This window comes from Poecile atricapillus, chromosome 1 (genome assembly GCF_030490865.1).
Source record: "Poecile atricapillus isolate bPoeAtr1 chromosome 1, bPoeAtr1.hap1, whole genome shotgun sequence".
NCBI lineage: Eukaryota > Metazoa > Chordata > Aves > Passeriformes > Paridae > Poecile > Poecile atricapillus.
Genome location: NC_081249.1, coordinates 29,631,808 through 29,687,363, shown reverse-complemented (window position 1 = coordinate 29,687,363; position 55,556 = coordinate 29,631,808). Strand labels below are relative to the sequence as shown.

At 39.6% G+C, this 55,556-nt stretch overlaps 2 protein-coding genes across 3 annotated transcripts; both read left to right on the top strand.

Annotated features, from left to right (window-relative positions):
* Positions 1-3,616: 3,616 nt before the first annotated feature.
* Positions 3,617-17,337, top strand: IL18RAP (interleukin 18 receptor accessory protein). Its single transcript, XM_058827930.1, has 10 exons — positions 3,617-3,740; positions 4,768-5,035; positions 5,171-5,345; positions 6,589-6,763; positions 8,313-8,381; positions 8,540-8,660; positions 10,414-10,568; positions 12,547-12,684; positions 16,157-16,327; positions 16,967-17,337. The coding sequence occupies exons 1-10, from the start codon at positions 3,617-3,619 to the stop codon at positions 17,335-17,337; spliced, it is 1,767 nt and encodes a 588-aa protein (XP_058683913.1).
* A 2,560-nt stretch (positions 17,338-19,897) lies between these two features.
* On the top strand, positions 19,898-51,133 carry SLC9A4 (solute carrier family 9 member A4). 2 transcript variants are annotated; one of them, XM_058849890.1, is made up of 12 exons: positions 19,898-20,174; positions 22,311-22,774; positions 27,934-28,193; positions 31,314-31,531; positions 33,492-33,694; positions 34,827-34,913; positions 36,143-36,213; positions 38,486-38,647; positions 44,377-44,473; positions 46,311-46,442; positions 47,182-47,269; positions 48,962-51,133. In XM_058849890.1, the coding sequence occupies exons 1-12, from the start codon at positions 19,913-19,915 to the stop codon at positions 49,258-49,260; spliced, it is 2,343 nt and encodes a 780-aa protein (XP_058705873.1). In that variant the 5' UTR covers positions 19,898-19,912; the 3' UTR covers positions 49,261-51,133. The 2 variants fall into 2 exon arrangements, with proteins under 2 accessions (XP_058705873.1, XP_058705882.1); XM_058849899.1 differs by having other exon boundaries at positions 19,924-20,174; positions 48,967-49,063.
* The last annotated feature ends 4,423 nt before the right edge of the window (positions 51,134-55,556 follow it).

Here is a 55,556-nt window from a genome sequence, read left to right as displayed (position 1 = left end):
CTAGACCTCAGAGGTATCATGAAGCATGGCACAATTCTCAAGAAACTGATTTTGACTTTTTGGCTTATATTTTATATAAAAAGCTGAAGAAGAAGAGGCTGAAAGGAGACCTCATCGCAGTGTAAAACTGATGTCTTCACTGTGGTGACCAGTGACAAGACCCAGGGGAATGGCCTGAAGTTGTGTCGGGGGTGGTTTGGGCAGGATCTCAATAAAAGGTTCTTCACCCAGAGGGTGGCTGGGCACTAAAATGGGCTCCCCAGCGAAGTGTTCACAGCACCAAGCATGACAGAGTTCAAAAAGGGCTGGGTGTTGGACTCGAGGTCCCTTCCAACTCAGCTTACTCTGTGATACTGTGAAAACTCTGGGAAATAGAAATGTACTCTTTTCTTCTAACATTCCTTTAGGAGTGGAAACCTAGACAATATAATACAATTCCTATTTTTCACTTGCATTTTTTTAGCACAGAAAATTATGTGAAGACTACCGTAATTTCCTTTGTATATACGATACTTTCCAATTAAGTGGCACCCTAAATCCCTAGACTAAGAATATGATAATATGGCTGTGTACATGGCAGGAGAAGGTAGAGAGACTTTTGATAATAAGTTGCCTGGAGTAGAGTCCTTTCTTTCTCTGGTAGATACTGATAAAGAGAAATGAGTCCTTGAGTAAACCAAGTCACCAAATCACCTGAGTCCACCTGCAGTGCAAATACACCTGAATGGTGATTGTTGTCTGCTTCTGCTGTGAATGTCCCTGTTCCTGTCAAGCACAATTGCAAGATGACAACTATTAATTTCACATCCTACCATACTTTTTAAATACAACAAAAATGCAAAGATTACAATATTCTCTAATAAAAATTATTAGTTAGCAAAAAAACCCAAACCAAACCAAGAACTGGCAGTGGTGTATTTTCCCATGCCTAGCTAAAGACAGTAGAAAAATTAGAAAGATTGCTAATCAAAGCTGTAACATTCACTAGTCAACCTTCTATTTGGCACTTCTTTTCCATTTGGGGTGACCTTTGGGAGCTTAAAGAAGGCATCATTAGTATGGCAGCAAATTGCAGAACAAAGAGATTATACATCACTGATATAATTAAATGTGAACAATCACTTGGTGTAGTTTCACTACATGTAGCCTGTATGTCCCCAGTTACACACAAATGGAAGCTGGGAAGTAAATGCTTCCACTGCTTATCTTGTGCCAGGTCAGGCACTCTTCAAATAGCTTCTGGAGGCTTAACAGCTTAATGAGACACCAGGATAGACCAGAGCTCTCACAGGAGTGAGACTGGACCATTTACTGGGGGTCAAGGGAGAGTGGAGTGCAGAGGACAAAGAAATAGATCATAAAATCATAGAGTAAGCTGAGTTGGAAGGGACCCATCAGGATCACCAAGTCCAACTCCTGGTCCACACAGGACACCCCAAGAATCACACCATGTGCCTGAGAGTGCTGTCTGAACACTTCTTGCTCTGGGGAGCCTGTTCCAGTGCCCAGCCACTCTCTGGGTAAAGAACAGTTTCCTGATATCCAGCCTGAACTTCCCCTGACACAGCTCCATGCTGTGTTCTCAAGTGATGTTTTCATTCATGAGGATGAAAAGATCAGTGCTTTCTCCTCTGCTTTTGACAGCAGCAACACCTGCTCAAGGGACTGACTTCAGGACTGAACCACACAAGAGGCCCTTGGGTTTGGATTGCTACTGGCACCAGCATGCCTTTGCCATGTGGGCTATTGGGTGACATGACTCAAAACACCATTCTTGGTTTTATACAGAATTAACATGGCTAGAGATGTAGCCTCAATGAAAGCCTTGAGCAAGGTCTTCACAGGTGTCATAAACCCAGATTCAAGAGTCAGGATCCATTGATCTTTTTGCAGTGGATAAGAAAGTTAGATAAACTTATGGAGTGCTTTTGCCAGTGCTGGTAGCAAACTCACTTTATTTAGACATACATAGAGGCTTGGAGTTTCAGAATGATTTTAAAAGATATGTGGGGTGATGACAGTTGGCAGCCAACCTGTAACAAAGCACCAGGATGGGGTCAAATAAATTAGTTATCTTACTTCCTGTGACCTCTGAGCATAAAAATAGATCATTCCATTCACTTGCAAGGAATAGAGACATTCTGAAGAGAAGTCAGAAGTGCTCTCCTCTGCACAAAACAGATGCCTGGAAAAGTGCAGCGTGGGAGTTCTCATCGCCTCTCTCTCTAGCTCAGTGTGCACTGGTTTCTCTGTGGATGCTAACCTGTATGACTGGTGTCTGATTTGCATGAGGTGCCAACAGACAAGGGACTAGCCTTTGCCCAAACGTTCTGCTTTTCTCTTGGGCTGACTCAGTGCCTCTCTGACAGCATTGCAAATACAGAGTCACTCTGCGGCCAAAGGGAAGAAAAAAACCAAAATCCTTGAGGGCTCTGTTGCACAATGAACTGCTGCACAAATTGAACAGCAGCAAAGTATATGCCCTTTACACCTGAACCAGGCACTCCAGACATGCGTTGGATATGTCCTTACTAAATACCAAATGAAGCCATGCACACTGGGCAGCCTGTGGCTGAGAAAGCTGTGGGATGCAAATCAGACTTCTTAGTAGAAGAGGGGAAACATAACAATATGGTTTGGGGTTTCACCTTATACAGAGTCCTGTCATATAGGGGTCTGAATGCATCTCAGTGCTTTGTGGACCTGCTCCAAATCCCCAGAGTGTCTCCAGTCTCAGTTTACAAGGGAAGCACACAGAGCTGGTCCCTCATGGTGATGTGGGTGTTACCCTGCCCAGCAGGTCTCTGCCATGGTTCTTCAAGCAGTGCAGCACAGCATTGTAGTGCAGAAGTGACACCTGATGCTGCACACCCAAGTACACCATGGAGGAGGAAAAGGGGTTTTAGGTTGCTCTGCTGGCCCTACTAGATGTCCTAAAGATGCCCATTTTGGCTGGTAACAAAGCCTGCTAGGAGCATGTCTCTTGGGTGAGAGGGAACCAAAGATGTGCCCACACAGGACACGCTTTAAGAGCTTCACTTCTGCATGGTTTCCAGTCTCATGGGCTCAGTGTTGCTTGCAGCTGCAGCACATCTTCAGATTTGGTTTAATCCCAAAGGAATCAAATCAGCTCACCCTGGGCCTGTTGATCTTCAAGCTACAACAGTGCTCCATGGATTTTTGGTGTAATTTATGCCTGTCTCAGACTGTTGTGATGCCTGCTAATGATAGGCATCATTAGCTGAAGGCTGATGATAGTTGGTTTCTTACCTCTCATCTTAGAGAGCATGCTCCTATCAAAGGAGGTAGGATCTGCATTTCCACTCCAGAGGTGGAGTTCTGCATTGCTGTAGGTATGACTTGGAAATCCATCTGTAAGCAATTCCATTCAAGATGTATTTAGAGAGACTGTTGCATATTCTTGAGTATTATCCATCCTGTATTACTCTGAAATAGTGTGAGCAGGAAAAGTGCTGCAAACCCCATTTAAAAAAAAACCCCACAATATGCAGGAAATAGTGTTTGCAAAGTTTTTTAGAGGTGCACAATAGAATATGCAATGATCTATTTTACTGATTTACAAAAAAACCCTGTTTTTCTCTTTTACAGGAAGCAAATGATTCTTAAAGAAAATGTCTCAGAATATCAACCAAAACTGATAAAGAAAATAATGCTCATTTTGTGCTGGATACTAACATTTTTTGTCAGTGGGGTAGAAGTTGGAGAGATTAACTTGCCAGGTAAGAATCTGCTCCAGTGATATTTGGTGTTTGTGGTGCTTTCTGAAAACTTAGAAAAGGAAATCTTCATTTTTCCTTGCTTTTGTGAGTTTTTCCTGCACATGTTCAAGCTTCTGAAGTATTGGTAATACAACATACCCTAAATTTGACTCAAAAGTCAAATGAAAAGGATAAATGTAAAGAAGAATCTCTGAGGTCCAAATAGAACAAATTTATTTCTTCTGTGACTTAGGTCTCCAGCATCCGGTCTAGTGAGGCAGGGACTGGGGAGAAGGGACACAAAAGCAGAAAGAGACTGATTTATCAAGTTCTTTCCACACACATGATCTATCTGGAGGAGCTTGATCCAATTTAGTGTGCAGAGAGAAAATGAAACAGTAAAAAGTTTCCCAGATGGGCAGGTGAGGAACAGATTTCATGACCTCCCTTCTGCTGGAGCGAAATCCTGCCATACTTTCAAAGATCACAACAGCCTGACTGGCAGGTAGGGTGTTAGGATGGCTGACCATAGCTTTCAGAATAAAAAAAAAATTATGTAATTTTAGACACAATTACTGAAACATAGGAGGATAAATATTTAAAATCAGTGAGATAATAATTGTCAATTTTACCTTAAATAGGGCATGTTGTGGCCAGATTCTGCTTCCTCAGGCTTATGTCAGCTCCTTCTCCATTAATACAAGGAGATTGAGAAGAGCTGCATCTGCTTTTCTACAGAGTTGAGGTTTAACAGGCTAGCACTCATGCAAAAGTCTACACATCACAAAAACTCTTCACATTAAGCTTTTGAAAAAGGCCTAATAAACATTTGGACACTGTTGAATAAATTTTCAAGAACGTTGGCAAATTACATATTTAAGAAAACACATTTTTTTATTAGTCCATCTTCTGATCACATAAATAAATATTCAACACAAGAAAGGTAAGGTTCTATTTTTGTAGTGTCCCTGATTTTTATTTTTAATTTTTTCATCATGACTCTGCATTATTTCAGATGGTACTGATATCTTACTGTCCTGCTTTTCAGGATGCTCCCATGTTGAACCTCAAATATGGTACCGTGCAATTAATGGTGAGGAGTTTGTTCTACAATGTGCTTTGCCAGATAGAGATGCTACAAACACTTATAACAACTCACTTCTAAATCAGCATAAGGTGAAGTGGTTCTGGAATCAGAAAGATAAAGAGACACTGAAGGCTATCAAGGAAAGCTCAGATCTGGCTTTCCAAGGGGATGCACTTTGGTTTAAACCAGTTAGAGACAGTGCTTCTGGAGTGTACATCTGTAGGATATGGTAAGTAATGGAGCAAAAGAGTAAGTAATGGAGTAAAGGAGCAAAGGTTTCAATTTCTATAGGAGAATTGCTGTTTTGGATTGGTTTGTGTACTAAATGTTAAACTTTTTTCAAATTTTATTTTATATCACTCAGGGGAAAAATCCCATGTCTCAAAATTGTTTTGGATGTTCAAACAAAGAAGGCAGCAAAGTGTTCAGGTTATGACACAAATATGGTATATCTTCTTGCTGGCAGTGGAAATTCAATAACCTGTCCTGGGACAAAATGTTACAGCCACATAAAAAAGCCAGATGTGAAATGGTACAAGGTAAGAGTCGGTCTACTGAGATTTGAAAACAGCTGAGTGTAGGTGGAGTTTCAGGTCTAGTTAATGTCCATGTGCCATAGTTCTTGAACTTTTCTTTGGCAGGCAATGCAGCCTGAGAAATTAAACCCAAAACTAGAATCTTGAACTGGTACATATCATGTATTTAAGGAAAAGTATTGAAGAAATTTGCCACACCCAAAATATTCTTAGGTGAAACAGAAGCCAAGAAATGCTTTCTCTTCAGCTAAGAAATTGAAGTAATTGAGAATTAAAATATGTTTTTAACAAAACTGACGTGATTTAAATGTAACATTTTTTGTTTCGACATTTCAAATTTTGAGAATATCGAATATACCAAAGAAAAACTGGCTTTGTTTGACCCAAAATTAGCTTAAGAATAATTGTTCTTTCCAGACTCCTGTTTTTAATGAAACACTGTACCACTGAACCACTACTGAATCAGTGCTTGTAAGGATGGTAATATAGCATCCAAATGAGTAAAGGAAAATTACTAAAATTTGCTATTGTTCATTTTCCTGCCTGGTATTATTTACATTATTTTATTTTCTCAAGTAGAATTATGATCTAGTCAAAGTTAATCTGCATTTGCTTAAAAAAATTAAATGAGGTTTATCTTTACCTACGTCTTGATCTGAAGCCCACTGAAGTTAATGAGCTGCTTCACATTTGTGTTACTGGATTTTTCTGGAACTCGATTTAAGGAAAGTTCTTGCTGGTCTCAGTGGAATATTAAGCTGAAAAATAGGGGTGCTTTTCAAAAAAGAGAACATTCTCATGCTTCTAAAAGTAGGCACAGTGTTCTCAACCTCAGACAATCCAAACTAATGGTTTACTTCTCATAAAATAATTGAAAATGTTTTCAAAATTATTTCTTTACAAAATAAAAATACCTAGTCCATCAAAAAAGTGATCCTTTTTGTTGCTCTTTAGTAATAGGAGTTTAATTTAGATTAGCTTAATGATTTAATATTTTTGCATCAACCCTAAATTTTAAATAATTTTTAAAAGTTCAAGGTTATTCACATATTTTTATATGTATAACTGAAAAATGTCCTCAGACTCCTAATGCATCCCTTTTTGGGCTTCAGTGTAAAAATCTTGGTTTAGCCCTTTTGCCATGTAAATTCTGTCCAAATATATTAAAATATAATTTAATAACAGCAAGAACAGAAAGAAAAAAAAACCCAACTTTAATTCTTTGATATTTTTTTCTTTTCATTAGGATGGTCATCAGATAAAATACAGGAAAAGCAGACCAAGCCTAAAGCTTAAGCAGAATGAAATCTACTTGAATCCAACCTATGACAAAGATGCTGGAATATATGTGTGTGATTACACTCTGTCTGAAAACATTACCAAGTGGACAGTGAGAACAGCAGTAACAGTAGAAGTCATTGGTGAGTAATACAGTAACTCAGAATAAAATACCTGAAGTATGTTTTCTTTATTATGTTTGTCTTCTGTTCAGGCTCTTATTCTGAAAAACCCATAAACTGAATTAGCTACAGGATCATTGAAATCCTCTTCCAAGTACTCTAAGGACATCTTGGGACACCAACTAGAACATCCAATAGAAATAGCAGTGGGTCCTGTAGGAAAGTGTAAATCTATTCTATATCCTGCACTGTATGGATGCAGTACAGCTGCTTCTGTATGAAAACAGCACAGGACTATTCCTCAGCATCCTGGTAGATGGTAGGTCACTATGGGGAAGGGAGAACAAGATTTAGGGAGCAAAAGAAATGTGTCAAGTGAGGAAACCTGGTTCACAAATCTAGTGAGGAAACACTCCTTTGAAATTCCATGGTCTAATGAGGGTAGCACTTCTCTGAAATAGGTGATCCTTTTTCCCCCAGGTATTTTAAGCATTTGGTTCTAGGAATTCAAGGGAAAAATGTATCCATCCCATCAGGACAGGAAACCATGTCTTACCAACCTGTGAGAGCTCTGGGTGGTGGCCTAAAATACCTCTTGCGCTTTTGCTCTTCTTTCTGGCTTTATTCCCATAATATTCTCAGGGCAGCCTTGGACTGGTTCTGCTTTTATTCTGATCTGTCTGTATTTGAGGACACATTGTCCTTCTCAGTTCTTTTCCCTCACTTCCTGGTGCAGTCAGAAAAACACTTGAAAGGTGTCATATGCATCTATACTGCCCCAGAACCTTTCAGATGGAGGGGAGACCTCCTTGAAGTTGCAGCTTCCATGTGAGGGGAAGAGAAGAGTCTGGCACTCATCTCTTCACTGGGATGACCAGGAACCTGAGGAAATGGCCTGAAATCGTGTCAGGAGAGGTTTAGGTTGGATATTAAAAAATAGTTTTACACCCAGAGGGTGGTCAGACACTGGCATAGGCTCCCCATGGAGCTTAGGGTCCCTTCCAACTCAGCTTACTCTGTGATACATTTCTCTGCTGTGGCTTGGTAAAAAGAAAAAAAAAAAAAGGTGTTTTATGGTACCATTTCCTGCAGTAGGGGACTTTCCTAGAATATCAGAGCTGTGGGTTTTATTGTACATCCCGTGGGTGTCATTATTTGCACCCCTTGGCAGCCTGAGCTTCAAAAACAACTTGGCTATTTTGGTACAAGTGTCTGTGCTTGTGAATGGGGTGTGCATGTGCTCTGTTTGTGCTTACTGGGCGTGAAAAGAGGTTTGACAGTGAACTGGTATGAGGATTGCACCCTTCAGGGGGTTTTTCAAGGGAGGTTCTTAGTGTTTTAACCCTTAAAGTGCAGGCTAGTTGCTGAACTTCTCAGCTCATTAAGAGGACAGTGCCTCAGAGTAAATGAGATAGCAGGTTTTTGAGTAGCTACGCAAGTTTTGTTGTCATCCTCTTGGACTTAGGTGTCTAAATTCCACCTAAAACTTGAAAAATTAAATGTTAAGCTATTTTCTTTGGTCTTCTGCACTGAAAATAACTTTGTTATTGTAATAACTTGTTAATTGCAGCAAAAAACACTATTCATCCACCAAACCTTTTGTATCCCAATGGTGTTGTGATCCTCGAAGTAGAAGTTGGTAAGTTTCAATTCCTTCCCTAAAAGCAAATGAAAATATTTAAATGAGGTATTGATAAATAATGATAAATCTTGATAAAGCAAACCAATTCTGCTTTCTAGGCTATTTAAGAGAGTAATATTCTGCAAGCATCGTTTCTCTGTGTTCATTTGTTCCAGGCAAGCCACTTGAATTGGAATGCCGTGTACAGTTTGGGTTTGAAACAATTTCTCCAATGAGGGTAACATGGAAACGAAACAATGAAGAGAATGTAAGTGAGAAATTGAATCAGAAAACAAGGTGAGGATCTCCTCCCCATCCCCCCCAGTAGTCCTGTTACTACCACCACAAGCAACTGTAAAAGGCCTTCTATAACAACTTTACTGAATATGTTTTATTGAAAAAACTTTAGGAGTCTCTTTTCTTTCACCTAATAATGTATTTGTCCACGAGCAAGTGACAGGCATGTGACCTCCACATACAGAAGCACATATTGATGGCCATAAAATCAAGAACTCAAACTCTGCATAATCTTAGCTCTTAAAACTTTAGCTCATAGACAGCTTCAACATGAAGGGTTCTTGGATGCCTGTCCCTGCATCAGTTGTTTTCAAGTGTTCTTTTTCCCAAGTGTTCTTGAAAGCACGGTCTCTTTTGTGCCTTGCTAGCAATTCACACAATCTGTCTTGGGAAGCTGTCTCTGAGTGGGGAATGAATCAGAGCAGCAAAACAGCACTGTGGACATTGAAAAGAGTTTGTGTGTCTCAGACATCAGACTGGGTCTGAGGATTAGCAGCACTGAATTTCAGGACACTGAGTTGTGGGACTCCTCCCTGGTAAGAATTAACCAGACCCTGCTGAGAAGAAACATGTAGGGGAAAGGTTTCCTGTGACCTGGGGACAACCCCTGTAGTCATTACTCTTCCCTTTCCTTCCTGTTTTCATTCACTTACGCAGGGTTCTACTTGGGCAAGCAACAGAGTAGAGGCAACACAGTGTGTCTTTCACCACACAGCCCTGAGTCAACTTTATGGGTAAACTTTCTGTACACTGGGGGAAGCAAAAGCCCTGCTGTCACTGCGAAAATCAAGCTCATTGTAGGAGTCGTATGGGGGAAAAAAAAAAAATTATGGTATCACACACATACTCATGAGGTAGACTGGAAATTGCATTTTCCTAACTTTAGAATGTTTAGATTTGAAATATTCTTGTTAATAAGATTTTAGCTTTTTTAATGGGTAGAGTTTTTTAATGGGTAGAGTTTCTGTTTAATTTTTAAAATACAGAATGAAACATCCCCAACAGACTTTGGTTGAATCCTTGCCTATGCTCACTCCTACACTATCTTGAGGTAGCAGAGGTGGAGCCATGGGATACTTCCATTTTACAGTGGCATGATGTGAGATGCCTTTTGCAATGACTCAGAGATGCTTATATTTGTGGATTTCAATGGGGAATGCAAAAACTCAGAAGACCTGGGTATTCTGGAGTGGTTGCAGACACAGATCTGTTCCCCATATCCTTCACTCAACCCTGAAGGGATTCCTCAGTTGCCTCTTCATTTCCTATACTTCTGTCCCTTATATCTATCTTGTTTGCCTATTATGTCCTTGAGCTTTTTACCCCTATGCAAGAGGCTGAGCTGTTCTGTCTTTTGCCCAGCTAGTTCTCTATTGGGGTTCCTTTTTGAAATTTCATTTATCTGCATTTCTTTCAGGCAAATATTTTACATCTTAGAAAACCATATGTAATCTTACAGAAGTAAAGGGGACTATATACTGAAAACTAGGCAAGTGGTAAATATTTTGCTGAGTAGATGAACTAAGGATAAACCTTCCAGTCTTCGGGCCTATCAAAGTATTTTCTTACAATGTTAGTATTTTCTTACCATGTCTAAACCAAGTGGAGGTTCCAAACCAGAATATTGCATTTAAAGTTCAAGATGAATGTTAAGAAGTTGCATGCTTTTCTATTTTTTGGTGTAACACATTGGTAAATTGTGTGAATGAACAGCAAAGATATCATGCATTTATACACATTTTCTTCGCTCTAGTGTCTATCCAAAAGGTTTGAAGGGACACACACTTCTTCATGTTGCAACATTGAAGGAAGTTACTGAAAAGGACCTCAAAAGCAACTTCACATGCTTTGCTGAGAATTCAGTGGGGAATGCCACTGCTGTGATCCAACTGAAAAGAAAGCAGAGAGGTAAAGCAATCAACTGGTGACTATTTGCCCCTGAAGACACATTTAGGTTTACTCTACTGCTACTAATTAATTCCCCATTGACACTGGCTTTTAGCCAATAGCACAAGTTTCTGGAACCTGGGTGGGAAAAGTCTGACTTGTCAGATGTCTTGTAAGCCACAGTGTTTTGAGGATTACTCAGAAGGACGGGGCTATCTGGGGACTTAACGCAGACAGGTGAGCCAAGAGGAAGTTAGAGAGTAGCTGGAAGGAAGGAGGGTGTCATCTCTGAGCCTTAATAGGCAATCTACTAAACTGAAGCACAGAGGCTGCTGAAAGCAGCATATTGAAAACGAGATTCACTTAATAAATTATAAAAAGAATTTAATATGAACAAAAAGACAATTAGGAGACAAAAGAAATAAAGCAAAGGGTTAAAATGGCCGGGTGCCCTGGCAGGTTGCCAGGAACACACCTGGTATCTTGGGAACACTCTTTTTATCCCCTCCTGCTATGATGGTTTAATGCATATTCAAAACATGTCCCCCCCCCTGGTTCCGCCTTCTTAGGCGTGTGCTTTTGCACAGTTTTATTTTCTGCTGGTCAGCATATATTTTTTTTTTTGCTGGTCATCATTATTCTAGCTGGTCAGCATTATTTGAAGTTTGATTTCCTTTCTTCTGCAAATGGTCACTGTTGATCCTTTCTTAGAGGGCAGCTGGGCTTCATATCTTTCCCCCTTGCCAACGTCCTGGTACCGGCTTTTTGATAACAGTTTGCTCTCCATTTCCTGCTGCTGGTAATAGCCTGTTTTCTACTGTCCTTCTGTTGGAAAAACATCTTGATCCTCCCATTGTCTTGCCTGTTGGAGTTATCTTGCCTTGTCCAGATGAAACATATCCTTACCATTCAGAATTCCTATCTAAGCCTATAACTTGCTAAGAGAGAAAAGAATATAGCGAAAGCATATAGTATATATTTATCAGAATAATTGTGAAAAGCCAATATCACAATACAAATTTATAACAAGCAGTATTCCCTGATTTTCATAGGTTAATTCTGTTTATTTTCCCAGTCATTAGCATGCATGTTTCTGAGAAGTTACCATACCTGATATGAATGTGGCACCCCTCTGTCAGGAAAATTAATCCACAAACACCAGAGGTTTATGTCCAAAAAGGAGACAGAGGAGTCCTTTTACTTTATTCGAATAAAGGGAGAGGCCATGGGGCATTCCCCTGGCATCTCTCAAATTTTTGGAGGGCACAGCCTCCTTTTTATCCTAATTCCTGGCCGCTTGTCCCTTCTCTCTTTCCCCATAGGCTGAGGTACTTGAGAGGTACAGGCTTCCCGGAACGCCTGATACCTGGGATGCCTTCCCCCCCCACCCCCAATGCATAATCCCTTCTTAACTTTTATGGAATTCATAGTGTTCTTTCAGTGCCTCTTTGATCTTCTACTGGAATCCATTCCATTGTTTCTGTTGTCTCTCACTGATAGCTACATCTTATCAACTGACCCACAGCTTGTTTGTAAAGACAAGCTCATCATTCCTCTCACCTCCAAGCCTTTCATGGCCCAAACCAGAATCAGTGTGGAAATTAAAGTGTTAAAACACAGTTCACAGTGGAGGTTTATCACTGGAATGCAACAGGAAGCTGCCAGAAGGGCACTGTTTCTGATGGAGCTTTTCCATCTCAGGTGATGACTGTTTTCAGCATTGCTGAGAGTACCAGAGACTCTTTTCTCGTGCTTTCTGTCATAGGTTGGCTTTTCATGCCTCCAAAGAGGTGCCATGCAAAAAAGGTCACTGATGATAAACTGAAATTCTATGTTAAGGTTTGTGGCTACCGGAAATCTTGACTTCCCTAAATTTTGCCAGTGGGATAAGAAAAAAGATTGTAAGCTGGTTTGTCCCCATTTGTTGACTGATTTTCTTATCTAAGTGTCAATATTATTTTGGAAACTTGAGTTACGATAGACTCTTTTCTTTCTGCAGTGTTGTTCTTATATGTACTATGCAGTGCCATTTCTACTCTATTTGCATTTGTTTTGTGCACTGCCTTTATTTACCAGCACTGGATTGAAATAGTGTTGATGTATCGAAGTTACCTGGTCCACAACAAAAGTACAGAAGGTAAGAAACCTTGTATAATATTAATTTGCTCCAGTTTTTCTACTGCCTTTTGCCATGTGGGACAATCTGGTATGAATTACTCAAATTATTTAATGACCGTGTTCTCTTCGAGCCAATACAAAGACTCTTAAACCTTGCAAGATGCTCAGTGAATGCAGATGGAAAAAAAAGTCAGATAGTGAGAAAGAAATATCTAACACCAACAGAAATGTCAGTTAGACTTTTATCCTAACTTACCCCCAGAAGATTAGAGTAGGAAGTTGAATTTTGGCCACCCATTTGTAGGGAATAATTTAGCATCTCCAAAATTTCAAAATCATTCTCTGAAAAAGTTCAACAAAACCTTTGGACAAGAATAAAATGACCTTGCATAACAAAGTGAAGGACTCCAGGATCGATTGTATTTTTCAATTAAGTCAAAAAGTTTCTCAGAAGAATAAACAAAAGAGAGAAATAAGATTATAAATGGCACCAATTGGCAAATAAATGTTTGGGAAATATTCATATTTTCTTTTTAAAGTCTTTGGAAACAGCTTGACATTTGCACCCAAGTGATTAGCTTTTGATTTTTCAAGTCTCTGTAGAAGCGTTGCTCCATCATTTCAGCTAAAACAGGCCCCTGAAATAGACAGTGTAAAAATGTATGGGGAATCACTATGACTACTTCCAAGAACTTAATGTATTATTTTCTTACATGTGTTGAAAGAATTCTGATAGTTTGTGCCTGAGAAAATTTCCAAAAAAAATTCTTGTGTCTTGACGCAGTGCGAGATAGAGGTGTCTGAGTCTGTTTTTGTGTTTGTAAATGTATCTTATATGTGAGTGTGAAACAACTGGATCTAAATACCTGTAAGTACATGCACAATTAGAAAATTAACTGCCCTTTTGGAAAATATTTTTGTAAGCACTGAAACATTTGACAAAAGCAATTTGGGAAACCACTCAAAATTTCCCCTCTATCTGGTAACAAGGTGATTTAAGGACCTGTGGAAAGTCCCTTGAGAGCTCACCCTGCGTGTCAGTGGGACAGAGACAGACTTGCCAAGGCCTGTGCACTAAAGTTGAAGATATGGTTGGGTTCCACCTTGGCAGTCCCTGTCCCCTGCCTGTCCCCTGCCTGTCCCCTGCCTGTCCCCTGCTTCTCATGTACCTCGTGCACACAGCAGAGTGGGAGTAGGGGGGATGTGCAGACCAGCTGTGCGTATCCTGAGAGTTTTCTGCCCAAGGAAAATGTGCTCTCACCTGCAGGATTATGTCCTTCTCACTTCGTGTGCATGCATATCAAGTCTCCTGAGGTCTGAAAGGACTTGCTCTTAGAGCAGCAAAGCAGCAGTTATGACTTGATTTTGCTGTTTCTTCCTTTCTATAATTTATTCTCTTGTGTCCCTCTCAGTACAGAATCAGACAATTGAAGAATCCTGCAAGATTGGAAAGTACCCGGGCACCTGCTCAGAGCAGAGCCAACCTAGGTTGTGTGGGACTTTGTGGGCAGAGGAACCACAACCCCTCTGGGATTAATATGCCTCACTATCCAACTCAGATATATCTCTTAAAATTCCTGCTTTCTTCCAGAAAGAAATAATGCAAGAGATTTGATAGTAACATTTATAGAACATGGATGCCATCACTTTGCTTAAGTCAGGTATTCTTCATTTCCTACAATTTCAGCATCTTAAATACAGTATCAAAAGTTCATTATCTTGTAATTTTCCTGTACTATTATGTAAAAAAATGGCTTAATGGTGCTTATTTTGTATTTATTTTGAACTTCCTATTGTAATAGTAGTATTATAAAGGGGTTTGTTTGTTAGTGTCTGTTGTCTAATAAGATTGCAGTGACCTCTGTGGGTGAAATGAGGAATACCTGGCTTGTAATGCAATTTATTGTCATTTAAAATCTGTGTTCAATGGAGCTTCAATTTAGGCTATAGAAGAATTGAAGTTCAGCTAAACCAAACTAGTGATCCCCTGGCCCACCTTTAATTCCCACATTAGTCCTGTGTGTCTGCTGCTGGTGATTCACTCTTGTGGGCCTCAACTGGCTCAACTTGGCAGAAAAATAACTCAGTAAAAGACCGTGTGTAGCCAGCAAAATGAATCATCTTCCTCTAATATCACAAGAGCTTCAGCACCAGTAGAAGGATGTGACTGAAAGTGTGTGTCCAGGAGCAGAGAGGAGGACAAAGAAGCAACGTGTGCTGTCTGATCACATTCTTGGCCTCCAAACCTAATGTGCACACCTTTGTTCTGATGACGTATTTTCTGCTATGTGCTGGTTCTGAATTTAAGTGTTCAGCCCCAGCTCATCCATGTTAGTTTTCTGAATTTGCCTTACATATAGGCTCTTCTAGATCCTGTGAGAACTTGGTGACTCCAGCTTGTGTCTGTGATCGTAATTTTACATCTAGGGATAGAAATCAGGAGGTTAACACCAAGGCATGTGGGTCATGACACTCAGCACTTAGGTGTCTGTGCTGGATGCAGAGGAATTTCTTTCTGGTTTCTATTCGTTATATTGTCATGTGATACAATTCAGCTAATTGAACAAAGTTGTCTGATGTAATTTGGGCTGCCTGAGGATGTCCTGCCATGCCAAAATGTTTGAATCTCCAATACTTCCCCTGTCAAATCTGATAGTCTTAGGATACCTTAAATGGCCTCAAGTAACTGGGAAACTGATGTGGGTGTACTGTGCCTTTTGATTTCACCAGAAATTGTTTTATGTTCCTTCTCCCTCAGGTGTAGTTTAAAGTTTATTCAGCAAATAGATACAATTTGCTTTTGCCTCGTAGTTAAGAATGGGTGTTACTGAGGACATTGGTACAAGGGTGATCAAAGCTAAGAAAAATTCCTTATCTATGTTTTATCTGCACTGTACAAACGTTCTTTTAAGGAGATTTAAAGTTCAATAACTGGTCAGTACTTGGTGTCTAATTGATATTTTGATCAAACTTAGCCTTTGTTCCTTACACAAGTCTCTCTGTTTACAAGCATAACAGTGTATGAAAACAGCACATCTTTTGCAAGCATCTAATAGTCAAGGACTTTGTTCTTTTAAGCTTCATTATATTTTAAAAGAAGATTGGCCATTGACAAGATTTTTTTTTTTTTTTTTTTGAATCAGCATTTGGCAAATGAGAGAAAAGACTGGAAATCACTCCCTACCACATGGCTTTTGCCTGGAAGGGACCAAACCTTTAAATTACCTTGCAGTAAACATCTCTAACTTCCTTGTTTGCTTTGGTAGCCTATGTCTACAAAATTTGCAAGACAGTGAGGAGAAAGGTTTTCTTTGGTGACAGAATAGCTGTAATCCATGAACAGGTCATAATTTTAGGTTTGTGTTGTGCCTGCTTAAACAGATATAAATGGAAACAGAGCATCAAGAAAGAAGCTGAATGCTTCAGCTTGATTTGTTAGTGTATATAAAGCCATTATCTTATTAATTCATTAATTTATTAATTTATTTTAGATGGCAAAGAATTTGATGCATTTGTGTCCTATGCAAAACTAAACTCTTCTGAAAGTGACTCTGCTTTAATTAGTGAGGAAAAATTTGCCCTGGAGCTTCTTCCAGATATGCTAGAAAATAAATATGGATACAAGTTATGTATTCTTGAAAGAGATGTTCTTCCAGGAGGAGGTAAGGTCCTTGGGCATGGTAGAAAAATCTTCAGTCTTTACAAAGTTGTGTTTCGCTTTAAAAAAAAAAAAAAATAAAAATGCACCAGAACAACAAATTGTATAATTATGTAATGGTATTTATGTTCAAATCTAATAATGTTTTGATCTTTGTGTCTGGTCCCTGCACCTGATGCATACATACTTTGGAGTGAAGTCACTGTGAGCTACTAGGGTGAGACAAAGCTTCTTGTGCAAAAATTTCTTTGCAAACAGACTCCATTCCCTGGGAAGAACACTTTAAATATTTCAGTAGCTACTTTCTGAGCAACTTTAGCCAGTGCTACCTCAGTAATTAGAAAACCTGTGTATCTGTTCCTGGGAGAGATAAAGACAAGTCCAAGTATCCCCTGAGACCCTGTTGAAGTGTGTTGAGGTCTCAGCTGTGCCCTTCATGTCTTGAGCAGAAGGTCGTGTTCTTCAGTTGTATAAGAACAGCCATGGTACCCTCCGATAGCAAACACATTTCTAGTTGTTATGTGATTACTCAGCATTCCTGCTCTTCACTTTCATTATTTCTGGGTGTTAGCTGTTGATAAAGGAACTGATAAGATGAACACTCCTTTGCAGAAGGCAATAACTCTCACTGTTTCCTCTCCAGCATACACAGATGAAGTTGTAACAGCTATTAAACAAAGCAGACGGGTAATAATTATTTTGAGCCCAGCCTATGTCAGTGGACCAAGCATCTTTGAATTGCAGGCAGCAGTGAACTGTGCATTGGAAGATAAAGGGATCAAACTGGTATTAATAAAGTTCCAGGATTTCCAAGAGCCAGACACTTTGCCTCCAGAAGTGAAGAAAGCACTTCGGATTTTACCAGTCGTTACTTGGAAGTCTTCCATTTCTGCTGCTCCACACAAGAAGTTCTGGAAATACATGTGTTACCACATGCCAGTGAAAACTACTAAGAGGCTGGAAAATTGCAGCCTCAAGGGCTTATCCCAAAGGTTATTCAGACTGGTATACTGAAAGGAGAAATTTCCCAGGGGGATGACATCAGGCTCAGGAATGGTAACATGATTGTCAAAGACCTTTTCTGTGTCATCTGACCTCTGTCAACTGTCACTACAGCCAGCAATAGCTCACTCCAAAACAGTCAGAAGGACTGAAGTATGACAGTGACCAGCAAAACACTGCTGCTGCACACAACTGTAAATGTGAGCTGTCTTTCATAAATTAATATTTTGTTAACATTTTTATTATATTTATTACATAATTTTGCTCTAGTTTTGAGACATACAATATTCTTTGCACTGTATTTCTTCCTGGAATATATTTTCACTTGTGTTCTAGAAAAAGATTAAAAAAAGGGAACCTCAGAGGAAGCTTGCAGTTTAATTTTCTGATGCAGTCCAGTGGGACATATCCAAATTCTTCAAATGAGTTACCTCCTCCAGTGGGAACACCCAGAAAATATCATGAGAGACTGCTGGGCATGCTAAAGGGATTCAGAAAATAAGGACCTCTGTGTGGGCTTATCCCAGGCACCTCCATCCTTCAGTGAGGGGAAGAATTCTACCAGTTGTGAAACATTTCACACTCAGGGACATCTGCACCTGATCACTGCTGATCCTGTCTTGTGCTGCTCACTCAGTGCCCACTGAACCTGTTGGCATTATGGGTGTGTTGCAGGTGTAAATCAAAGCCCTGATTTTGTAGCCTGATCTACAGCTAGTAGACTTCCAGAGACTCTAAATTCTTTCCCTTGCAGGCCTCTGGACTGGCAGCTCTCCAGAGCTCATACCACCTGTTCTCAAACCATCTTGCAGTCTGTGTGTGTATGTCTATAGCTGAATGAAATGCAATGGTCAGTATTAAGCAATCTGAATAGTATAGCCTCAGCTCTATTGTTCTCCTCACTTCATTTGGCCTTCAAGTTAACAAATCATTGGTTTATAATGTTAATTGAATATGTCATCTGCCAGTTTCCTTGCTGGAAAGGGATTCCAAGAAATGCTGCTGTTAACAGGATCAGTATACTGGAAAAAAGAACTCTTTTGCAAGCAGGCTGAGCTGCCTAGCTCATAGATATAGTCATAGATATAGCATTATCTACCTAATACTATATTGGGGTCAAAGCTTTTGTGGGAGGACTGATGGTGCAGTGAGGCTGATAGAAGATAATGCTTCATGTAGAAGCAGAACATCAAAGGGCATCACTGGCTGTACCACAGAAAATTTTGACATTTCAGTTGCACCTGTATTGGAGATTTGGTTCAGATCATTATAATTTTGATGCAAATTTACCAGCTGTCAACATTTTTTTCCTTTTGCTTTTCATTATATACTATTGTATTTGCACACACTGGATCCCTTCCACAGAAAGTCAAGTGGAAGATATTCTCCATCCATGAAGGGACATTCACTCTGTAAGGCCAGTTGGTTTGGAGGAATCCCCTCCCAGGCACACACAGTGTGGTTTCAGGATCCTCAGGACTAGTTGTTTTGGGATATCACATCTGTTCTCACCATCTGCACTATCTTCTAACACAATCAAATCACTAATGAATTTGAATTATTTGAATAATTTGTCAGTAAATTAAATGCACTCAGTTCTAAGATAAGTAACACAGGTTTTAGAAGCTTCTAATCAACAGTGCTCTGTTTGCACACCCTGCTATCCTTACACTAAACATGGTAATTTTTGTGAAGGAGAAAATATGCCAGCACTTTAAAAAAAATTATCCATAACAGCAGTTGGAGGAGGATCATGTGTTTGACCAGTAAATGCCTTTCTGGTGTGAGTAAAACAAATGCCAAATACAAGACAACTCAAGATCCAGCCTCAGGCAGGTGATGTGACTGAGACCTTCCTCTTTATGTTGCTATTACCTGCTAAATTCCATACACGTGTTTAAGAGAGGGAGGCCCTTTCCAAAGGAGGCTGTAATTTGCGCGGTCCCCCACCAGATGTCCCTGCCGCGAGCCCTGCACAATCCCTTTATTTGCACCCCGAGTGGTTTTGTTACCAGGTGTGACAGCACCAGTGGGGAGTGCCAAGTGTGGTGCCCGAGGTGCCACTTGCGCTGGGGAGGCAGGCGGGGAGCGAGGGCAAGAGAGGAAGGCACGAAGGAGGCTCCTGCCTCCCCAGGCTGCCACCACCTCTCCCAGCTGATGATATTCCCTCGTGCTGCGCTTGCTGCCTGAATGGTGAGCACGGAAAGATTTTTGTTTGGTTTGGGCTTTTTTTTATTTATTTATTTTTATTTATTTTTTTTGACAGTGGAAAAATCAGGGAGGCTGCATAAATAATGTAGTTGGAAAGGTCTTTCTTTTTATTCCTCAGCAGGGTGATGCTGTGGCCAAGGTTTTTCTGGGTCAGAGGAACCTGCACAACCGGTATCTTCATACAAGCTTCATGTCCGTCTGCAGCACAAGGAACAGGACGGGCACATAAGGACTATAAAATGACCTCTATCAGGCAAATGAAAGAGCCCTGAGGAAGAAGTGGCTGTGGGCAGTGTGAATCAGCAGGAGTGACTGTGCACACCTTCATGCACCCACTATATGCTAAATCTGTAATAAAATCGTCACGGCCCCAGACATGGGCTTTGCCAGGCTTGCATATACGAAGCTTTCCAACCTGCTGCTAGTGCTGTTGAGTGTGGTATCCTGCTCTGCTGCTGCTGATGGGGATGAGCCCAGCCTGGGCAAGAGGTCCTTGCCTCACTATGAACATGATTCCAGTGGTGGTGTTGACTCTTCTCAAGACACAAGGCTACATGTTTTCACACTGGACTATGACTATGTGCAAATTCCCTGTGAAGTTACCCTTTGGATACTCCTTGCCTCCTTTGCAAAAATAGGTAAGTAGAAAATGGGATATCAGGTCCCCCTAACTTGGAAAGAAGGTAAAAAAGTACAATGTAACCGAGTAACTTTCGTTCATTTTGAAGCTGGAATAGATTTTACAGCATCTGTCCTCAAAAGAACAGGTGTTCATTACCACAGCAATGCCAATATTCCACTTTAGGATGATTCCATCTTACTTAAGTTAACATATGACCTCTAACCTTCACATCTCTTGGGCTGTGCGTAGCAAGTAGCAACAGAGCTCCCTGACACAGTGCTGTCCATTCATTTTTCTAGTCCTTGTAGATCACAAGATACTGGAATTTGCAACCTGACACAGCTGTAGAAATCAGTTACACCAGACTGAGACTTCAAGAGTATTGAATTTTAGGGAGAAAGTGTAAAGCTTTCTTCTTTTGTATGAATCAGAGGAAACATTTCCCTCTGAGTCCTTGTTTTACATATTTGCTCCTTAAGGCTGGTGTGAAAAGTAATACCAGGGGAGATAGAATGAGAGTCTCTGAGGGTGTGGATTGTCAGAGATGCAGGCTAAGTAACTTTTGAATACACAGCAATGCATCTAGCTTCTATTAGAGCTCCATGTGGGTATCTGAAAGGGGAAAGGCAACTCAGGGAACAGTAATTGCAGTAGGAACTGTAATTAACATATCAGAAAAGGCTCATCATGCCTTACACATTTTCATGGCTGGGCTGAAATTCTTTTGACCATTTAGAATTAACGGAGCAATATCAAATAAATGAAGAAGATGGTAAGAATGTGAAGAGTTGCACACAAAAAATCTCCCTTTTCTTTCTGTAGGATTTTCAAACATTTTCTTATAACAAGCTGGTAGGTGAGACTGATGTTTTTCTGGAGGTGGCCTGAAGATAAACATTTTTCCTATCATAGTTACCCAGCTGACAAAAATCATTAACTCTATCCATAATTTGCCAGTTTCATTATGGCTGATGCCCTCAATCTGATTCCTACAAATATCTTCACTGGTACCATAATCAAAATTTTCACAAATAAAATTTGTTATGGCATCAGTGGAGTGTGTTAATAGTAAATATATTGACCAAATTCTTTTTTTATCATCCATAAAAGCACAGGACTTGACACATGGCACATCTACACAATATTCTTTTTTTGAATATGAAATATATACTTTAGAAGAAGTGTGTGATGCCACCCAGGTGGACCTGTTACTTTTACTGTGAGTTTTCAAACAATATTATTTTTGATGAAAAGTGTGGAGCTGTTAATTTTAAATATATTTGGAAGAAAGAGTTAGTCTGAATAATCTGGTTACACAGGGAAGAAGATTTCCAAGATGTTAAAGTTTTCAGTGTTTTGTTCAGGTATTATCTTCTTTCTGGATTTCAAGATTCAAGAATGGGAAACTGTAAGACTGACAGAAGACTTGAAAATTATTTTTTAAATTAAAAAGCAGATGAGTAGATTTATGATATTAAGATACCTCTTAGTAAAAAAACAAAATAGTGTCCAAAAAATTATTGAAACTTTCATAAAAATATTTTTATGTTCCTTTGCTTTTGAAGACTGATAATTCAAGGGTCACAGAAATACTGTCATGGCAGAAGCTTCTAGAGTTGCAAGATGAAGGCTGACCTAGCTTCAAGCATGGAGTAACAGACACTTCATTTAAAGGTTTCTTAGTCTGACTCATTCTCATTCTTGTAAATGTAAAAAAAATCCTGACAGTTTTAGTACAGGCACATCTCATTCACAGTGTGATCACACAGCTCCTTGCATTGCTACTAGATGAGCCAGTAGCAGGTGGGCAGTAAGGATTCTTGAAGAAAATATTCTTTCCAAATTGTGGAGGATCATTTCAAAGAGGTTTCTGCCTTCCCAGAAGTGGAGCTTAAACTTAGACATGCTTGTTCAGAAATCAGGAGCTGGGCATCAGGAAGAGAAAACCTTGATGGTCAAACTCTTGCCCTGCTTTTGTGATACAAGCGTGGGAATGTTTAGTTTTGAAGGGAACAGTATTGCCTGCTTTTACCTTCATAATCCTTGGAGCAGAAGCTGGCTATCTGAAGACAAAGTGTCCAAACACAGACAAGACAATTGTCTGACATCAGGTTAATTTAAACTTAAATAATTCCCTAATGTTTTATTCAAGGTTTCCATATCTTTCACCGATTACCAAGACTTATGCCGGAAAGCTGCATCCTGATTGCCATTGGAGCACTAGTAGGAGCAATCATCTTTGCTTCCCATCACAAATCTCCACCAGTGATGAACAGTAGTATTTACTTCTTGTATCTCCTTCCACCCATTATTCTGGAGGAGGGTTATTTCATGCCAACTCGACCATTTTTTGAAAACTTTGGATCCATTCTGTGGTGGTCTGTTCTGGGAGCTCTGCTGAACTCATTTGGGATTGGCCTCTCCCTCTATGGAGTCTGCCAGATTGAAGCCTTCGGCCTGACTGACCTGAACCTCCTGCAGAACTTGCTCTTTGGCAGCATGATTTCAGCAGTGGACCCCGTGGCAGCTCTGGTAGTTTTTGAAGAAGCCTCTGTTAATGAGCAGCTTTACATGATGATCTTTGGAGAGTCATTGCTGAATGATGGCATAACCGTGGTGAGTTTCTTTCTGCTCCTCATCTTCCCCTCTTTGGACTCTTGTGGGTCGTAGGGTTACTGGGCACAGGACAAGAACAGCTCAAAGGAGATCCTAATACATTATTTATTTTATGAATACTCCACTCAATTACACTCAAGGGATTTTAATGTATTCAAAAATTACATCTTGTATTCCCTCTTTCCAAAGCATGTATTTTAGAGCTGCTGGGAGAGAACATACACATATACGTGAGATGTCTTCTGGCATTGACTGAAGTGAACAGATAAGCTACAGCTGATTTTCCTGGTCAGATCAGTGCAGGACCTTGGAATGTTCTTGACATTGTGCAAGCAGAAAATTGTTCTGCTTAAAAACTGAAAGCAAGCAAGGGTAGGAATACAGGAGACCCTGCTTTGTCATATACCCGAGAGGGTCCCCGGGGAAAAAAAAATAGGCAAACCATATGTGGATAACCTCTGGAGGCCACGCTCTGTCTTCCAGCCCCTTCCAGAAATTTCTTCAAGGATCTTAGACAGAAATTCCTAATGCCACTAAGAAATTTGCATAGCTCGGTTTCCACCAGTAGAAGTATTGATACTGACAAATATTTGCCCTTTTTGGCTGTCTTATCATAAATATCCAGAAACAATGTTTCCTGAATAAGAGAGATTTGTTTGGTTGGTTGTGTTTTTGTTGTTGCTGTTGTTTGTTATTGGTTTTTTATAGGAGGAGAGTTTTTTTACAAAGCTCCTTTCGCTAATATTTTTCCCCTTATCTCATTAGTTCTGCTAAAATTGGAGCAACCTAAAATTCTAGCTGTAAGCAGAAGTGACAAGAACATTTAAAACACATGAAAACACATGTTTTTTCGAGGAAGAAATTTCAAGCAGGAAGTTTATTGCTCAGAAACCAACAGGACTGCTCATGTGGTGCAAATTAAGGGCAGGTTAAGGAGTTTCACTAGATAAGATCTTTACAGAATTTAAATCACAGGAATCTAAGCCACATAACAACTATTCAGATACTGCTATACATAAGGTACAGCCCAACTCTGACTTTTAAAATCTGTACAGAGTTCACTGTGGAAAGGCTTCATGGGAGAAGTGCAGTTTATGAGTACCGAGAAAAGAAACAGGAACAAAGTGACTTCTTACAGCCTCTGGATCATAAATCCTTCCACTTGGTGATCAGAGATAAAGGGCTGATTTAGAGCTAAGGGACAAGTGTTATTTAATTTACATTCAAATTACTTGGGTGCTGCAGTTGTAACAGAAAAATCCCCCGTGTGTCTAGCTCTTACGTTTGTCTTTTTGGTTCCTTCAAATACTGACCTCAAAAATGTAATACCTCTTTTTCACACTGGAAGAGCTGGTTTCATGCTTTTTTTGATTTGAGCTATTTATCACGTGGATCCAAGCCCTGATGGTATTTACCTGAGCTTTCTGTCAGGTAAATATATTACAGTATAAATGTGCAGGGACAGAAAAGACAGTGGACTTAAGCACTGCTCAGCAGCACAGGGTGTGTTAGTAAACTAAATGTAAGAGCTGTATGTGGGGTATGTTGGGTGCCCCACTGAGAGGTCCCACTGCCCCACACACTCTCATCTCTGGGGCTCATCTCAGAGCAGCTGTGTTCCCATCAGTTTGTCAGCTCCTGCTATTGCATCTCTGCATCAACCACCATTTCCCATCTTTCTGGGATTAGAATGCCATCTTTCTGGGCATTAGAGCTTTCAAAATCTCTACCTGGCATCATGCTTAAGAAGACTGAAGTATTTGTCACCTGAATGGAGCCCAGTAGGTGACTTTCTCCTCTCTGATATCCCATTTACTTTTTCCCAAGTCTTTAAAACTATTTATCCCAGGTATATTCTCTTACCACTTCCTTCTCTTTCTTTCTTAACAGTTTCATTTGAGTTAACTCTAAGTGTTTAAAAAAGATAGTATCACCAAGTTATATTAAGCATACATATATTTTTTTTTTATTGTTTAAATACAAATATCCCCTAGTTCTCTCCAGCCTGCTTATCAGCTTGGACATTTTTTTCCTCAGCAGGAAAAACTGGTATGAGTTTTGTTGAACTTATGTATTACATTTGGGGCAACAATAGCTCTGTCTCCTATATTTAGTTCAATATCTTGGTATATAAAAAAATTACAAAATGTCAGACAGTAGAATTACTATTGTAATTGTAATTCTATACAAATATATATATGTATATATATACATATAATATATATATAATTCTAAATACAAATATAATAGAATTATGACTTTGCCATAAGAGGGTGGGAGAAAAATGGATTATTTACTCCTTTTACCCATTGGTACTTTTTCTTATTTTCCTCAGTAAGGCCATGTCTATGGGTGGAAAAAGAAGGCTCCAAGTCCTGTTAATTGCTTCTTTCCCCAGTTATTTCTGAGTGGGCTGTTAGCATCAGAATAGTTCAGTCAGCAACAGGGCTGGACCTAGGATGCGTCATGCATTAGTGGAATTTCAAAGCCCTGTTTGAAAAAAGTGTTATAAAACTAGTGCAGATCTTATTCAAGCCTGAACTCAGGTGGAATACCCTGATGTTGCTGTGACGTGTTTCAGGCATCTGAAGTTCTGTTTCCAGGTACACAGGTTTCTAAATTTTGTTTCTAAACAGGAGCTCAACACCTGTATGCATCAGGAAATGGAATATTCTTTAACTGCTTCATCTCTGAGGCTTGATTTTAGAAATACTGAGAACACCTATATATCATGCTGTACTCAAAATGAGTGGCACCGCTGGCTGTATTCTCTAATGGAACTCTCTCTTCTTTGTACGTGGCAGAACAGTTAAATCTAATACGTGTTGAAGGCCCAAGTAAATTTTTTTTTTTTTTTTTTTATATTTGAAATTGCCTCTTTGGTGTTACTGAGAAAGACTTTGACCACTGGTTTGGGTACTAGAAAGGAGGATATTCTCTGCTCCTGCTGTAAATGTTGTTCCACTGTGCTTAGAGTAAAACCAGCTACAGTGGTCAAAAAGAATTACCAGAGTGGTAAGAAAGAATTATCAAGGCAGTCTGTGTTGGTGGTTAAGGCAGTCACTTGAAAATCTCTCCTTCCAATGCTTCTGATGTGGATTGTACATGCAGTAATTGTACATAGACACCTGGAGCATGGAGCAGTCCCTGGGGAGTTCCCTGTGGCAACAGCATCATGCTCTCTCTTCCTCTCCCTGGTTCTAAAAGCTGCCCAGTGGTACAAAATCCTCTCTAAACAACCCAAAGCATGATATTCTCAGAGCTGCTACATGAGACCACTACCAATCCATCCCTTTTTTTGTGTGAACAAAAACCTCCTAATCTGATTCAGCTTTCCTAATTGATAAAGAATTCCAGTTATCCATTTACTGGCATAAACACTGCAATGTAACTTAGCTGAGCCTTACTTACATGACACAGTGCAGGTTGTGCTACAGAACAGTTTACTCCCACAAAAGCATGTTACAAAAAAAAAAAAAAAATAGAAATTATGTCATATTTCCATAACTTTAATTTTTATGCCAAATCAGTTAAATCATACAGGTACTTTAGGAACTAGAAGAGTGAAAAAAGTTCTTAAATCATTTGCTGAGAATCTTTCTTCATAAGTCAGCATAGAATCATGCTGTGATATCATTTATAAAGAATTACAAGATTTGCTTACTGTGAAGACATGAACCCTCTTTTCCTCATCTGCCACTGAAGAGACGAATTTCATACACTAGCATTAGGAAAAAGAAGTTCTGGGTATTTTCTTAGATTAAATATTTTGTTTGGCTTTGTCTGTCTCCCAGAATCATTAGCAGTGAGCCTTCTGGAGAACAGACTGTGTGACAACTCAAGGTTATATGTCCCCAGCAGCAATTTAAGATTAGATAATTATCCTAATGAGCTTGACTCTTCTACCTGCAAATACCTGCTTTAGTCTTCTTAATAACATTCTGGAATTAGCTAGATGAAGAAGAAATACCAAAGAAAACCATAAAATGCAAATTACTTTGGTCTATTTATTGTTTTTGAACTAATGTTTTAGTGCAACAGCTTCAGAGAGCTGGTGTCTAGTTGTTTCCCAAATTCTCTTCAAAACTGAAAGGTGACTTTCATGTGTTACACACTCACTAAACAAATCTGACAGGACTTAATATTAACTGATTGTCAGCAAACTCTAAGGCCTTTTTATTACTGCAACACTCTGGAAATTTTCTGCTTGTTTCTGAAAGATGACTGAAAGTGGAATATTCTGAAAATTTTTCATTAACAGTTTCTGCAGAATAGATATTATTGATTATAGAAGTTTGGTAAAGTTTTCTGCTCTAAGATACTGTCTTTACAGACCAATTTATATAATACATCATATAAAATTATAATTTTCACTAAATTGAATCTTTCTTCTAATATATTTTCTTTTAATTTTTTAAATTTTGAGCATTCTAGTCAAAACGTGCATACGTGCAGGGTCTTTAGAATGTTTACAGTCTCACAATATTTGGTTCATACTTTGAGATTGTTGTCTGGGAAGGTGGTTAAATGGCATAAAACTCCATTGTCTAGCTAGAGACAATATGAAAGTGAGGCTACTTATTCCCCTTCCCTTCCCCCTGATTTTTACATGTCAGGTACTATCGAAAAACACGTCCCATGTCCATCTAATGAAGTTTGTCGAGTCTACTGACTGACCCTATAGACAAACTAAATGGGATTTGAATCAAATATGTGATTCTCAGTCCCTGCCCTGCCCCAGCCCGAGTCAGAAGAACATGGAAGGTAGAGCCTGGGGTTTTTAAGGTGCCCGGCTGGGCTTTTAACCTCTGCTACAAAGACCAAAAATTAAATTAACTGTCAAACAAACAAAAATAAGAGTATTTTTGTTTATTATTCAGTGGCATGTGGTCCCCCAGTAATTTACTTCCATTTCACAGCTATTTACCCTTTTTCTTTTTTTTTTTTTTTTCTCTTTTTCAGGACACTTAACAGACTCTTATTTCTGGGACTTGTTAAGAACCAGTTGAGATTTCAATTGTTACTTTTCTGGTCTCTCTAAAGTAATATCTGGCATACACAGATATTTAAACACACACACATAGTTTCACCTATGAAATGAGTAAACCTGCCAGGTTCAGAAAGATGCCTAACAGCTGTCTTCTTATTTTCACATGCAGGTTTTATATAACATCTTCATCGCCTTCACCCAGATGCACAGGTATGAAGAAATTGAATCCATCGATATCTTTGCTGGCTTTGCTCGCTTCTTCGTGGTGGGGCTGGGAGGAGTCTTGTTTGGTGTTGTATTTGGATTTGTCTCAGCGTTCATGACTCGTTTCACCCACAACGTCTCTTCAATCGAACCCCTGCTGGTCTTCATGTTCAGCTACCTCTCATACTTGTCTGCTGAAACCCTTTACATCTCTGGCATTTTGGCGTGAGTATTACTTGCTGCTTTTTGGATGACCACTTTGAGGAACTGGGTTTTTTTTTTTTCTTTGGTGGTTTGCTCAAGATTGGTACAACACCAGCATTCATTCTCTGGCTTAGAGAGGCAGTGCACATCTTCTCAGAGATCTGTAAAATGCAGTGGTAACTAGGAAAAGCAAACCCACAGTCAGTGTAGGCACAGATATGCTACTGAGGAGTCTTGTCAAAAGTACTGCAAGTACTGGTAAAGTGGCCAGTGCTGCCACCATCTGTCTGCTGTCTCTGATAAGATCAGCAACAGGAGAGAATGATTTGAAAATGTACCAGTTTATCTGTATTTATTTCTAAGCAGCTTCACTATCAGATTGTAAGAGAGATATAAAGCGATGGGTATGGAAAACATGAGAATGCACATCTGAGTTCTTTGTGAACATCAGCCCTAACACAATTTACTGGAATTATATTACATTTGAACAGCATCACTGGGATTGAAACTAGGAAAAAACAGGCAGAAGAGGACATCACCTACACATGCATACTTATGTTCATGTATGTGAATATTGACAGTTATATTTTTTTGTGGTAAGGATAGCTTGATACAGCTGTAATGCTGGGGACGTCTTCCTCAAAGTATGATGGCATGGGTGACTGCTGTGGAGAGAATAGCTGATAGGTTCTTGACTGGGGTAAATGCAGAAAGAATGAGCATTGTGGGAAGGAAGGAGAATGGCAGCAGGAAAGGAGCTGGAAGAGAAAGGAAGGAATAGGGATGAAAGTGAGAGACTCAAAGAGAAAGTTGCTGGCAAATTACTTTCAAGGATACCACACCAAACAACCCATCTGAGGGGTAAAGCATAAAGAGATGGAGACCTCACGTTTCTAAACACTCCAGCTGGTGCTGCTGGCTGCTGTAGGCTCAGTGCACAGCTGGTGGGTAGCAGCAGTTTTGCACAGCCCCTACTGGCTCTGAGCTTTCCTGATGGGTCTTGGAAGTCCTTGTGTTCCAGAAAAAGCTTCCCTCTAGAGAGGACAAACCAGTGTAAACTTAGCAAATACAAGCATATGGCTGCTGATGTCCAGACAGGTGCATTTACACACCTCAGCTTGTAAAGCTCTGAGTTCATAGAATCACAGAATGTTTTGTGTTGGAAAGGACATTTAAAGGGCATCTAGTCCAATTCCCTCGTAATGAGAAGGGAGATCTTCAGCTAGATCATGTTGCTCAGAGCACCATCCAAACTGGCCTTGACAGTTTTCACAGGGTGGACATCTATCACCATCCTGGGCATCTTGTTCCAGTGCTGCACCATTCCCATTGTAAAAAAAGCTTTTCTTTAAATCTAGTCTAAATCTACCTGAATATTTTAGTTTAAAACTATTATCCCCTGTTGTATTGCAATAGGTGCTACTAAAAGGTTTGTTCTTATCTTTCTTATAGGCTTCTTTTAAATGTGTTACACACTCAAACACAATCAAAAGATTGAAATGAGGTTTTCCTGAAACCTATTCTTCCCCAGGCTGAAGAACCCTGGGTTCTTCAGCTTCAGAGCAGAATTACCTTGGTAAAAACAACTTTTGTAGGATGGCCCTGGGAAGCAGTATTTGAATATTTAAACATATTGAACAAGTAGTTAGACAGGATATAGATTATTTTTAGCAATTAGACAAAGCAGATGAGTCTTATACTATGTTTTGTATACCTGACACATATGCTCAGATCGAGGTAACTGGCAACATTCGTTGAGCAGGATTAGATCTACTGTGCAGTGAACAGTAACACCATGTGGACCCTTGCCTACCTGCACTGCCCAAAATACTGCTTCCTCACCTATTCCTTGCACTAGACTACATAGCTCTTTATCTCTTTCATTTCTTATTTTCATTAGAGTTCTGAAATTATTAGTGATAAAAGAATGTTAATATAATTTGGATTTATTATTCTTACTGCTTCATTAAGAAAATTATTGCTTGTTTTAGAGATGGGAACTTATTGTCACCTTTCTGAATTATTGAGGATTCATTCATTTTTCACTTGGCTCATGAAAGTCTATTATGAATGTGTATCTGAAAGTCAACAGTATTAATCATTAATGCCTAATGGCCTTGTCTTGGAGTGTCCTTGGACATGCTAAATGACTCAGCTCTACCAGGATACCCTTGAGATTTCTTCAGTGGAAATTAAATGAACTGAAACTAGAGGAAGGTTATTTAATGAACAGTCATCATTCTCCAAATTCACAAGTTTGGGAAAATATCATTACAAGAAGCACCCAGAGACTAAAATCAGTAGAAGCTAGATAGGTGCTGGGATATGTTACGAGCATAGCATTCAATCTGTGTATTACCTATGGAAAATGCTGAGGGGAAGAAGGAATCCCTTTCAGTAGGGCTGATGAAAGACTGCTGCTCCATGTGATTGTCACCAGCATCTGTGCTGGGTGGCTGCTGATGCCTCTGACACAGGCTCTAGTCTTCATTAACCATGAAGAAGTGGAAAACTTCCCTTTGCTTCATCAGGCACATTCCCTACACGCTAGGTAACTAAAGGGAGAAGGACACCTCTGTAATTGCATTTTCTCCTGGTCTGCCACAATGGGCTGCTGTGGTGGGAGAGTCCTGAAGCTTGCCCTGGCACTGCTGATCTGCCAGCCAGCTATGGAGCCATGGGAGCTATGGCCCTGGTGTGGGACTACTGTGACCTGCCACTGTCACCTCAAGGGACAATACCACTAAGAGGCAGGTTATGTCTCTCTACCTGATCCACCTGTAGGCTGGTACAAAACCAACCTGCCTGCTGTTTGGGACAAATATTTGGTGGTTGGTGGATTCATGTTAGGCATTCAGGATAAAATGGACTTTGAACTGGAATGTGATACCCTCACTTCCTTGTAAGAAAAGCTGACTAGTTTGCTTCCTTTATCCTGTATGTAAAACAGATTTGTAAACCTGAATGAAAACGCTTTTTTATCTAATGAAATAGCTGACATTACTGCAGAAATAAAATGCTTCTTGTTATGATGAAGGTTGGAATCTGGTGATGGAGAGCAGAGGTAATGATAGCTGATGTTGTGCTTAACTGAAAAGAACAACAGGTTGTGGCTGATCTCTGATGTTTTGCTTGATACAGGATGACAGCTTGTGCAGTGACAATGAAAAAATACGTGGAGGAGAATGTTTCCCAGAATTCTTATACCACAATAAAATATTTCATGAAGATGTTAAGCAGCATCAGTGAGACCCTGATTTTTGTGTTCATGGGAGTGTCTACAGTGGGGAAAAACCATGAATGGAACTGGGCCTTCATTTGCTTCACTCTGCTCTTCTGCCTCATTTGGCGAACACTGAGTAAGTCAGCTTTTGCAGATAACCTTCTCTGCACCTCTGAGAAAAACTCTTTGGTAGAAAGTTGTGTTAGAAAAGTCTGTGGGGACTGGCACAACTGGTTTAACAACAAATTTACTAGGCTTATGTTAGTGACAAGCAAATTTCAGAAATCTACGCGCAGAGAAAAAGGGGAAGAAAGCCCGCACAAATCTGAATGCCCGTTTCCAAGCACAGAGGTTATGTTTAGGTGCAAATGGAATTTTTTAAAGCAAAATTAAAATATAATCATGATTACAATTATAGAGATGTTTATATCTTAGTTTGCTATGTGCCCCTTGGGTAAGTGGACCTCAATGATTTCACCACACACTGTCATTAACTTACAAATTAAATAATATATATTGTCACACTTGCAGTTCTATAGCACTGCAGGTCCTGGGCTGGGAGTGCTGGAGGCAAAGGAAAAGAGGGAAGGTGAAAATTAGCACTGCTGGATAACCAAACAGGGACTTATACCACATGTGGGCTGGCAGCACTATGCTACTACTAAAATTTTAAACAGCTAAAAAGTAGTGACCATATGAAATTACTCCACTTTTGCACATGATATGTCCCATTCCTGCAAAGGTCTCCTGCTGCCTTACCTGTGAGACTGGGATTCCTCTAGCATGGGCAGGGCACTTTGTAGATAATGTCAGATGGGTTGTGGGACACAGTTCCTCATCCTCTCCTAATCTCCAGGATGGGGTGAAAATAATGCTGAAAAGAGAGAAGGATTAAGAAGGCAGGTGGTTGGTGCTCTGGAGGTGGTAGCAAAATAATTACATATTTTCTTGTTATATCTGGACCAGGCATGGCCTCTAAATTTTTAAAGGTTTGCTATCCATTTTGAAATATCCTTCCAATTAAGACAGAAATCGGGAGTGCTCTCCTGATATAAAAGCTGTTTTCCAGCCACATGTCCATTCTTCTCTCAGACACCAAGGGGAGTGCTAGAGCTTTCCAGAGGAAGGCCAAAATATTTTCTGCTAAATTTGTGTGTTAAAATGATTTCATAATTTTCTCTGAAGCTTGAATAAAGTAAAGAGAAGTGGCCTGAGGGTGATACCTCACATAGGCTGTTTTAGTCTGAGTACTTGATGTCTAGCATAGTTATAAGTAGCCAAAAAAGCTCTTGCCTAAAGTGGTATCTGACAACATAGATAAAAGGATACTGGCTTTGCCTCTAATAATCTGAGTGTATCAGTGACAGCTGTGTAAAATAACACAGTAATTATCAGCATTTGTCCACTTTTATGCCAGTAATTTAAGTTTCCACATAAAACGTAGGATATGTATTTCTTATGGAAGATGAAGAAGATTGAGTGAATCGAACAAATTGCTAAAAGTACACTGTAAAGACAAGTTGCAGTCCTTACACAGCCACAATTTGTCTTATTAATTTTAAATTTTATTAAAAGTAAAATGAAATTTGAGAAATAAACAAAGAATAGAGACACAATAAGCCCAAGGATTAAAAATTAAAATGTTATTACTCTTTGTCTTTGAGTGAGCCTGTCCACAGGACTTGTTGGTAAAGCACTGTTCAAACACTTTAGGCAGATATTGTGCAGAAAGCAGGAAACATTACAAGGAACACAGGGAAAGCTCTCATCCAGTTGTTTTTCTTTTCTCCAGAACACTTTGGAGAAAACTATGCAGTGTAAATGTAGGAAGTAAATATTTTCACCTAATCTCCCTTCTAAACTGTGTTAATGAATTTAAATCCTGAAACTGTTAGGAACCATAATATTTTACAGGAGATATTTCACACAAGCCAAGTTTAGCAATTGGTCAAAGAGAAGCTACAAGAAACCAAACTTGAAAAAAACACCATGGGCTGTCAACAGTTCCCCAAGACATTGTTTTGCTTTTAATATTTAATATTTTCTTTTTTCTCCTTGATTAATAATAGCTGTGATTTTTTTTTTTCCCTTCCTAGGTGTATTTGCTCTCTTCTACATCAGTAACAAGTTCCGAACATATCCTTTCACCTTCAAAGACCAGCTCATTATTTCTTATAGTGGCCTCCGAGGTGCCAGCAGCTTTTCTCTTGCATTCTTGCTTCCAGTGAATCTTTTCCCCAGAAAAAATCTATTCATCACTGCGACTCTTGTGGTTATATATTTCACTGTCTTCATCCAAGTACGTGTGTTTCTTAATGGATAACTTTCGTATAAGAGAAGCCTTTTGTATGAAAGCTTCATAGTGACAATTGCATTGAATTCACTCTTAGGCTAGGACATGTTATTGCATTTCAGAGACAGATTTAGCACTACACTATGTAATTAGCCTTTTTAGGGCTTTTAGGTAATACAAAAACTCTGTATTGAAAACATGTATCTTCTAAAATATTCAGGACAGAGGGCACTTGGTGTCCAAAATTGCTTATGTTCATTCCACATGCATTTCCTGGTGCTTCCAATTCAAGTATTTTAACTTTAGATTCCAGCACTGATTCATTCTTTTTTAGTGATGTAACTCAAAATGACCAGAAAAAAATATGTCTGTTCTGTGACAGATTTTTAATTTTATACTTTTATCCTTGTCTGTCTTGGAGACTAAATACAAATATTTTGAAATCCATTGTAAAAGAGTATTAAAAAAAAAATAAATAAAGTGAATAAGTCACATTTGTAAGTACATGTGTCTACTTTAGTTATTTCACCTGGCTTACCGCTGTACCTGGAAGAACTGAAACCTGTAGAGAAATTGCAGCCCATATTTTGTATTTTCCAATACCAAGGTCTCAGATCCTCTTGGGTGCCAGTGGGGCACTATGCACTTGTGATAAGTAAGGTCCTTTGGTTCCACCAGAACATTTCAGAAAAAAACCCAATTTATTGCTGTTTCCCTTTTTAAAATGGTTTTCTGTAGCAGTGCTGTAAAAAAATGGGAAAAACTGAAAACTGTTTCTAAGTGAAAAACCCCTGGAATGTTTAAGTCTGAAAATGTTGAAATAAACGATTTCAAGATTTCAAGACCATGCAAAGATAATGTTTTCTTTCAAATGAGTCCTCTTTTGAAGACGATTGCCAATGAGTCAGTTGATTTATATAATTAGAATATGCCAATAAATAGAATCTCACTTAAAAAGCCCTCTTTAAAAAAGTTTTCGATTTTTAATTCTCTTCTGTAGCTCTCAATACACATAATGGTTAATTTCTGTGCTAAGACACAGCTTTCCTAACTGATTAAAATTATCCCTGCTATTTTTCTTTGCTTCTATTTTTGCCTAAAAGATAATTAACAATTCAACTCATTATTCCAAATGCAGGGAATCACAATTGGACCATTGGTCAGATATCTGGATGTTAAAAAGACGAACAAAAAGGAATCTATCAATGAAGAAATTCACGTGCGAGTAAGTTTTTATATCGGTAATGGGAATCCCAAAAAAGAAAAGAACAGGTATCCTAAAAGAGCCAGAAAAAGGGAGGCACTTGCAAACCTGGCATTCAGTGGATTTGGACACTCAGTGCTTTTAAGAATATATGGAGGTAACTCTAAGCATAATTTTCTAAAATATTGCATCTCATTTATATTCATATTTATTATCATATTTTATTATCATTCCACAAGTGTCACGGCATAATAGGTCCATTATTTATTGGTACTGTGACCATGGGAAGACAGAAGCAGAAATGAAATTTTTACAAAATGCGTTAGCCATCCTTCTTAGCTGGATTAGCCAGATACCTTTGTTGCCATTTTTTGAATGATTCTAGACATGCTGAAACCTTAAAAGTCTTTAATCCAGATTTATTGAACTGAGTTGGACCATTGGACTACAAACTTAGTTTCAAGTTATTCTGAGTTATGTTCTTTTCTCCTCTCAAACATTTACTTCAGCTCTCAAATTGCTATTAAATAAAATAACAGAAAGTTGCTCAATCTGACTTAACAATTGTCTAGTAAAGGTATGTAAATTCTTTCATTTCACAATAGGGAATAGGTTTGAAATTAACAGCAACACTGTGCTTTGAAATGAAGCACACGCAGAGACATTAGCAAAATTAGAGCATCACAACTGCTTTTGAATTTAAAGTGAATTTAATTCTTAATTTGAACATTTACACTTAACCTTGGAGAGAATTTGCATTTAAAACCACCCCTTATGACAATATGTCTGTAAGAATTGGCCTTTTTTAGTCTCTATAATGTTAGAAAGGCACAAAAAATGACTGTAAGCAACAGTAGTTAGCAGTGACCACTCTCATGTCATTCTGCAAAACCTCAGAGATCTTACCAGCCAAGGTGAAGGTGTTGACATGTGGCCCTGTGCCTCTCCTAGGAAGGTCTCACATGAGGAGGGGAAACTTGCTTGAGAGAACCAAGAATTTATATTTTGGATTCGGTAGACAAAAAGGACCAGACAATTTTTTGCCTTTATCGAAACACTGCCACTGCAGCCAAGCTCCCACAGTGGCATCTTTGCCTTGATTTTTAGAGAAATGTAAGTGCTTTCAGAATTAACTTACATGCTCCGATAAAAAAAAATGAGTCACAAAATCCTGTTAGTAAGTGCATATTTGTGATAAGATTCTTTTTCCATAATGACCACTTAAAATGTTTCCATGTTTTTTTCTATAGTTGATGGATCACTTGAAGGCTGGTATTGAAGACATATGTGGACATTGGAGTCATTATCAGCTGAGAGATAAGTAAGTATCTCTTATTGCAGTCTAATAAAATAAAATAATCCATCCATTGTGTAAAATATAGTAAGTTAATAAAATAGGAAATAAAAATGCTGGGGTCATGTGCTGTATCTCTTTTTACAAACTGAACTCCTGAGTAACCACTGACTCTTGAGAGTGCAATGCTCATACATTGCCTGCTAAATTGGATCTGCACAAGCAGAAAATAAGCCTTCAGAAAGAAAAACATAGCATGGGAGCTCCTACTGTGACATCAGCCTGTGCATACCCTTGGTATAAATTTAAGATCCCAGGAAATGCTTCTTTAACTCTGGATTTAGAGCATAAGCTACACATAGCATCAGTGCTGCACTGACTTTTGCTGTGAGCCTCCACAGCAAACAGGATCCCTTGCTGGTAGTAGAGAATCTGTAATAATTAGTCACCTGTCCTTACAGGTTTTTGCATTCAGTAATGTCTAAAATAAGAATGCTGAAGGGAATGTTTGAATTTAAATAGGCAGTAGCATAAGCAGATACTGTCAAGCCAAGCTTTAGTCAGAAATGCAGGGCCTGCATTGCCTCTTCTGTAAGCAGGAAGAGGTGTTTTTGTGAAGTTTTTTGGCTCTTCCAAGCTCTGCCCAGAAGAGATGGGTCTGCTGTTCCCTATACCTTTTCCCTAAGGGAGTCCTGTGGACATGTTGGCCACCATCACAGCATGTGAAGGGAAGTAGGGAAAAGACCAATTTTTCTTTCCCCCAAACATCTTATGCCGTGGGCTAAAAGTTATCCCTAGTTATGCCTGTGCAGGATTCTGTGCTGGAATCATGTCTGACCTTTCAGTACTGGACTCCAATAATCCAGCCAAGGGTGTCTCTTGGGACTTATGGCAAGTCCTTCCATATGGAAGGTTTCTCCCTATGGGAACTGGGAATTAAAAGTGGGAAGAAGGCGACTAGTTTGCATCCAATTCTTATGACAATGGGGAGTAATGATATAATGTACTAGGGAACATCCAGAAACTAAAATGTCTTATTGGCTCTGACAATAAAGAGACAGCTTTAGGACATCCATCTTCTGGGACCACACCATTTTCTGCGCAGTCAATAAACTGAACATGGATTTACTGCTCTGTTGGAGCAGTAAATCCATTGAAATAGCTGCATTTACACAAATCTGTGATCAAATGCTATCCCTTTGTCTCACACCTACCTGATAGCTCTGAAAAGAGAATTTTGCCCAAACTAGCCATAAATGCAGTGTTTTGGTTCACAGACAGATTCAAAAATACACTATGTCTGAAGACATTTAATGTAAGAAGATTGTATTAAAAAGTATTCCCTGAACTTTTGTTTGCAAGTCTAAAGTTGTGTATCAGAATTAATTACCTAAGCAATGACAATCCAGGAGGCTTTCTGTTACACAGGAAAACATAAAGAGCTCTAATCCCAGTGCAAACATTTGTGTATCTACCTCTGCTGTTAATGAATAAGAAATGGCCTTTGCAAAAGAAAAAAAGACACAAATCCTGTAGTGCTTTTCCCAGCATCATGGAGGACCTTACCTTGCTGTGGTAAACTGTTCCTTTGAAAGAAACAGAACTGTTGCTCTGCTGAAGATCTGCTGTTGTTCTGCTAAATGTCTTCCTGAAAGCATGTACCTGTTCCAAGGCACCCACACACATTCACATTCAAATTATGCCACACATTAGCGATATTTTACAATCTGCAGCATGCAAGCACATAGTATTTTGGGGTCCTTTCAATTTGTCTGTTATTCAGAATACAAAGAAATGTATTTTCTCTGCTCTAATTGTTAGGATTCAAAATTATCAGCAGTGTAATGGGCCCTAACTACTGTAACTGCTGGGCCACTTAGAGCCTCATTGGTGGCTGGCTGAATAGGCCAGGATTACAGTAAGAGCAGCTGCTGCTGTTATGCCCTACTATAATGCAACATTTGTACAAAAGCACGGAGACTGGCCGTATTCTTTTCTGACAAATGTGGCAGTGTAATATGCAAACATACACACAGCCCTCTTTTTTGCTTTGATTGCAGCTTGTTTCTTTCTTTTGTCTAGCGGGCCCTGCAATCTCTGTGGACCCGTAGACTATGCCAAATATCCGCCTAAAGGTCTCTGCTCACCAGGCCTTCAGGAGTCCACAGGTGCCTCTAATTTGTATTCAGTTTCCACCACTGAATTGCAAATATATACATTTGAATAAAGATCAGCTTGTACTACAGAAATGAAAGCATATTTCCCTTTCTACACTTTGATTTGGGTATCTCTTTTGCAGATTTAAGAAGTTTGACAATAAGTATTTGAAGAAGATTCTAATTCGGGAGCACCAGCCCAAGTCCAGCCTTGTGTCATTGTACAAAAAGATGGAGATAAAACTGGCCATTGAGATGGCTGAGAGTGGCATGAAAATTTCAAAATCATCTAGTACTTCTTTACAGTGAGTATCAACCTCCTGACCCTTTGCAGAGTAGGGACAGGAAGACAGGGGCAAAAATGAGGAAGTACCCAAGGTATTCCATGACTTAATTGAAATCTAAGAAAAAAGAAGACAGTTATGAAAAAAGCAGGTGCAATTTGGTATTCATCATATTTGTGCTTTTCTCTGAGAGTTGAAAATTAAAATCATAGACATTTCTTGTTTGTATTCCATGATGGGGAGTCTTGAAGAGGAATCATGAGTCAGGTACAGGAGCCACTCTGGTTGGTTTAAATCACACTAATGGCTCAAGACAGATGTACTTATTACTTACCTGGCCAGTGAGTTTTTTATGGCTTGGCATACAGGTCCTGACTCCATTATCCCAATCGTGAATTTTTGCTGAGAGCAGCTTCGTAGCATTTGCAGTTTTTACTGCTCCAGTTTGCAATCCCTCAAGCCACCTTACCATATTTTGTTATTTCCAAAACAACAACAACAAGAAAGACCAATTAATCATTGAGAGCAGCCTGCCAAGGGGGACTTGAGGATACTTGTGGTGGAAATGCTGGACATGAACCATCAGTGTGCACTCACAGCCCAGAGAGACAGACATATCCTGTGTCAGAAGTAGCAGGGTGAGGGAGGGGATTCTCCCCTGCTCCTCTGCCCTTGTGAGACCCTACAGTGCTGTGTGCAGCACTGTAGTACAGTTCCTCAGTACAGGAAAGACATGGACCTGTTAGAGTGGGTCCAGAGGAGTGCCACAGAGATGATCAGAAGGCTGAAGCACCTCTCCTAGGACACAGAGAAGGCTCTGGGAGCACTTGTTTGCAGCTTTTCAGTAAAGAGGGCTTACAAGAAAGATGGAGATGGACTTTTTAGTAGGCTTGTAGCAGTAGGACTAGGAGAAGGTAGATTCAGACTAAGTACAAGAACTTTTTTATGATGGGGGTGGTGAAACTCTGAAATAGATTGCTCTGAGAGGTGGCAGATGCCTCATCCCAGGAAACATTCAAGGTCAGGTGTGATGGGGCTCTGAGCAACCTGACAGAGTTGAGGATATCCCTTGCTCACTGATGGGGGGTTTGGAACCAGGTGTGTGCATTCTATGGTCCTATCAAACAGTAATGCAGCTTGGCATCAGACAGACCAGGGGACAAAACTTAGGATCTCCAGAGGGAACTGGAGCTCTAGGAGAAAAGTTGCACAAGTCTTCTGTCCTGCATACTATAATTGATATGCATGTATTTATCCTTGCCTTGCAACACACTGTCCAGAGTACAGGTGTTGCTGCAGGCACTTGCCTCCATAATTTCTTTCCTGAGTTCCTGCTGCTATTACAAGAACTATTGCTATTGTTCACTATTGCTGCTATTGCCTGCTCTTTCCTGTTGCATCCTTTTTGCAGCACTCTCCATTTTGCAGCAGCCTCAGGAAGGGTCCAGCATATTACCTTTTTTGAATGATGATCTCTACCAATAACAGAAAATCCAAATATCAATTGGATATCAAGTTACCATCTTTCTTGAAGCTCTGGCTTAATCATGTCAAGATCAATCTGCTTTCTTGTATTGATGTCAGCATGCAGTGTAAGACCTAGCCCTTTTCTCTCTAAATTATTCTTTGCTGAATAGATGATATTAAAAAAGACTGCATGTACGTCAGGCTCCTTTCTGTCTGCTGTAATCTCTTAACCGTCCTGAGCAAAGAGAAAATGTGCAAGGTTGTTAGACAATCCATGGCAATCAAACCACTTCCCTCTTCTTTTCCTGAGGGAATGAGAAAATAAGACAAATTGCTCCAGCGTAATTCAGAAATTTTCTTCTGAGCTGAGAATTTAAATTGAAAAATATTCTTTAATAAACAGCTGATATAATGGACTAATTTTTGCCATCTCTACTATGTCTGTAATTGAATTTTACTGTGCATCATCCTCTGATGAGAAAGCATTTTTAAAAATGAAGTGTCAACTTCAGAAAAACAGCCTGTGGTTCAAAGCCATTCTGATCTTGCAGGCTGCAAGAGTGTTCTAGGAAAAGACACGTTTTCCTACCTCTGTTCATTGATAAGAGTCTGCTGTTGAGCACTGCAGGAGACAGGATATTGAGCTATTGAGTTGGTGGATCTTTGGTCTGAGTCAATACAGCAGTCCTTGTCTTTCCCCATAGCAACTAAATGAGCCTTTGTAAAAGGTTTCTAACTGTGTGTATAAATTATCTTATTGTTGTCAGTGATTCAGTGTGTAGCTAAAGTCCCTGTCTTCAGTGAAGACACAAAACTCTGGCCATGAACAAGAGGAGATTTGAAATAAAATTCCAATATATGCCATGTAAACCATTATTAGCAGTGTCAGAGTAGTGAGAAAACTTTCACTCACACTTCTGATCAGTTTTGCAGCCTTTATGCACACAAGGAAACTTACTTTATAAGAATCAAAGCAGATCTCCAATGCTGTGAATTAGAGAACTGTATTCATGCTGATGTTATTCCTGCAGGTGAAATGGGTATCCAATTTACAGTAAGTATTTCCAGTGTGGAGTGAAAAAAATTGCCCATGGATTGTGCAACAAAGAATCCACATTGGAATGAAAGCAGAGCATTTAGTTATGATATTTTGGAGGATATAAGCCTTATAAATAAGGATGGAAGTGGCAAAAGTGGAGTCTAGGAGATATTATCAAAACTGTGGGTTTATGTCTGGTTTTTGTAGGAAATATGACCATTAGAGAGAAAGATTGTTTGATACTGGGTTTTCTTAATACTGGCTTCATGCTGCTGCAATATTGACTTTGGTAAATCTTAGAATATATCAATACAGTACAGATCAGAACCAACTGTTGTGCTGTCATTTGTGGTGGTATATTTATGAGAAAGTTGTGCCCAATAATGTTCTTCCTTCACATGATGAGTGAAGAGTAATGGAGGGTTTACAAAGTTCAAAATTTTAGATATAATGTAAAAAAATAATAGTATACAGATTGTGCAAGTATCAATGTTTTGAGTATCAATATATCAAGTATCAACTATCTCAATATCTAAGGAAGAAAGAAATTATGTCATGGCAGTCATTAGAGAGAGACAGTGTTCACGGCATATTATAGTAAAACTTTTTTCTTCACAAATATATACCCTGTTCTGTTCTTTGTTGTGACATGTTGGAAGATTCAATAAGAACAAAGAATTTGTTTCAGTAAGGATTACTTTATGTGTTTGGTAACATACCGAACATGTTTGGGGTTTTTTGAAAGCCCTTTCTTAATGTACTGCAAAATGTAAAAGCAATCTGTTCCTTATTACCATATATACATGCATTGCTATCAGTTGGGTAGGTTCATTTCCAATCCCATGAAAAGAATCACGGTTTTTTATTTGTGCTCCAGAACAATATAGATTATCTTCATGCAATTTTTTCTCTTGCTACCTCAGCTCAGCTGTGACTCAAGGAGTTTTATTTATTCTACTTAATTCACTTTAAGAGCCAAATAATAAGATTTGAAATGACTTAGAACTGGCTACTTCTGTGCTGGCATGTGGAGAAAATCAATATGCAGCTGGAAAAGTAAAGAGATAATCTGATAATCTTCCCAGTGGAGTCAAGCTTTTTCCTGTTTAGATGCTTTCCCCTATTTATTTCCAGCTGTAAGATATGAAGACCCTGTGGACACATTCAGTGAAGCACAAAGCAGGGAGGAAGTTATTCCCTGTGATGCCAAAGCCCCCTGCAGCAGCTGTTCCTGTTCCATTTGCATTACACAAATGAGCCAAGCCTGTATTTTAGAGACCAATGCTTCTTGACAGTACCCAGGGCTTGTGTGTATTTCCCCAAGTGTACCTAGGGTCTACCAATTGTCCAAAGGGACATCAGAGAGGGGCTGCTGTCAGCAAGGAGTCTGGTTTGCCTGCAGTGGAGGGCAGCATACATGGGCTGTGCCCCAGTCTGAGACACACCACACCCAGTAGGGAGTAAAGGTGCAGGGCAACCAAGCCTGGGAAATTGGTAGCATTCCCAGATCTTCTCAGTGTATCTCTGAGAACCAAAAACAAGTGAAAAAGGAGCCAAGCAACCAATGCACCCGCCCACTCAGCCTGGAACTGGGTGATGGTGAAGGTCTTTTTTTTCTCTAATGGTAGATAACTAACTTTGTTGTTATTGCAGTTGTTCAGAATTGATGAATGTCAATTAAACACTTGTTTGGAAGGATTTATCAGGGACAAGATAAGATTTCTGGTCAAATCCAGAAAGACAGTCCTTTTTTGTCTCACTGACTTGCCAGCAGCTCAGTAGCAGACCCATGGGTTGCTCATGCATAGTGAGGCCCTTAACCTGTTGCTTATCCCAGTCCTAGGTCTAATTCTACACCTTAATCTGCTGTTAATTTCTTTCTTTGTTTTTATTTCACAGAAAAAAGGTAATATCTCTGTTTTAGTTTGATGGCAGAATCAAAACACATTCTGAAATCCTGAAATATATCAGGAATTAATTCTTATATTTCAGGGGCTTTGGGCAGGGGCCAGGGCACCAGGGATCACTGTCTATCTGATGGTAAGAGGCAGTAAAATATAGAATCCAGGCAGTTCATATTGGTCTTACAAGTTTTCAAGATGTTTGTGGTAAATTGTAGAACAAAACAGTGGTAATATTGTTAAACTAGATGTAATTGCAAATTCTAACCTTTTTCCTGTGTTTACATCATAATCACAGTTTAGCTTGAATCCATCTTCCTTTAAAATTGCCATATCTGGCATTAAAATTTTAAATTTATTTTAGAGGAAGTGTGAGATAGGTGCACATAAAACTTCTGTAATACTGTACATTGACCATCGTAGATTTTTTTTTTTTTAATTACACAATTTACAGACAAAACTTTAGGGACATCACTTAGCTGAAAAACAACACTTGCAATCATTTTTTTTATTTTTTTTTTTCCAAGAGGCAAGAAGGCTAAATGAAGAAAGGAAAAATTCAGAAATAACAAGATGAACTCAGACTGATTCATCCTGGATGATCACTATCTATTTCCCTTTCTTTTCCTGGGAATTCATCTGAACACTAACTCTCACAATGATTGACTGATTTAGTGAAACCAGATAACATTTCACAGCAGCCCTCATCCACTGTTTTGCTAGTGAAAAAGCCAGACAGCTACAAGTGACTGTGGGCTTGTCAAAGTTTTTTAAAGACATGAAGATAACTATCTTTTAGGTGGTTCTTTCATTTCAAATGGAGAAACAGGTTCAGTAGCAATGAAACTCTATATGTTCTCCTTACCACAGGACAGGTCTCTCAGACTACAAAATTTACATACTCTTTAGCTCTTAAGGATTTTCTTCACTTTCTCAGAGAACTAAAACCAGTAAGATGACAAGGCCCAGACTTCTAGACCATGTTGAAGTCTTTACTCAGACAGAGGAGGAAACTTGCAGTGCTTTCCTGAGCTGGTTATGGCCTAATCTAATCCTTAAATAGAAACTTCCTTATGGAACTTTAAGAAAGAAGAGTTTCTGCTGCCAGCTGTATGAGGGTTTAGGGCCCAATTTGACTACCCACTATATGGATAAAATCAGTGAAAGAGCAAAATTTAACCTTTTTTTTATTTATCTTTGGATGATTTCCAGGTGTTGCTGGTCACCGAAAGGCTCTACATAGCCTTCTGTTCTAGCACTAAAAACAGACCATGCATTATTTCATGGGATTAGTATTTAATCAGCTCATTAATATCACATTTAATTTTTCCTTTTATCTACAGGAGCGGCAGGACCCAGCGTGCGGGCAGGCTGTCCCGGGCAGAGGTGGAGTCCATGAGAGATGTCCTGGCACACAACCTGTACCAAGTGCGACAGAGGGTGTGTGAGCACGGCTGCCGCGCTCTGTTTGCAGACCCGCAGCCCTTGTTTGCGCTCCCGCTGGGAGCTGGGAGCCCGCAGCCGTCCGGGGAGGGCAAGCAGGGAGAACCCCGGCCTTGGCCACTGATCAGGGTGGAATAAAAGAAAGCTGCGTGGTGTTTTTTGTTTGTTTGTTTGTTTGTTTTGTGTTTTTTTGTTTGTTTGGTTTTTTTTTTTTGGTTTTTTGTTTTTTGTTTTTTTTTTCCCATCAGCTTTTCACCCTGACGGCAGTGCGAAAAGCCAGGAAAATCTGTGTCTGAGCTGTAGAGGTCAGGCTTCCCTCGCAGCACGGCTGTCTGGATGGGAAGCCGCCTTCCCTTGGCTGCCGGGAGCGCCGGGGCTGGCGCGGCTCCGGCAGCAGCCGAGCTCCGTGCGGGGGCGGGCGGAGCAAACACCGCGCTGCCCTGCGTGGGAGCGGCGTGTGCCCGCACCGCAGCAGGGGAAAAACACAACGAAAAGATTCTCCACCTCGTCCGAGATTCATTTTACACATTTTGCTGTTTTTTTTCCTTTTCTTTCTTTTTTTTTTTTTCCCTTTGAAAATGGTGTGATCATACCTCAGCGGAGATTTGTTTTGCAGAAATTCGTAGTGACCCTGATGCAGCCCAGGGTGTGGTATCTGTTTAATTCACTCTCGGGCACTGAATAGACAATTGAGAGCTTGCCCACAGCAATGAGTGGTAGAAGATACATAACAACAACACAATAACCTTGAAATTTTGCCCATAAACAAGGCTAACTCATGTAACACGAGTACTAGAAAATGCTAAGGCCCGCTCATTTAAATTTGGCATTATTAATAAGTTATTCATTCCTAACTTTGTTTGATTTGCCGTGGCTAATTATCCTTGTGATATTAATTTCTTATCTTACCAGCAACAATTTGCATATATAGTTATCTCTTAGCTTACTGAAATGAATTCTCTCTCTTCAAAATCAATTACAGTAATGACTATTTGTGCCAGTCATTTCCTATGTAGTACTGAGAATGGTGTGCTTTTGGAAATGAAAGATTGGAAACAAAATAATGCCACTTCTAATACTTCTTTTCAGCTCTGAAGTGCTTTTGTTCTCCAGACCAACTTTAAAAGGAGCCTTGCAAATGAAACTGAGATCAGATTCTACTTTTTAAGGGGGCTTATAAACGTCAGTGAATTTTTCTCTTTAAGGCAGACAATTATTTCCTTCATTTCACTGGATGTATGTGATAAACTAAAAAGTTTGTCTTAAATGATGCTCAGTTTTAGGGTAATATTAATTTGTAGTTTGTCCAAGTATGGAAAGGAAACTCAGCTGTGCATCTCATTCTGGAGATCTATTCTTTCTTCCTGAGTGCATCTGAAACTTGCTTCAGGGTCAGTGAAATTAGTACCAAAGTTCAGAGCTGAGTTAACCAGTTATCTCTTTCTTGGGACCTGACTCATATCTGTAGCTCCCAACTATAGTTGATGAGATGAGAAAAAAGATGACAAAGACAGGCCAAGCCCAGAGATGATACCAGCGTCCTTAGGTAGGTATATTTTATATACCTGCACTTTGAGCAGGCAAGAGTCTGTCAAAAATGGCATCAAAATGCAGCCCCTGAAGTCTGAGACTTTCAGCTGTGTTCATGCTTCCTCCCATCTTGCTCTGCAGCAGTGAGCCTTGTGCATGGCTGCATTTTGCCATGTGATACCAAAGAGATCTGTGTTGGGTCCATGACCGAGCTGAGGCAGATGTCCCCTTGGCCCTGTGATCGATCAGACTAATTAACATTGCAAATGCAACAAAAATAAGCTGGCTGCATTTTCTGTTGCAGGCCCCAGCATACAACCGGCACAATCTTCCTACTAGCACAAGTGAGAAACAAGCCCAAGAAATCCTCATCCGTCGGGAACACAGCCTGAGGCAAAGTTGCAGGAAGGGAAACAGCTTGCCGTGGGGTAGACCGGTAACTGTTATCTATCTACTTTTTATGTAAAAATGCCTCTGCTTCTCTGTGAATATGGAAATACACTAATTTTAATGTGCTCTTTGCTGTAATTAAAATGGGTATTTTCCTGGTGTGCTCATGCAGCACCTAAGAAGAAAGAGCTTCACTTAACGTGTGAGCAGCAAAGTTTTCATGTCCAATCTCTATTCATTGGTCAGAAATCAGCTACTCTGGCTGTATGTAGTAAAATAATATAATGTGCATGGATTTTGCATATGCAAAGTATAGTGTAATCAAAAAAGGCCTGATGCAAAGCCTGACACATTGATGATTTGGGCTCTCAATCAAAATCAGAATCAAAATCAAATCAAAGTAAGAGATCTGTGTGCCCTAAGGTAGGCATTGAACAGCACAGACATTTATAGAGAGATAATCATGGTTAAGGAAGAAAAGTAAGTTCTTGTTGGATAGATTAGTTGTATTAAAAATTTTCACCTGAAAGAAGAAAGATAGATCTTAGAAGAACATGTTTTACTCTGGTGATGGTAAAAAACCCTTTGACTGTTATATCAGACAGATATTCTCACTAGAGCTGACGTTGAGTTCAACCATCCAAACCAAGCACTGATCAATACCTCTCAAAATTTAGCTGTAAAGGTGCAGCATATTGCCATATTTCTTTACTGTTTCACCAAGTAAGTGCCAGTGGAGGCAGTCATAAGCACTGGACACACTTCTCCTCCTTTAATCCTCACAGGTTAATGCCACGGAAGTACGCTACTTCTCCTTGCCTCAGGGTCCATGCCAGCCCACTAGAAGAAAAGCCAGGCATGTTACTTTCACAGGTAATGAACGTGTTTTACTCTGTATCCTACTCCAGCAGCTAAAGAAACTTGTCCAGTTGTTGGATGGATTGAAGAGTACTACATGCACAGCCCCATGGCAGTCCATGGCCTCTTTAAATGATCTACATCCTTCTCTCCTTTCTGTTTTATCTGTGTTGTTTATATGATCATTACTGCAGCAGTTTCTCTTTTGTTCCAGCACCTCCTGCTTTTCTCTTTTTCCTCTTGAACAAATATTCCTATGATCCCTGCAGTTCCACCTGGCCAAGCTCAAGAACACAAATTATCTGTTCCCTGGAGCCCCACAGACACAGCTGTAAGCAAAATTATTATGAGTCACTGAACCTGTAGCCCAGTCCAGGTGAGACTGATGGAGCTCCATGCCCCCAGGTCCTGCAGGTACCAGGACTGAGCAGGCATTCCCAACAGGCAGCCCCACACCAAAATTCAATCCAGACACAGAGAGCAGCACACACACGACACAGGGCTCACACAAATGCAAATAGCACTGATGGCCTCATCCTTATCCCCTCTCTGGCTGATGAGGCTGACAGACTGTTAGTGAAAAATTATCCATACATGCATGCTATCTGAATCTTCAGTAGCTGGCCTGAGATACCTGCTCTGCTCAGTAGCTGGCCCTGGACCTTCCATCTGCACATTTGGCAGCACTTGGACATGTAAGCCCCAGGGGACAAATCCCCATAGCAGCTGCTGGCACACAGACTTGCACACATGCATACAGAGACGTGGTCTTACACTCCACCTCACATATTGTAGGACCCTCCAGTAGCTATTACTATTAAACTATTACTTCATAATTTAATAATTATTACTTTTGTTAAATTTTGACACTGTGACCATAGCCAATATATGTGTACTTTAATTATAGCAGGATTTGGACTAGTTTTACTGTTCACAGACCTTTGCACTTATGTCCCAGAACCTCTCAGCTTAGATTGTTCTGAGTTGTTTCTTACATTAACTACTTTTCTACTGTGTAGTTAGACTACAAGTAGCTTTAAGAAAAGTGAAAAAGCATGTTCTGTAAACTCAGCAGGATGAGAATACCACTTCTTGGCCCATTGCAGGGAAATTTTTACAATGTACTTGTGGCAAAGCAAGATGGTAGGAGTAGATCTGACATAACCAAAGTAATCAAAGCACCCCTGGTTTCAGATGAAACTGTTCTCTTCCCACTGGTTAGTCACAGGTCACTGGCAAACTTGATTTTTGATGGACCAGAATTTTCTCCTTTGTCACATTTTTGTTTTGTGCTGTGGGTTTAAAAATGCTTTTTAGCCATGGTACTAGGTACAGTTGTGAAATGTGAAGAAAATTCAAATTACATAAAAGAATATTCATGTGTTTTAGTCTTGCCCTTAACTTTTGCAGTGAAGGCACTGGGCAGGTCCGTGAGACACCAAAAGCCAGGTGAACATGCTTATCTTCTGGGGTTTCAGAGCTGACATAAAGTAAATAAAATCTTATAAGCATCAGCTTTGAGATGAAAATTAAAAATTAGGGTTATTTTTAGTTCTTGACTTTTCCTTATTCTGTAGTAATTATTTTAAATACTTCAGTTCAAGGGTATTTTATTGTATTGAATCCCCTTTATCTCTTCTTTCCATTACCATGGCATTTCTCCTTTCTCTTCTTAAAAAAATGAATTACTTGTCTACTTTTCTTTAGATCAGCATAGAAATGGCTCTGGTGCTGCATTCCCATTAACATCGAGACCCCAGCCCCGACTACGGCCACTCGAAGCAAAGCGCCACCAAGAACTGATTCCAATGGCACGCTTGGAGAGACGAGCAGGCCCATCCAATCTGTCAGGTCCAAGAGGAAATTCAATCAGCCGTCATCGTTTCACCAGAGTAGACAATCTAGCTCCAATGCCAAAGGCTCGGTTCACTGTCAGAGAAGTAGAGGAGTATGAGTCAGAAGAAGAGACAGAAGCAATGGCACCAGCCAGGCCATTAGTTATATGAGGAGCAGAGAAGATCAGTGTTTGCATCTCTAGGCGCCCTGGTGCGCTGCTTCGAAAGAAACAACAGAGCTTTCATGTGAACCAAACTGCGATTTTCCTCTGGGGACCAGTGTACTTGTATCACTTTCAAGGGTTGTGTTAATGTACTTAGTGGATCAGAGAAGACTCAAATTCTTATGTGCTTATATCAAGCTTTCTTTCCAACAAAGCACTGCAGGAAAGAGGAGAACATATTTGTAGGGGTTTGGGTGTGGATTTAAACAGCAGTTGTTGGGCGCATGCAATGCTATGGGTGGAAGCTGATGCTGCCCTTGTTTCATATTGTGGTCTTCATCCAGAGGATAGAAATGTATAAAGGTATCCCTGACGTGTGAATGCACAGATTGATTACCTCCACTTGTGTAGAGCTTTTGATTTCAGAGCAGCTGCATTCTAGGAAAGAGTTAAAAACAAAATGGCATTTCTTTTAGCATATGTAAGTGTCACTGAAGATGCCTAAGCAAGGCCTTAAGTCAAAAGGACATTTTCAGCACTTGGGAACCTCTTGGTAGATCAGGTTTTGGCTCTGCAGAAATGCATAAAGTCATCTACTATGATGATACATGACTCCAGCTACTTAAATCCATTTCAATGTGTAGGCTCCTATCACTCTCCTACAGTTGTTTTGGATGAATAAAGGATGCATCCATGTATGTACAAATCCAGAGGAGTTTTCAGGCAGGAGTGCTGTCAGGATTTTATTTTTTAGCATGGAATGGCAGGAACATAAACAATATTTTTGTGATTCAGCAAGGGGGAGGCTTCCTTGTAAAATATCTGACTTCTCCCTTCCCCACTCCCACCTTGTGTGCCCAAATGCATGCACCATTTTTCACACTACAACTGGATCAGCAATGCAGTTAGGATGCAAGAAACTGGGATAAAAGTAGAGAGAGCCTAACCGTGTAACCACCTGGCTAGCAGGAAAGAGAGACCCTGTGTTTGTCTCCCAGCTTTTAGTAGTGTGTCTTCCTATATGTTGTACAGAGCAGCCTTTCCTTAAAAAAAAGGCAGAAATAACCAGAGGGATATGCACTACAGCACTTGACCTCCCAACCTTTCTGTGGAGCTCCTTTCCAAATGGCTCTGTGTGCTCATGCTCCTCTCTCAATGGTGGATCTCCCTAGCAGCAGGAGAAGCAGCAGGTATGGTCTTTAGTAATTTTAGCTAAGTCCCAGGCACCTACTTTCTCTGAATAAGTTTCTTTCTGCGGAATAGAGGCAGGACTGCCACTGTTTTCTGTGTCTTGGCGCTGTAGTTGAGCTGATTTTATCCAATTGAGTCCAAAATCCATAAACCCACCCTTACAGCTGCAGTAAAATCAAACCTATGGTTAAGAAATGCACCAAGTTCAGTCATGTTTTGTCAATTTTCCTTTCCTGTCTCCTCCACTCAGACCTTGCTTAGCTGCCCAACTCAAGGTCTATAAATGCTATCTCAATCAGACAGAGATTTAAGAGTTAGAGAGAGCAGTGCTACCTGCATGTTTCTCTTTTTTATATTGCTGATATAGCTTGTAAGTCCTGGTCCATAAAACAATTTATTTCTGTAAGTTATGATTTCCCATTTCTGACAAAGGGTTTCTGATTCAGGTAGAATCTAAACTAAGAAACTTTAAAAGCACTGCCAGAGGAAGCAAACCCTACAAGCCCTTTCCCCCATTTTCTTATGTTTGCAGCTTTTATGCTTTTTAGCAGGTTATATTGAATCATATGTACAGAAATTGTCCAAAGCTTTATAAAACTTGAGTTCTGTTTGTATTTCCTGATAGTGCCAGAGAAATTATCTGACTTCCTTTTATGAAAACAGTGGTGCATTATTAAAACAGGGTAGGATTTTTCTTCTGTACTGATACCGAATTAGCAATGAAATATAGTTCTGTACCTGAAAATCAACAAATAAACCCAGCTCCACCAAAGGAGGAAGTGCTCCACAGAGTTTCTAAACAAAAGCCTTGTGCCAGATCTCAGTCCTACAGCAAGTTATATTGACATATCATAAATCTAAATTAAAACACGATATTAAGGGAAAGACTTATCACACAAACTCAGGTCTTAAATTGCACTGTGAGCCACATGGCTGCCACATGATATTTAATTGAAGGCAAAATTAGCACCCATATGATGTGGTCTTAGGCCACAGAGGTGTGAAACCTGCTTCTGCATCGCAGGGTTGTGGGGGATTAGGATCTCTGAAACTGGCTGGTGGGTAATATGAGCTTCTGGCAGTCCTTGGGGACAGAGAGAATGTGGAAATCTGAAAGGAAGGTGAAGGAGGGATAGTGCCTCATCTTCCAAGGGAGGCTCATGAGAGACAGCTTTAATGGAGGAATTACTGTGAGCTGCAAATTCAGCTTTTCATCTTTAAGAAGATTTAATCAATGAATTGTCTGGGGGAACTGGACAAACTCTGTGAGACAAGGATTAATGGGATATCAGGAATGGCATGGGAAGGGAATAGACATGCATCATGAAAAACAGGAGTCTGCATTTTGGCCAGTGTATTTTTGGTGGATATGCTCAAAATTGACTCCTAAATTCCTTTAATATTGTAGAAGTTGTAGAGCATTGTATAATTACCTATTAGAAGTAGGGAGCAAAACATTCTGTTTCCAGTTATAGGTTTATATTAGAACTAGAGAAAAATAATAAAATACTAAGAGAATTAGTGCATAGATGGAGTCAAATCTCCCTCCTTTGCTTCATTCCTAATCTTATTGATGAAATCAGTGACCCAGAACTTTGGAGAGTGCAAAGCTGTAGAGCAGCTATAAGTTAATAAATAGAGTGCTCTCAGATTTTGCAGTCTTGCTCCTAAACCTGTAAAGTCTATTTTTAGTTTTCTTTCCTAGCAATTACTAAATAGTACTGGAAGAAAATTTCCTTCTGTGCCATTAGTTGCTGTTAATGGCTTTGCTGGCCATCAGCCAAGAAGCAATGCTGCAGATGCCTATATAAAATATGTTCCAAAATATAATGTTGCACTTTTTTTTTTTATAATTATTTCTTACTTTTGGATAAAAAAGTTCTCCTGAAAGAAGCACATTACTTATATTTTCAATAGAAATAGCTACAGCAATATCTTATTACAAGTAACTTAATCCATGTCTATAGGCTTTCAGGCCTCACCATAAAGAAAGCTGGAAGGGTTTAGGGCATGAATTTAAATGCAGTGTGTGGGCATTCTTAAACTCTTTAACCTGGGTCACATCCAGGAACCTTGTGCTGATAATTTACAAAGGTAAGTTAATTCAAGACCTTTTTTTTTTTTTTTTTTTTTTGGCTGGTACAATGCTATTTACTCAGGAATTTAACTTCCACGCTGATTTAAGGTGAACTGGCCCAGGAAAGTCATGCCCAGAAGGTGAAGAATATTATTCAAAATCCATAAAGGAAATAAGAGCTCAGAAAATTGGGCAGGAGGATAGAGCAGGACAGGTGAGTTTCAGGAAGGAATAATAATGGATAGCCTTTATCTTTCACAGTAGAGAAAACAGGAGATACACCATGTTGCAGTTTAAGCCCAGCTTGCAACTCAGCCCCATGCAGTCACTCATCCACTCCCCTGCAGTGGGATGGGGGAGAGAACTGGAGGAAAACCTTGTGGGTTGAGATAAAGACAGTTTAATAAGTAAACAAAAGTCACACACACTAGCAAAACGAAACAAGAAATTTATTCACCACTTCCAATGGACAGGCAGGGGTTCAAACATCTCCAGGAAAACCAGGCTCCCATACACATAACAGTGACTTGTGAAGGCAAACTCCATCACTCTGACTGTTCTCCCCTTCCTTCCTATTTACTCAACTTTTACTGCTGAGCATGACACAGCACAGTGTGGGATATCCCTTTAGTCAGTTGGTCAGCAGTCCTGTCTTGGCATCCCCAGCCTCTTCATTGGTAGGGTGAGAGGCAGAACAGGTCTGTGTTCTGTGTACACAGAACTCTGTGCAAGCACAGCTCAGCAATAACAAAAACATCCTGGTATCAACCCTGTTTCCAGCACAAATCCAAAACAGAGGCCCCTATGAGCTACTATGAGGAAAATTATCCCAGCTTAAACCAGTTTACACCTGAACAGAACTTGTTAATCAATGAGAAAAATAAGACAAGAACAGTCATAATGAGAACATATTTTAGTAGTAAAAGCTACAATGGTCAAAGAGATTATTGCAGAAAAAGGGAGGGATTTATTGAGGTCAGTAATAAGTTGTGAGCAGCTGGCATTACTTTCATATTTATTGCACAGTGTAATTGATTGTTAGATCTTGTTGCTCTTGCTGCAGCTATTGCTTTTCAATTAATACCCCTGATGAGTAAGAATATGTAGTAAAAGAAGAATCTCTCCCTTAGAGAACTTAGCAAGAAGGAAGCAGCAGCAAGGGGAGTGCCAGCAATCAGGACAAGAAGGCAGCCTGTGCAGGGAGCATCCAGGTTGTGACCTCCAGAAATGCAAGTTCACAGGGTGCACAGAAGGAGGCATTGCTGTGGTCTCTCTTCAAGGGACAGTGATGCCCTCCCCTGAGCAGTCAGGGCTGCTGCCATCTGTACAGCAGCCACGGGGAAAGCTGCTGGTTACAGGATAATGCTGGAAAGCAGGATAGGAAGGATCTGTGAAAGACCCAAAAGAGTTTCTGAGTCACACTGGGGGAAGACACTGGCAAAGGATGCAGAACCAGGGGCTGGGGGAGGCAATTCCCCTTGTAAAACTCCAGTGAATGGAAGTGGCATGTGTCTATGGAAGGCAGAGAGGAGAAGCTGCAACAGATGGAAAAGAGCAAATGTCCTGGTGGGACTTCTGGGCAGACTGATTTAGTGCTGTGCCTGTGCCAAGGAAGCACACCGGCTTAAGTGACAAAAGTTCATATGTGTTCAGAGCAGGAAAGGGAAGTTACATGAGGTTCAGGAAAGTAGGTCAGAGTTTCAGGCGATCATGTTTAATGTGAGAAGGATAATATTTATGAGAGAGGTAGTCAAAGAAAGAGGACCAGTGGTATCTGTATGGGAACAATCAAATTGCTGTGGATGCAAAACACAACTTAAAAGTAACAGAAGACTAAAAAAAAAGTGAAATGTTCCTTATTTTCTTGCTGATGAGTCAGTTTTGAGAACTAATATTTTCAAGGTTTTTTTTCTGCAGCCCAAAAACATAGATCCCCAAACCTCACATTTTATTGTAGTATGTGAGTGGAAACTACTATTTAAAATCCTGTGCATGACTGGAAAATAGCAAATATTTTCAAGTTTCCTTTTTCCATATTTTCATTCTTTTTAAAATTTTCTATTTACATATATGCGTAAAACACAAACACTGAGAGTGGAAAAGCAGATTACCTTATCTTAATATTTTGTTTGCTTTTTAGGTAGGGCAATTATATTTATTGTTTTGCCAAACTCACTGTACTTAAGAACATTAAAATTAGAGGTGTTAGGTTATATGAGTAATATTCTGAACCAGTTAAAATGACTGGAAATCTGTTGAGCTAAGTTGCCTAGTTAATTTCATTTTGAGAATCTTTCTCAGTGTTAATCACAGGTGAAACTCCTTTTTCTTTCCTTCTTTGGTTTCACAGGTATAAAATTTCAAAAGTTAATATTGATTCTTGTTCATTTCTAGTCCACCCATCCTTATAGAAAAATCTGACTACTTTTCAATCATCAGAAAAGTGACATGGACTGGAGAAAACAGTTGAGCTGTGTGAGTCAGTTGAGCTGTGAGTATCAAGTTCTGATTTTCAGAGTTTTCTTTGGCAGGGCAGATTGCAGCCACACCAACAGTGAACAGCTGGTCAGGAGTAGACACCCAAACTGAACATCATACCTTATTTTTCTATCATCCTTGTGGGAGTAATGTAGAAAAAAAGAAGAAGCTGTCAAGAATAGCCACAGGGAGTTGTGAGCACAGGTATTAGTCATCTGCAACATTTCTTTTACATATGCAAACACAGGTCAGATTATCAGACATCTACTCAATGTTTTTTCATCAGTAACCTATTCTGTTAAATATAAAATGATCATAAAATGTGCTTGAAGTTAAGGTGCTGGCACCTGTGTCAGGTATTAATTTAGATTCATTATTTGGTACTAAGCCTAGCACCATTTGCTCCTTGCACTAGTGAATCATCAGCAATGATAAGGGGTGAAAATAATGAGTTATGCATGAATGTCAAAATAAAAGGGCTCTTAGTTCTTTTAGGATATCTTGGAATAATCTCTATAACCCTTTAGATAGTTATAATCATGGCTTTACTTATGGAT

Coding starts and splice junctions, on each gene's coding strand:
- SLC9A4 (XM_058849890.1), top strand. CDS start 19,913: ATGGGCTTTGCCAGGCTTGCATATACGAAGCTTTCCAACCTGCTGCTA. Junction 33,695..34,826: donor ATTTCACTGTCTTCATCCAA/GTACGTGTGTTT, acceptor TTCCAAATGCAG/GGAATCACAATTGGACCATT. Junction 36,214..38,485: donor CATTATCAGCTGAGAGATAA/GTAAGTATCTCT, acceptor TCTCTTTTGCAG/ATTTAAGAAGTTTGACAATA.
- IL18RAP (XM_058827930.1), top strand. CDS start 3,617: ATGATTCTTAAAGAAAATGTCTCAGAATATCAACCAAAACTGATAAAG. Junction 10,569..12,546: donor ACTGAAAAGAAAGCAGAGAG/GTAAAGCAATCA, acceptor TTCTTTCTGCAG/TGTTGTTCTTATATGTACTA. Junction 16,328..16,966: donor AGATGTTCTTCCAGGAGGAG/GTAAGGTCCTTG, acceptor TTTCCTCTCCAG/CATACACAGATGAAGTTGTA.